The sequence below is a fragment of the Cyphomyrmex costatus genome, unplaced genomic scaffold (genome assembly GCF_001594065.2).
Source record: "Cyphomyrmex costatus isolate MS0001 unplaced genomic scaffold, Ccosl1.0 scaffold6, whole genome shotgun sequence".
Classification (NCBI taxonomy): domain Eukaryota; kingdom Metazoa; phylum Arthropoda; class Insecta; order Hymenoptera; family Formicidae; genus Cyphomyrmex; species Cyphomyrmex costatus.
In genome coordinates, this window is record NW_017280155.1 from 322,408 (window position 1) to 394,496 (window position 72,089).

The 72,089-nt window shown below is 39.3% G+C and overlaps 5 non-coding genes across 5 annotated transcripts; 3 read left to right on the top strand and 2 right to left on the bottom strand.

Moving 5' to 3' along the window:
• The first annotated feature begins 26,384 nt into the window (after positions 1–26,384).
• TRNAA-UGC (transfer RNA alanine (anticodon UGC)) lies at positions 26,385–26,456 on the top strand. The gene has a single exon. It is a non-coding gene; the product is annotated as a tRNA-Ala (tRNA).
• A 9,484-nt stretch (positions 26,457–35,940) lies between these two features.
• Positions 35,941–36,021, top strand: TRNAL-UAG (transfer RNA leucine (anticodon UAG)). Its single transcript has one exon. It is a non-coding gene; the product is annotated as a tRNA-Leu (tRNA).
• A 506-nt stretch (positions 36,022–36,527) lies between these two features.
• On the bottom strand, positions 36,528–36,599 carry TRNAQ-CUG (transfer RNA glutamine (anticodon CUG)). The gene has a single exon. It is a non-coding gene; the product is annotated as a tRNA-Gln (tRNA).
• A 311-nt stretch (positions 36,600–36,910) lies between these two features.
• Positions 36,911–36,982, top strand: TRNAA-UGC (transfer RNA alanine (anticodon UGC)). The gene has a single exon. It is a non-coding gene; the product is annotated as a tRNA-Ala (tRNA).
• Positions 36,983–44,661: 7,679 nt separating this feature from the next.
• Positions 44,662–44,745, bottom strand: TRNAL-UAA (transfer RNA leucine (anticodon UAA)). The gene has a single exon. It is a non-coding gene; the product is annotated as a tRNA-Leu (tRNA).
• Between the last annotated feature and the right edge of the window lie 27,344 nt (positions 44,746–72,089).

Consider the following 72,089-nt stretch of genomic DNA (forward strand, 5'->3'; position numbering starts at 1 on the left):
GTTTTGATTATTTATGGAATACAATTAAAAAATCGCTATTACAATCGAATTGTCAGAAAACCTCGGTTGTTGACAACGACGAAAGGCTTTCGACGCGCCTATAATATCCGTGTACACGAAAACCTCGGTGCGCGGGGAGGAATTCTTTCGTAACGCTTCTCCAACCCCTTGACATTTTCTCGCGGTGGCTGGCATGGCGGTTGGACGAGCATTCGAGGGGTCGCTCCGGCATCTATCTGTCATTACGGGAGATTTGTGCTCGTCCGAACTGAAGCTCGACCTTCTGGGCTGCGTTACGGTTATAGAGCACACACACATAACGCACTCTCTTTCTTTCTACACGACTCTACCCTTCGTTTTTCGAATCCGAGCCGAGACGAGGGTGGCGTAATCGTTGGCGGGCGTATATAACAATCTCGAAGGCATAACTCGGTAGGTACGCGAGGCATAAACGCTGCGAGGCGAGGCCCGGAAATGGTGAAAGTAAAGTAGAGACGATATCGAGGAAACTAGGAAGAAGCGCGATTGTGGTGGTCGTAAGTGCCGCTCGGCGAACGCTCAAGACCATATGGAATTGTTTATGAACCATGCAACTTTTATTTTCCTCCTGCTCGATGCTTTCTGGACGTTTCGTCTCCGTTCCTTTTCCGGGATTCCGTTGATGCGTGACGAACGGCTTGACTGGGTGGGAAATGAATTATATTAAATAATAAATATTCATAAAGTTTTTTATATTTTAATACTTATTTTAATTTTGATTCTATTGAAAATGACTAATTATATAATATATTTTATTGTTTAACGAAAATTCTTTTTGACTCTTTAATCGCCCTTGACATCATTTTGTTTATTTAAATAATTTATTTTCAACAAAGAAAAGTATCATATATATGGTTACTTGTATGAAAAGTGAAGCAATAATATTGCGCATGGAAATTTGAAGTTAATCGTGAGTACATATTTCACAAAAAAATCGAGGCACGTGAATTATACTTAATTTTATTAAAGCCTTAGATTGATTAATTATTAATCGTAAGAAATTAAATCATGGAGTCGGTATTAAAACTTAATTTAATAGAATTAAATTGTTAACTTGGAGTATGCTTTAGCAAAAGTTTATCATGGAATATCATATTCAACCTTCCTGAAAACTGAATCGCACAACGCGTAATTCGTTAGCTCGATAAACATTTCACATTTTGGTGCAAGAAACGCGACGTCGGATCTCGTTATCATAATTTCGAATAAGAAATTGCCAACCGCAGCGATTGGAAAACGTACGATGGTAGCACGATCTGACAGAGATCTCCGACGGGCGTGGAACTTAGTTATAATTTATGAGGGTTTATAACGACTTTGAAGGATGGGAGGCGGTACGGTAACGAGGTCACTCGACATAATTATATTTGGTAGGGATTTCCCTCCTCGGGTGGAACGGGATGCCCGAAGACGAGGAAAAGTGGGTAACTCACTTTTCTCGTCGGGGCAAAGTGAGTTCGAGAGGGAGTAATATTGATGGACAGTGACTCTGCTGTTATCGGTCCGACCGGGTAGTTTATCATCCGAGGAGAACGAGCGCATTACGCTTCGATTAATCTTCGATATTTATATTAGGTCTTCATTAAATAAAATATTCTATCAACGAAAAGAGGGATCGTATGTATATGAGAGTGCCACTCGATGTCGCTCTTTTTCCGATCGACTTTGTAAGAGTCGAGGAAGGTGCAGGGAAAACTTTCCATTATCGAAGCTACCTCTAAACTTGGATTCTATGTGGCGTCTCTCTTTCCACGCGTGATACACTTTTGCTTTGATAAAAGCGGTTCGGAAGCAGAAGGGATCGGCAGCATTCGACATTTGTATCTAATAAGTTAATCTCGTAACCCGTTATATTTCTCGTCCTGCGCGCGATGCCTTTTCCCGACGGAAATTTCGAGTATGCCGGAGATAAAATCTGCCGGAACGAAGAAAACGGCAGCTACCTTCTCGGAGAGCATACCATCGAGGGATGGAACGCGATAAGCGTTATCAATAAGGTATACCCATACACGAAAGTCGCGGACTTTTCGCAAGCGCGTCCCAATTTCCCGGTCGTCGCGCTGCGCTTTTTCGAAAAATGCTTCCGAGGATTCTGGAAGGCGAATACATATCCTATTGATATGCAAACTAAGTTCTGGATCGTAAAGTTGGCGCAATATCGCGGGGTCTTTGCGATCCCCGCCTCCTTGTCTTCCAGTCGTCCCCTCTTACTCTTCGGAAACCCACCCGTTCCTCGTTTCCCGTTCAACGTGTCTACGTGGCTACCGAGTGATCGTTCTGCGCGATTTTATCCCGCATTATCCTGAACGATACGCCAGTTTAAACTTTAACTCGGCCATAATCACGGCGTAAAGGCGAAATACAAATGCGCTCCTCGGGGCAATTGCTCGCCGTGTCGGAAAACCGATATGCTGCTTTCAGGGGTTGAGAGAAAAGTAAGGAAAAATAGGGAGTATGTTTTATACGGCGTGCTTCTCGGGAATCGTTAACGAGGAGGATACTCGAAGACAATCTCGTGCACGCTAAATAGAGCCTTAAGCCTTGTCGCTTATTTTGGAAAAATATACGATGCGGCGTCCGATTTTCATTTCGCCATTAAACTATCAGAAATTTTATTCAAATAATATCCACAATTAGATATTCCCTAAATTCTTTGGAATAAAATCTCACTGCGAGGCGACAGAATTTTCAGTCTTCAAAAATGAGATTTCATTCTTTAGCAAATGAGATTCCATTGTGAAAAATAATTTAAAAATAGCAGCAATAAATAAATACTACGATAATTGATCTTTAACTTTCTGCCATAAATATACCATCACTGCGAAAATTTAAGTTATACGTTGCATGACGATGAACGAAATTGTTTTGAAAATTTTATATCATTTCCGTACGTGAATTTCTCTAATTATTACATGTTTTTTTGCAATAACTTCCCACCTGTCTCGAAAGATTTTTCACATTTAATCGAGTAATGCACGCTAATACGAAGATCATCGTATCTCTTAAAACCGGCCTTGCCAGGAAATTCCTGTCGCTCGTGATTTCCGCGGCTGAATAACTAAGTAACAACGGTCGCCTCGACTGTGACGTGGAGATAATGTTAACGACGATCGTAATAAGGCGGTTTTATTGTCCAGCGACGCGATGAAACCGAGCTGGTCTTTTTTTTCCCCCTTTTTTTGAAACAGACAGGACTATGCGCGCGCGAACGTTCCTATTCGCTTCCGCGTTATTTATTTATCCATTCGAGTTAATGTACGCGCGATCTCGCGTTACGCTGTTACAACAATATTGAAGTGCATGATAAATACGGGCGTTGTAAACTGCGCGATAAAATGGACGGTCTCACCGCGGGGTTTATGCGCTACGTGTTTCAGAATCTCTTTAGGTAGTCGAGTTTATTTAAGGATACACTATCCTATCTCTCTACACCATTAGCTTATACCTTGTTATCGATGCAGCATGTACCTTACTGATGACAGTGCTGCAGCGAATAAAACGCATAATTTTACGCTTCTACAGTACCGTGTTACATATATTATGTGCAACATATATTTTGTGTCAGTGTTTGAAAAACAAAAAAATGCTTTCGGGGTTTCGCGCGCTCTAAATAACCTACAAGTTTAGAATTTTTTTTATTTTAAATATATTTTTACATTTTTTTATATTTTTATATTTTAATACTTATTTTTATTTTAATTTTATTATTATATAGTTAAATGTTTGTAGGCGATTTATTAAGTAATGTTTCAATTTTTTATTGAAAATGACTAATTATATATTTTATTGTTTAACGAAAATTTCTCGACTCTTTAATCGCCCTCGACATCATTTTGTTTATTTAGAATTTAATAAACAATTCTACACTCTGAGAGAAAAATGCCTGTTTGGATTAATTGGAATTAAAAACGGACGCGTCAGATTTTTCTGGTCCGTTCATCTTCAACCAGACGCATTTTTCTCGGGGTGCGACCGTTCTTTGTAAGATGTCAAAAGAAGTAGTCATATATTTTCTCGACATACAGACGCAAACGTGAAAAATGATTTAGCATAGACGAAAATGAGTTTCTCAACAGCTTTCGACTCTGCAAAAGAGGAACATTAGCGAAAAAATAGATATAATTATACCTAAATCATAGTATGAAAAGAGTCGATGCCATCGGTAGCGAATTGAGGAGACGTAACGCCGTGTCCAACAAAAGACTGAAAGAGCATATCTGTCGGACGAGAGTTCCTTCTACAGCAGTTACCTTTGTATGCCATTCTCACCATTCCCATGCAAATGAACGTTCGTGCGGCGGCGCGATATCTCGGTGTTTCCTACCTGCGAGGTGAACGTTGGCGAGAAACATTGTCGGAGAGACGATCCACGACCGCAATCGCGTGGCCCCTGACCCGGAGAAAGGAGAGTCACAGAACCCAAGATCGTTGGCTCCCGAAAATTGGGGTAGCCGCCCAAGTTCGTCTGCGAATTTATTCGCCATCGAACGCAGCGAGCCTCAAAGGGCGGAAAGAGAAGAAAAAAGAAAGAAGGCGAGCAGCCCGGCTGCAGCAAGCAACCTCGAGAATGAGACGGGGAAGAGGAAGCGATGGAAGCGCAGAGGAGCTGTTTTGCATATCGACGAATTTACGAGCCGGTCGAACCCGTCGTCGTGTCACTGTCGCCTGGAGGGAAGTTCCAACCCCCGAACGGTGCTTTATGATATCGACGAAAAGTCGCAGTTCTCTGTTTCCCTCTCCCTCTCTCACTTTCGACGTGCAACGTGGCCAATCAGCGTTGCAGTTTCCTCTCTCTCTCTCTCGTCCCTTCCTGGTCTCATATCGACGAATTTATCGCCGGCACCGCTCGGTCCATTGTAACGAAGATTGTTTACGATATTGACTCTTCCTTTTATGTTAATCTTGTGTCCGAATGGTTCTCTGGTCGACGTGTCGCGGGCGCGCATTTTGCATTCGGACGCGCACACGCCGGGAGCGGTACAACAATGTGCCGTGCGTGTCGAGTTTCTAGGGGGAGGGGGGAGGAGAGACGCCGAGTGCTATCGACGAATTTACGAGGAAACGGACGGAGCCCCGAAACTCACGGTGCGCTTCGTAGCGTTATGTCATCGCTATGCTAATTGGGCGCAATTAGCATAGGAAGTATCGGTAAACTAGCGCGACGCCACCGTGGCGCGCGGCGACGAGCAGGGGCGAGAGAGAAGCGATATTTGTCGTGACATCGACCACAATTAGGTTCTGTGCGGCGAAAAGGACCCTTTCACCTCTTTCTGCCATTATTTACCGCCTCTTTCTCTTCGTCGCTTCGTGAATAATAATAGGAGTATACCGATACGTTGTAAAGAGGAAGGAAAAAAAAAAAACAAAGATAACGCGAGACCGTGTTGGCCACATGTCTTTTGCGAGAAACGTTGAGTACCGGTAATGTACGAGCCGCAAAAAAATCCGACACCTGGTACAACTATTTAAAAAGCTCTTTCGATCAACGCGTCACCACTGCGTCAAATTATCATTTTGTCTGAGAACACGGTTGCGCGCGTATTGACGACGGAAAAGGTTTGGCGGTTGAAGAGCCAAGCTAAAAAATAGCTCCCTCTTTATACGACAGTCATTTTAAGAGAGAACACTAATAACAAATCACTTCGTTCTAGTCAAATATTTTTAATAATTGATAACAATAAAAGGGCGAAGTAAGAGTCAAATTAAGAGTCAAATTAATGCTTATTAATAAATATTTATTAAAATGTATTAAAACTGTTATTTTTTAATAAATATTGATTTTACAGTAAATACGATGAAAAAGCGATAAATTATATTAATGATTTTTATATTTAATTGGGACTATTTGAACAAATGGTGGTTTATTAAAATTTGGCACATTCTTTTTGTAGTACTATTATCGTTTTCTTATTTCTGCCGTGTATCGTTTTACACCTCGTTTGTCAACGTCACGAGCCGATTGACGTCAGTTCGCTGGCAATATTGTGCCTATCTTCGGGGCAAAATGTCCTTTGCGGTGCCGCAATCAGAAACAAGATCCACGCTTCAAGAGGATTTGGAGTCGGCGCCATTAGACGGCTCCACCCTCGGCCCCTCTCCCGTTATTCGCGTAATTGGCAGGGATAATTAGCATGGCAAGTAGTGCGATAGCACGTCACATTCAGTCGTGCGTACTGCATTCGGCGTCCTCCGTCTCTTCTCTGCGGTACGCACGGAAATCAGGCATTCGTATGTAAACTTTCCCCTCGAGCTCCTTCTATCCCGTCGATGATTCCGCGCGCGCATGCAGGATTCAGGGGCAGTGTTGACCAACTCGCGGATCGCACACACTGAACACGCTGAATTCGTAATAGTGATTAGCTAATGGAGCCAGCGTGCACGTTTCAAAGAACTTTCCGCTCCCTCCTGTTTAACAATGAGCTAAAAAGTTTATAGTACTGCTGGCTCGATAGAGAAATAATCAATTCTATATACGCTTGCCGTGTAGAATCTGATAAAATTGGAAGATTTTTGGCGAGATAAAAATTCTACAACAATGAATTTCTTCTAAAATTTTAATAATCAAGTTCAAACTTTAAGCGAGACTGTAAAGATTCTAATCTGAAAAAAATACATGAAGCGATTACATCAATTGTAACTTGCAAAACTTGTAAAACTTGTAAAACAGTTTCTGGACTTGATTCTTCAGCAATCGCATTAATTTCTCTCATCTCCTCGCGAAGAAGTTGTACACCACTGGCGCGGTAGATCGCGGCGTCCCCGACGGCGGTCGTTGAGGGACGTTTCGAGTGGTTTATGGTGTATATAGAGATGCGCGGACCGCACGACGACGGGGCCAACATAGATTGCACCGCGGAATATAGATGGGAGAATAACTCCTCGCCCCGGGAAAAGCGACGGCGAGCGAGAGAGAGAGAGAGAGAGAGAGAGAGAGGGGGGGGACCGTGCGATTCGACACGGCCCATTCCTGGTCTGCGGGTGCGTTTAGTTAAGTCATTCGCGGGGATTATGAATCCGCCACGGGTCGTGATCCCGACGTTCGTCGTCGTTTTGCCGATGTAACGACAACGGCGTCTTCTCTCGCCGTGACAAAAACAAAGGGCGTCGACGCATCCCGAGTGTCGTTACCGAAGACGCACCGACATGGAAGATAATCGCCAGTATTAACGAGTGACGGCATTTCATTACGAGCCCTCTCTTTCTCGTGCCTAGTTTAGTTCCGCGAATAATTAAAAGGCTCGAAGCAATCTCGTGTCGGAAATCTCCGGAGCGTCGACTTAATGCATTGGAAACTCATTCGGCGCAATTGAGTGTGAGGCGATCGACTACGCCTTCTTCCTCAATTCTCAGTCACGGTCTTGGTTTCAATGTAGTGAATAAAGATATTTGCATACTCTAGTTCGCCATCTTCGTTCCGGGGACGCGATTGTATTTTTCTTTATAAGGGTACAAATAAAATACAAAAGATACAAAATAAAAAAAATTAAGGTTATTGCGAGTACAAATGGATATTTAAATATTTGAGAATACAATCGACGAGAAATACGTGTGTATATAAAAATGATGATATGACAGGTAAAATGCCTTATACGATAATTATTCCACGCAGGCGGCGTCACATAATTTACGTGCTTTATCACCACGTGTGTAGAAGTGCGGCAATTAACGTCGCGCTTGCACGCTACAGACAATAAACTTCGCCCTCGCGATATTTGCTTTTATGACTGCGTATTATTTTCGCGAATATGTGTTTCCGACACTTTTCTTTTTTTTTTTTTTTCACGCAGCGATGCCGCGCGCTCGTCACGTAATTTAACCCGCGCGCTCTGACACCCTTGCAAAATTAAAAATTAAAATTTCATCGTTTACAAGAGCTGCTGCAAGTACTCTCGCTGCTTTTTGCAACGCGGAACCGCGGCGGTGTCGGTTACACGTCACGAGGAATTAAGGGGAAGCGGAAATATTACACGAAAAGTGTTGCCCAAGAATATTACGGCGGGAATTACATCGCGAAAGTATACGCTAAATAAACATGCGATTCTCGATTTCTCGGTTTTAAAAATGCTTTTTAACGTTACGTACCTACGTGCGTACGATGTAGACGTAAAAATTTAACGCATCGTATAAAATGCGCCATGTCGAAAACGTAAACTTTGATAATATCAGAGAAAGATGATATTTTAATGCACGTGTCGTTATCTTACATACTTCCTTATATTGTGATTTTTTTACGCAAAATGGAATCTCTTGTTTTACTCAGTCAGGAACAATTCAGGATAAAGTCGAGAAGTTTTGTAAAATTTTTGTATCACGTCTACGCGGTTTTAGAATATTATACCAACTTGACGATGAAAAATGCAAGCAGTGTCAGTAACAGTATAATAATAATTCAAGTTGCTACGTTTAATTGATCGAAACACACAAACTGTTAAAATATCTCTCTCTCTCTCTACATTAAATTTCATAATTTTCACAGAAGCAAATTTCAAGCAGGTACATTAAAATCGTTCAATGTTGTCACAATGAGCATAAAGTTACAAATAACTTAGACTTAGATTTAACGATTTCAATGTACCTGCTTGAAATTTGCTTCCGTTACATTTACATGAAATTTCAAAATATTATCGAAAATCAGGGAAAAATTATGCACCGAAAAAATTGTATCTATTCTTGAAAGTTGTACTTAATATTTCCTCTTAATGATTAAATGATTTATTTCCAATGATTTTCTTTTTATTATATTTCCTCTTTTAATGTTCATTGTAAAAATAAACCATTTTACCATTATTTGTCCCCCTTAAAACTATGCCATCTGAAACATTTTTCTTTAAAATGTTCAGGAGATATTTGAGGTTATCGTTTAAAATGGGACACCCTGTATTCTCATTTTAAGAATATACTAATTTTTAGATGATTATCCTCTTAAATTAAAAGGATCATCTCAGCGTTTAGAGGAAAACATACTATACGTAAGTGGGATATTCTTAAGTTAAGAATACAATTTTTTCGGTGTGGAATTTTAGGGTATAAGAAACGTGTGACAATTCCTGTCAGATTTAGAGAGCGCAGTTGCTATTCGGAGCATTCGTAATTAAAAAAAAAGAATTGAAAAATCACACCCGATGAAACCATCTCCGCGCGCTCGCGAGCGCGCGGAGATCAATGGGTTGTAGGCGCGACGTTTGTGCGTTGACAATCGCGCCGGACAACGGTTTTCTAAACGAGATCGGCGGCGCCGCGCGGCGGGAACTGCGTCCATGAATGCGCGCGACAAAGTGTAACTGAAAAATGAAATCTGTGTATAAAAGCGGCTCACCGACGCGCCTATATTCGCGCGCGCGTGCCCTGATGGACGCTCCGGTTACACGCGGGACACTTAACGCGCGGAAAGCGCCCGCCGCGCCGCCGGCCGGGAACGAACGGCGCGGGGCGTTTCACCGCGGCGAAACGCACCGGTATGCGGCAGCATGCGCGTTACATTGACTGATTGAGTGGCATTGAATTGAATCGAGGGTGGGACGCGCGGGGTGGGTTGAGGCTGCCAAATGCCTGCCGGTTGCAGTATTGCATCGTGCTGCGCGCGACCGAATCGCGCGCGTCACTCACTCTCTCTATGGCGCGCACCTCGCGCGCGTCCCTCTTCCTTTTTTGACGCGCGTGTGCGAACCCGGTGAGGGGACCCCGAACGCAATTACACCTGAGTAATAGCGCGTACGTGCGCGAGGGAGAGATGCGGTGGGGGGGCAGGACAGCGTGCGAGGAGAGCTCGCGGTTACAGCGGCCGGCCGGCCGCCGCTCCCGATTCCTGCAGCGTAACTCGCGTTATGTAGGGCCGCACTTTAACACGCCGGATTTACACGCGTTGCGCGATGCCCGGGGTGGGTTGTAAAAATGTTACGAGGGATATTAAACGCGCGAAATTACTTTAGGTTTCTCGTTCGTCGCGCAGAAAATGCGATTGAAACGTTTCCGCTTCCTTTTCCCGACGAAAAAGTACGACTTTTCCTTGCCGCTGTTCGTTAGGGATTCAGATTGTAAGTAACAAATATCGGAGATATGTAATTACAGACTTGCAGTTTTTAAGTGAAGAATAAAGGGTATTAACTGATCGGTTATGATATTCGTTAGGTTATAAAAGAACAAGATTGTGCAAATTTAAATATAATATTAAATATGCGTCCAATTTTAATAAAATTATGTATAAAGGACTCTTGTTAATAAATAAATTAAAAAATGAATAAAGGGCACAAGAGTCAAAAATTTAAACTAATCTTATATGTCAATTTAAAAGAAAATTTTCATATAAGATTAGTTTTAATTTTTGCCTCTTATGCCCTTTATTCATTTTTAAATTTATCTAAATTTTAATGATAAATTCAATTTCACGCAATATAATGCAGTATTAATTTGTTACACACCATTGCAACTTACAGTGCGTCTTTAAAGGTGCACATCGCTCGGCGTTATGCATCCGCGTGTCAATGGCGACGAGTTAAAGAGAGACAGAGAGAAAGAGAAGAGTGTGCGTCCCTGTGCATACCGTTCGCGTTCACGAGTATAACGCGAGGGCGAGTTTCCAGCGGGGACCTTCCAATTCATCTGTAAACTGTCCACTTTGATGGCACGACAATCACACCCCGTTGTAACGAAGCATCGCGCGGCTGGCATTGTCTCGTTTGCGAGGAAATTGTAGTACCTGACCGGTCGAATTTATCCCGATCGGCCGGTATACTCGGCTTTCGCCGAGCGATTCCGAAAATAAAGATCACTCGGCGCTGATTGCACCATCGCGAAGTAATCGTCGCACCCGAGAGACGCGCGCGCGGCGAGAGATCCCCCTTCCATATTTTTTTCCCCCAGTTTTCCATTTACTTCGCCGTCTGTGCGTATATAGGAACGGGGTCTGGTTTCGACCGATCGACCACGATAAGCCGCGAAAATAAAATAACGTACGTCTACCACTCGATCCACGCGAATAACGCTTCGGCGCACGATTCGCGAATATAAATCCCGATGCATTGTTATCGATACTTCCGGCAATTAGGACGATTTGAAAACACAATCGAAACGCGCGTTCGTGGCCAGGCGGGCCAATAGGAGAATCGGTCGCGTTATTTCGTTGCGCGCGGGTCGCCGTACTCATGGCGGGACTCATTTAATTAAGAGGGAGGGAGAGAGAGAATTAATGCGAGTACGCTTTCAGATGAAAAGCGGAAATAAACGATATCGTCGTTAATTGTGCGAGTACCGTCAGGCCGATAATCGCGTCGAATTCCTAACGAACGGAAAAACAGCATTTATCGACCGTCCCCGCGGCTCTCTCTCTCTCTCTATTTTAATGAAGTCCAGAATATAACTATAATTTCGGCCCCGGCTATCAATCCCGTCTCGGGACACAAAGAGACGTGTAGGCGCGCAGGTGTGTCGCCATAATGTGACGGACAGCGGCGGAAACGCGGCGAGATCGGTAAATCAGAATGATCGATATACGAGCGATCAGACGCGGATAGGATTACCGGGGGGATGCGATTTGTTCGGCAAATTATACCGGCAATCACCGACTGTCTCGCTTAATCGAGTCGTTATGCCTTCCTATATAACGCTGAAAGCCAATAAAATCGCGGCCATTCGTCCCGGGTTATATGCATGTACTCTATATCGGGAAATTTTTGGGAGAGGAAAAACGCGATAGAATCACAACCAGACATGCCAGCGAATAAAAATATTTTTTTAATTGTTATGCTCTATGGGACTGTAGGAGAGGTTAAATGGAGCCCGAGTAGTCGGTGATGACGCAGCGACGAAAAGAAGAATAATTCAACGAAAGAGTTTTTTAACTAAAACGTACGCTACACGAAAACAATAACACACTACGTTATGACATGCCCAATTCGATCGCTTACAGCTTTCATAAAAATGAATATAGTTGTTTCGATTCTTTATTCACATTAATAAACATTATGGTACCAAGCATACAAAAATATTTTGTTATACAATAAAAAAGGGTATGGAAGAAATAATTGGAAAAGGCGTTTAATAGTTGGGAGTGTCAGGCATAAATACTGTGATTATTTAGAATTTTTTAAATAAATTTCGTTGTACCAAGAATTCTCTTAATAAAATGGAATTAATTTTTTTTCTAGCAAAACTGTCTTAATATAGTTAATCTCGGAACGTGTCGAATGCATGTATGTGTTTGCGCAAAAAATTTTAATCAAGAACATTCGGAAGCTCGAACTCTCACGAGTTATTAATTTTCTCTCGAGTCGCGCAATGTGCTAAGAGTCCGAAGAGCGATGAACCATCTGCAGCGGTACAAGTTTTTCCTTCACAAGGACGCGTGAGAGTGAATTAATACATTAGGGTGAGCGATGGCGCCGGGTCGCGATGATGAGAGAGAAGGAAAGCTTTTTTGTAACCGGAGCAACAAGTGTCGTATTCCTCTTATTTTTGCGTCGAGCATAAGAATGCGCGGACTGTGTACCCCGCCTCGCTATAGGATATACTGGAGGCTAGTTGAAATTTAGTGGGCAGTAAAACTTTCGGCGTATATCTCGCAAAGTGGCGGCATCCATCTTGGAAATGGCCCGTACGGCACTCCGTCGTGGCGGGGAAATGCAAATTGTCGAATATTTATATGAGACGATCCATGGGAATGATTTGCATGGCGGCATTGAGCCCCTTATAGTCACCGACATATCCTCCCCTACTTCTTTTCCACTCTCGAACGGGAAGTGAAACTCGAATCAATCAGATCGGGTGTATCCTTTTGCCATATTCTCCGCGCGCTCTCGTATCGCTCGAGAATTTTGCGGAATGTACCGTTATCGATATCATTTGAATGGAGTCTCGAAAACGTCTGTATTTCTATATAAAGTTACGTTATTCCACACGGAAATCAATTTATTAAACCTTAATACATTTTTTTTTAATAGGACTAAGTAAATATTTACACTTACACTAAACAAATATTTTTCCAAGGATGTGAAACTTGAACCTCACTTAAGTTCGCCGAGCCGAGAAACAGAAGTCCGAGTTTTAATTGTTTGATAGATTAACGGCACTGCACTGCTCCGAAAAATCAAGGTTTATATGATACTGATTCCCTTCGACGTGTCGGGCGCTGCAATCAGCTCCACCAATGTGGAGTGACTTTGTTTATTAGCGGAAGGGCTATATTCTTGCCCTGGCATTGGTTAAGATTCGGCATGGGGGAGGAAAGGTGGTTGCTTTTGTCGCGAGGCCGACGCGTGTCACTTTTTTAATTATGACTGCGGACTCGTGAGAATCGTCCGCGATTTGACCGTTAGAAAACCGTCTTGGCGCCGGTCTCGTGCTTTCCAATGACATATTTATTGCTTTTCGGCCGTAACATTTAAGGAGATGATCTTTGGTATCTCAATGAAACTTGAAAACATTCAAATGTAAAATTGTTTTTTGCAATGACTATTGGCATGATCTAACAATGAATTTTCAACAGATGTAACACTAAATAGTTTTCAATCCAAGAGCAATAATTTCATGGTAGAATCAATAGATAGCATTTATTAGTTTAGCAGAAACGCCGCTATCTCATATTAGGCGCCTATCTCATAGGGGGCTTTCCTCTAATAATATGTTTGGATAATTGAATGAAATGATTAATTAACTTTTCGTAAAGTCACACACGCATCGTACAAATTAATCATTCTTGATTTATATACGTATTCTCTTATCTAAAGATTTTTATAAACGTCTTGCTATCGCTTATTTATATAATAATTGACTCAATCGCGCACGATGTATCTCGTAACATTTCGTAAACAACGTAGATACGGGTGAATCCAAAGGAACGTAAAGAGCATCGTAACGATACCGTCCGGATTTATTCCCACGAGTTCTTGACGCCTCCGACGCCGCCGCGCCGTCTTATCGAGCAATTCGCCACGGTAGACAGTCTGGCGCGTCGATTTCGCAGCGTCGTCGGCCGACGACGTCGCCTCGCGCGCTGGTTGCACTTTTGCACACAACCGAGCGGCGTTCTTCTCGTAATATAATAAAGCAAACTGGCGCGCCAGCAGACGGACGAGAGATAGCAACAGTTGCGGGTATACCCCACAGGCTCCTGGCGTCGTCGCCTCTCGCCCGCTTCTGCCCCCCGCGCGACTTTTCCGCACGTGGCATCGGACGGGGTAACGACGCAACATCGGCACGGCGTGAACGTTACGAAACGCACGTCGCGGCTTTTCCATTTTCCGCGGCGCCTATTTCTACCGCAATATCGCTCTCGCACACGCGCCTCTCATGCATTATGCGCGCACAACAGATGTAACAGTCACGATATCGCGCATTATGCGTGCGACAGATGTAACGGTCTGTCGTTCGCGCTCGCAGGTCGGGACGTATATTTTTAGCGCAATCACTAGTATCTTTTCTTTGCGTAGCTCAATCTCAATCTGATCTAAAATCTATGTAGTAGTTTAAGATAAGATGAATAAGTTAAGGAAACATTATCCCATCAAAAGTGAACTAATTTCAAAAAAATCGTACGTCACAAAAAGAATTGTGAAAAATGATAATTGTCATGGCAAGAAAATGTTTCTCACCGATTATTTATTTATAATTAAACATTTTTTGCTAAATTATAAAATATTATTGTTCCTGAGAGACTTGATTTTTTGTGGTATTTTTTAAGAAAACGATATAATGTTAATGTTATTAAGTGTTTTGATTCAATTAATATATATATTGATATAAGAAATGGATAATCGAAGGATTTTCTTATCTTCGTAAAACTTAATTAAATCTCTATAGTCGATAAAATCGCAGGATGCGACGCAGATAGTTGCATTCTAATGCCCGGTGTTATTAGATCGGAACAAAGTGAGTCGCAGGTTAGGGAAGCCCGAGAAATCGATAGACCGCACTATACTCCCGAGATATAGAGTCCGTTTCAAAGCTTAAAGTGAGTTCCACGGGCATTCGCCCTGAGATGACATCGTGCATCGGCTGGCGCAAACATGTTTGCATTTGCAATCGCGTACCGTATGTCGCGCTATGCACCTAGATGTATACACGCGCACGGCTACGCATGCATACGTAACGTACATGCACGCACATACGCGACATATAGTATTCCGGGCATTATAGAGATGGCACACAATGCATGTACACACGCAATATATAGTTATACATATATATATATATATATAGAGTACGTACAATTGTAGATACATATGTAACGTGTGTACACACACACGTGTATGTACGCATGTACGTGTAAATGTACGCGTGATATATTTACGTATGTAGGAGTGCATTGTATATGTAGAGCGACGGAACCGCGCCGTATGTGTCCGTCACTGTATATGCATAACGATTATATGCCTATTAGAGGAGTACAGGGGCGTATACATATACAGGCATATAGGAGGAAGGAAGAGGGGCAAGATCGTGGGGGAGGGGGACGGTACCATTACTGGTATTGATGAGCAACCGGCCAGAGGAATTGGTTCAGCGCGTGTGATCGATCTGGCTAATCTCCCTTTGCGGACAGCCAGATGCTAATCTTCGATCGATATCAGAGATAGGGATGCGAAATTGCGTTAGCCGCCGCCGCAAAAGCTTGCGACTGTGAGAAACTATTACCGCCGAAATGCATCCGGCGACAGGCGATTGAGCCCTGGATTCATAGTTGATGAGGTATCGATCTACGTAAGGCTGCGGCGCTTGCCGCATCGCGAGATTCGACGTCGCTTTGGGAATCGCGCGCGCTCCGTGTACTATTAGGGAAGCAATTCAAGTTCCTAGGAAATGAATCCCAGCATTGCTGAAGGCTCCTGTTACATGCCGATTGTTACGTTACTCTGATATTCGAGTCATTGTCGAAAATGCCAGAACAAAAGACGGATCTCTCGAAATCCGCCATGCAGAATTTACAAGTTCGAGATAGATGAATTTGTGAAAATTATTTCATTATATTTACTCAAATGTAATAATTACTTTTATATTGGTACGTGTCGAAACACATGTCTGTCCGCACAAATGTAAATTAACTTTAATCTCAATTCAACTTGTCCTTCGTTTTCTTTAGTACTGATTAGGAACAGGTGAAGAGTAAGTTAAACTGAAATTAAATCAAATTGATAGAAACGTGCATTAGACGCATGTAAGATAATAAGCATGCTCGATATAATTTACAAAGATTTTTTATCGTGTTCATATTGCGCGTACCAGATGACGAACTTAAAATGGATCTAATGACACATCTGGCGCATGTAAAAAAAAGTCATGCGATTACTTTAACAAAGTGTATATATTCCCGGTGACCGTAGCTATCGTTACGAATTATCTAACGCGATTGCAATGTGCGGTGCGCAATTCCCAAGTTCAACTCCGCCGTGTGACACATAAGACGCTCCGGTGACTGCAGAATGGAGGTCACGAATGCGTGAAATGCACAATTATCGTTGCCGCGGTAATGTACCTCATAAGGCCGGGACCTCCTTAGTATTCTCCCTATATCCGCTCGTCACTTCCGTCGGAATCATCGCGTACTGTCGCTCATTAGTCCTACGATCGTCTCCACGTGTCAATCCTTGAACTCCCACCTGCGGTTGCAACGTGCCTCTATGGAGATTATCCCACACTAAGATATAGGAATATAATTAATTTTCCTGACAAAGGTTCTATTAATTAATCACATACTTGGAGATTAACGGTAAATAAGTGAAAAATACGTTTGTTAAGCTGATTTTCAGTTTCAACCTATTATTAAATTGATCAACAAAAATTCATCTGAAAGAATTAATATTTGAGAGAAAAATTATTTAGATTCTATTATAAACAAGTTTGATTAACATCGCCAGTTTTTTCCCGTCATAATTTGTTTTTTTTATCTCGCAAATTTTATTATTTTTATGCCACACGGAGCTGATTCGATTGATACACAAATCAGGTATCGGTTTTCTTGTTACCGGTTTTCCCTCGAGAAATAACGGTCCGCTTCTGATCATGTCTCTTCGGCTTCTTCGCGCGCCGGAACGAAACGAGGTACTTTGCTGAATTAAAGCGCGAACAGCACGCAACTCGCGACCTCGCGCGAACGCATACACGCGCGTGTGTAGGCGGGTATAAGAGGATATATAAAAGTGCATGCACGGCGAGAGATTTGCCGCGGTTATCTACCCCGCTCGTCACGCCGAATTAACACCGACATTCTTTATCTCGTAATCGGAGGTCGTACGATCCGTTTACTAACGCAAATAAATACAGTCATTCGATGCATCACAAAAATAATTCACCAAAGTAACGGTGAATATTTCTATATTGAAAATATGTTGATGCACAAAATCAGTTGTTTTTTAAATAATTTGCAAATAAAGCTTAGATCAATTTTCTCTCCGTTTTATATGTATATTATTTAACTAGGTCACTGTTTATTTAAATAATTCACGCGAATTGCGGTGGAAATTTAAATACGATGATATTGAATGATTATGCAAAACAAGTTTGCTTAATGACACATTTCGCGTCAGCTTGTGTTAACAGAAACTCATATTTTATCGAGCTCTCGATAGGTATAAAAATACGTAGCCGTACTATTTGACTCTTCAACGATCGATTTATGTAAATCTCGTCGCGAGGGTCAACATTATTGCGCAACAAAACATTGCTCGACGCGTGAATATATTCGTTTATATTTGTGTATGTTGCACAAGATATAGGTAACTATAGGAAAGAGCAATTTGCCGATAACAAAGCGCGTTTCGCTCATTAGAAATTCATATATACGGAGCCGTATCTTTACCGTATCATCGATCGTCGCTTTTATTGTCGGTTAATGCGACGTGTAATTGAGAAGCCCCGCGCGCATAAGCGAGGGCCACGCGGGACAAAGCCATGAAACGCGAGATTTACTTTATTGCGCGCAGGTGACGTAATTCACGAGGGCTACTGTTGCGAATTAATGCCGATCGCGTCCGCGCGCGGGTCGCGCCGATAAAAATAAATAATCGCCCGTACTTATTTACGTACTAAACGCGCATCGGGCATTATCATAATTTTCTATTCAAATATACTTGTCGGATGTGTACATGTGGTCTCTTTTCCCTCGAATAATATTTCCTTCGATCTAATCGCCGTTTACTTCCTCAGAAAATATGCGGAAGCGCGAATCTTTTATGCCTCTCGATTTATATAGTTGATATTTTAATTATTAGAGAGTTAGAAACGATCCCTGGAGGTCATTGAAATCGACGACACATCCTTCGTTAAACTTTCAAGAGTCCCCAGATTCTATTTAACGGCGAGGAATCACGAAGAGCCGAATTAGATTGCGCCGGCCGATCGCGGCTCGTTTTAGTGACATTTCTGGCGAGCTTCGCTAATCCCATCGCGCGCGTCGATTAAAATATTTTCGTTAAAGCGCACAGTTGGTCGGCGCGTACAACGAGTGATTCGTATTAGGGCTGATTGTAAATTGAGCGCGAAACTGTCGTTGATTGGTTTAAAATCAGATCATCGCGCGACTCTCTGTTGGTCGGTTGCATCTATCGTCCGTGCGGTGCATCGTCGAGGAGAACGGCGAGGGGGGGGGGGGGGGGGGCGGGGGAGTGGATCAGTTGCCAGGCAACGTCTCTCTCTCTCTCTCTCTCTCGCCGCCGCTGTAACCTGTAATGCACTCGCTGCTGCAGGCCACGGTTTTTGTTTGTATTAGGAAATCACCCTGTCAAGCGCGCGTCCGAGGGACACGTGCGATTGGAGCAACTCGCGAATTTCGGGATGCGCAGCGCCGATGCGTAAATTTTGGGACGCGGCGGCCGGGAAACTGGCATGATCGATATGCGGATCGGGCGATCGTTTGTATATCTACGGGGGAGCGTATAGAGTCCCCTTGAGAGTTTCAAGTAATTAACGGAGTTTAGCAGTCAATTCGAATTCAACGTAGATCTGGTTAAATTTCGGAAAATCGGTGCGTTGATAATATCTCTCCTCTATATTTATGAAATGCTCGGATGACATGAGTGACAATAAAAGTTGTATATTCTATTTCTTACATTGATCTCTATGTGAGCTGTTAAACTGATTTTTAGAATCTACGAATGAAAAATGAGTATACTTTTCCATTTTCGAATACGTTCCCACAAAATGTGCATCCCCGCCAACCAGTTTCACGGTTGTGACTATGATTTGCTTGGCGCGCCTTCTCTCGCTCGCTCTTTCGCGCGAGAAGCGGCCTTTAAAGTTTCAACCCTAAAAGTGTTTTACGCTTGGCGTCACCCATTGATCGAATTTAAAACTGATGCGTGCTCGGGCACCCGTTCGAATGACATCGCTTTGACACCCGGATGTACTGATTTTACAAGCAGGCACGCGGCGGAAACGGATTCTGGGAATGAAATTTAGGGTTGAAAAAAGGACAGACTGGCAGGAGAGAAGGGTGAGTGACGGGAGAGGGAGGGAGGGAGAGAGAGAGAGCGAATGCGAGAGTAAAAGCCACACGAAGGGGTGAAGGGAGTGTGCTGCTCTTCGTGTACATTCAAACGTAGTTATACGCCCACGTGACATCGCTACTGACAAGCATAGCGAATTATCTACTTTCGTGCGATAACTCTGTACGTTGATTCTAGAATTCTCTCTAATGCAGGAAGCTTGTTCTCTTATAGATTCGATATAACAGCATATGTTCTCGTACTAGTATTCCGCGATCGACAAGCTCGATGTTTTATAGCAGTATATTCTAGAGATAAACTAAAATAAAAAAAAAGATATCGGGGCTAAAAACAACTTTTTACAGTTCAGTTGATTGTATTATTTATTTTATATTATATATGTTATATAATCAATTGATTTTGACAAATTTATTGCCAATAACAGAGTAATAATTTAAATAATTGATTGCTTTAATTAAAAATAATTAAATTTGATGTAAAATTTACATTTAAAAAATAAAGATTACTTTTGTTTCATGTGTGATAAGAGAATGTGAAAATTAATTTCTTCATAAATGTCTCTCTTCTAGAATAAAACTTCTGCTTTCAGAAAGCTTTCTGGCTTTTTAAAGATTAATGGCACGTATTTTACGGGATTTAAACGTTTGAAATATATATATATATATGTGTGTGTGTGTGTCTACACAGATACACGCACACAGTAATGAATTCCGATCGTATATTTTCGGACGGTCCATCGCATCTTAATTAGCCATTAATTCGATTTTATTAATCGTATAGTACGGTATCAGAATGAAGTACTGCGCGATTTTCGAATTCCCTGTGTTGTTTGAGGTTCGTTCGTTGCACCAATTTGCACGTGGATATTCCCAAATGTTGAGCAGAATACTTTCCTCGCGTCGTAATGTAATGAAGAGCGCATCGCGTGCGATTAACGGCGTGAATACGCAGAAATGCCCTGCAATTATCGTATTTCAGTAATTAGTACCCGTGTAATCGTAATTAACCGTATTTTCGCGAACGGCTGCGAATGCTTGCTATAATCCTCACTATAATTAAATCTTTATTTTTACGAACAAAGTTGAATGCGATTACGCAGGATTGAATTTATTTAACCAGATGTAATATGAATATAGTTTGTGTGATGTAATATGAATATATTATATAAGCTCGTTATCATAATATAATTATAAAATAAACATACAAGATTAGGCTAGCAGCAATCCGTTTTTATTTCTATCAATTTGCAAATCAAAGATCGAAACATCATTGAATCTAGTGAATCAATCGAGGTCTATTATAATACTAGAATCGCGGATCGATGCGTTTTCATTTAGTTTGGTATAATTTTATTTGATGACAAATAATTTTCCTCACTATATATGCGGTGATTTGGTAAAACAAACGATTTTATCTAATATTACGCAATTATTTCTTGTACCTGCGTATGTAATTTTAATTATCGGATTGCAGGGCTGGGTAAGTATTTAAAATACTTTTATTTGAAAACGATAATTGTAAGATAATTATATCGTTTATTTCAACGGCGTACATGAAAATATTTTACATTTTATATTTCAGTATTAATAATGAAAGATTGAAAGTATTTTGTATTTTAAATACTAAGATTGACAATTATTATTTAAATTACAAAGTACATAAAGCTTTCAATCTTTCAATTTTAAGTACGAGATACGTACTACTTTCATCGCTGAAATATAAAATCTACTTTTATCGCGAAAACTGTGTTTGAAATAAAAGTATTTTAATTATTATACTTACCCAGCCCTGTCGGATTGTATATCGGAATTTTATAAATTATATAATGATTTCTCAGGGACTCCCCGTTCCACGATTACGTTAAATGATTACAACGGACTTCGGCATGCTGTCGATTGTCAGCGAATGATTATTCACGGCCAAGCCGTTTGGCGTCGCTAGATTACTCGGGCGGCGTATTGACAAACGGATTAACGTCAAGTTGACTTAGCGTCGCCGATAAGGAACCGATAACCGATACGATAATTGCGACGAAACGGTCGGTGAGAGAGTCGCGGCCCACGCCGGGCGGTCTTTATCTTCGGCCGTGCGCGACTTCTCGCGGTTTGCGAATATATCGACTCTCCTCGCCGTCAAATCGTAAAATGTGAGAACGGCCCTTTTGCATACGGCGCGACGAATCGCGAGATTGGATGTGTCACGATTTTATGTGTGTCCAGACGACGGATCCTTATCCCCTCGGAGTTCGCACTCTCACTCGATCGTTACTGAATTTCCACGCTGCTTTTGCCCCACGTACGCTTCACGAGGAATCTCACTCTGGCATTTTCGTGACGATCAGCGATCAGGTCGTGTCCCCCGACAGCCGTGACGATCGAACGCGAGATACGTGCCACTTTGAATATTGCAGGAGAGAAAACGAAGGAGATGTATCTATAAACTAAGAATATATTCAACTTGCACGGTATAAAATTTTAAATATGTATATAAAAATAGACAAAGTTCTTAAAAAAATTTTCTGACACTTTTAATTAGTTTATATATTAATATACAGAAACGTGGTTTAAACCTTAGAAATGATACATAAAATTTAAATCTGTTACATTCTAATTTGTTTGTGTTGCTTTCATGCTTCTCTATTTAATTTATGTTCTTTCTCTCTTTTAATTGTAAATGTTTATTGTTATTATTTTTGACATATATTGTGCATAAGTTTCTATTATATTGCTCTTGTTCCGATCACTACATATTTTATTCTTGAACGATTAACATCCGACATATAATTTATACATTTTTTATGTGAGTATTAATTTGATTTCCGATTTTCATAATATTCAATAAAATAATTTTTAATTTTTGATATAATTGTTCGTTATAGTTTACTAAGCAGTTTAATGAAGCTTTACAATAATTATATACAATCAATTCTTGACAATCATGTGAGTTGTTTAATTTTACTAAATTGTTTGACTATTATAAACAATTTGCATATATCGTTTTTAAAAATTTTTCAGTTGAATTTGCATTTAGATGAACAAGAATTGATATTTTGAAACAACATCTTCATGTAATGCGATCTGTATTTTAACATTTTTATCTATATTGATAAGAATATAGGGTTTATATTGAACTTTATTAAATTAAATTGCATTTTACACACTTCTAACTTGTGACAGCTCTTAATGGCGATTACTTTTTCCTATATTGATTTTTAATTAGGATACAAAAAAACAAGATCAACAGGCAGAAACTAAGATACTTCTAATTAATACAATCAAAAAGGCTTAGGTTATGCATATATTGAAATCGTCATTGCAAAGATTGTTTACTGCAAGCGGAACCGCAACGGACCGCAGTAAACCATCTCTCGTAGAAACACGCCCGTATTTGCTATCCTAACAAAAATCGCTCTCGCTTTGATCAAGTGTATTACGAGAAACCTATAAAATTCGAGGAAACTACTCCCGGGGCTGCGCGTTATATATCCGAAAAGCCTATACGGACCGCGTTTTATCTCCCGAATGTAAAGAAGCGCTCCGGCTGATACGGTTGGAAACTTGCTGCGCCGGACCGTATTTACCGAGAACTTTTCCTGAAGAATCGCACACAAAGGGCCTTTCCCGGTGGGCCACCGCGGGTTACTTTCGTGTAAACAGCAATCTCTTCTCCACGACGACGGTGCGGTGCGGGCGGGGACGGGCGAAACGTTATCGCGGGATTATTTCTTTCATTCATCTCGGGCGACTTAAGGATTCTAAGAATAAAATATGCAGGCCGCCGTCTTTAGAAGAGAGGAGGCGCGCACGTCGCTCTTCGGGGCCGTTTTCTGGTAATTACGTCGGTTAATTGCAGAGGACGGCCTCGCTCACGCCACTTGTTATATTCGCCGGATATCTCGGTGCCGCCTGGAAGGTATATATAGCGAAAGAATGTTTACGGGTTATTCTCTCCGAGAGAACTGTTAAAGTATAGGAGGACGTATGGCCTGTAGGCACCTCTTTCAGGCTTCGAGGATTAACATCGCTAATTGTTAGTCTCAAAGGATGCGAAAGAGCTAGCCGGTAAGCCGTTCCACGGGGGCAGTGTCCCGGAAAATTAAGGATTAGTACAGTCAGTCCTGGAGAGAGAAAGAGTGGTATTTGGGGGATATTACTTCATGCCTGGGCGTAATACGCTGCAATAAAATATGCCTTCTTAGAACTCCCGTGCACAAAGGTTTAGCCTTTAAGAGGCGCGCGGTGAAATATTGGCGGCGTAAGACGCTTGGAAGTGATCCAGCGTGTTTGAAAATTTTAAGGAAGAATATCTTCGCGTAACGCCCGCTTTGGAATCTCCTCGACACGTTACGTAAAAGCTCCGCTAATAATAGCGTCACTTATTTATGTAGTTTTGTCTTAGACGATAAAAGCCCGTTATTCATTTTCTAAGATACACGTTTTGGAGATCTGATTTTATCTCGTGTCGTGTTATTATTTTCGTAGAACAATCGATATCGATGAGAGAATTGAAGTTTGAATTTACTGTGCTTTTAAGATACGTCTGGAACATTGTTTTAAAACACTGCGCTATCATTCTCATGTTACTCTCTGTTTGCCTTTGGATTTACAGAGAGGGAGATTCTCGGATTTATATATACGATAAGAATACTCGTTCTTATTCATCTGCTTCCAAAATATCACGTTACGCCCAGTGTCGAGTTACGTTTATCAAGTTTTCAAACGCACGAAAAATATTTAAAAGCTTGTATCAAATTGCAAGTTACTAAGTTATCGTGAAATATTGACTTGCGCGCTCTAAATAGGGAAAGAAAGTTAAATCTTGACGTACAGGATCATAACATATTTAACAAGATATACGTGTAACGCGATATTTGCGAAAACAGCACTGATCTACCATATCTATAAAAATCTCTAGATCAAAACGTTATATAGTTATTTAAATATTTAATTGTAATAACTACAATACAACCATTTATTCAATATACTTTTATATCATATAGGGATGGAAAAATTTAGTATTATTTTTTCATTGCTCGCAAAGAACATTTGTAGAGGTGAGAAAAATACTATACACGCTGTTTTCGTATACATAGATTAATGATACACGATCGTTTCAGCACGTAATGGCACGTAATATGCATAATGTAAAAGTTACGACATGTAAAAGCTTGCTCGGAGCGCAGTCTCGGTTTATACCGAGGCTGCTTTCACAACATATAGCCACCAAGTAATTAAGAATATATCAGCACGTTTATGAATCGTAGCACGCCGCATGAATGGCCGATAGCTGACAAGCGATAGAATCATTTCGTCGCCCTTACTCTGTTAAGCATATCCGCACCTTTCATATATCAAACCGACATGTCACGCGTTGCAATTACACGAACAATAGCGCTTTCAAGACACGCGTTTCTCCGTCAGTTAGAAAACCGTTGAAACTGCAATGAAATGTTTGCGACTCGATTTGCGACGTCGGAATTTTATTTATTTTCGTATGCGTTTTATTATTTACGAGCGATGTTTCGCGAGCGAATGCGCGAACTTGCAGAACATTTCGATGCTTCTCTTCCATAGAATTCGAATGATAAAATAATCCCTCATTATCTTTTAACGATAGCAAAACACAGAAAACTACTTTAATACGCGACCGCTCACGCCAACTAGTAATTCTCTCGTAATTGACATCAGACAGGTATAATGAAATTAAACGAATTAAAAGTAAAACGACAATAACGTTACACCGCGGGTAAAATATTAATTACTGCTTTTTATTCGTGCATCTTGTCACTTTGAATTATTTATATTGTCGTAGTTTATCTTAAAATTATTTATTCCTGAAATAGCATTCTTTAAATTAACTTATTCTCATTTTCGCTTATCAAATTATGTTTTGGCATTTCCCGAAAAATATTTTATCGTCAAACATGACAAGTGTAACAAATATAATAAATTGTAGAGTATTTTGGTTCGATCTTGTATTTATTCCAATCTTATATTTAATTTAGGATCGTCTCTCTCTCTCTCTATTAAAATCTGAAATCCATTCAAGTCTAATTTTGACGTTCCATCTAGAATCTACAATGAAATAGCCATCGCGTTTAAATATAACATTGGACTGTACTCTTAATGTGATATTAATGACTCTCATTGCATAAAATGATACTACATTACAATTATACAATCGCATATGAAACGTATGCGCGCGATCGAAGATTACTTTCTCTCGAGTTATTCCCCTTCGCTCCATTTATCGGCGCGTCTATCACGTCATCATTGAATTCGCGCCGAGAGCTGATTCGCGAGTGGTTTAGAAATGCAAATTAAACGGGACAAGGGAAACACGGCGGAGCATTATCGCGCGCGTCCGAAGCCGCTGAACGGAACGGAAGAGACGCGACGCGCGCGTCGAGGATAAAAGTGCGACGGACGATAGATCTTCATTAGACTGCGACGGTGCATAAGTCACGCGACGGGGGGCACGACTTTTAGCCACCCTTGTAATTCTCCAGCACGTATATAAGCACGCCTACCGCACGGATACACGATGACCGCATGATCGGCACAAATAACTTCTTCGCCCATCAAACTGTTTCATCGATCATCGTGTACTGCAAAATATTTCTCATTTATTGTCATTTCATTATAATATTTATAATATTTATCGTAAATGTATTCGATTAAACCTGCGATAGTAAAATCGAAATATAATAGATACAAAAGCGTTTGTATACATAAGTATATAATATTTCAGAAATGAAATTTAATTTATTAGACAAATACTTTAGACAAATACTTAATTATTTAATCAAATAATTAAGTAAGATATGTCTCTTTATCAAATTTATATTTATATAAAATTACATCTAATTCATCGAATCCTTATCTCTATCTTATAATACGGGACCAGTAAATCGGGGATGTAGCTCAGTGGTAGAGCGTTCGCTTTGCATGTGAAAGGTCCCGGGTTCGATCCCCGGCATCTCCAATCTTTTGCTTTTTCATTTTTTGTTTTTACACACAATATAAATGATAGCATTACATTTTTGATTTAATGCATACCATACACCATCTTCGTTATTTAGTACTTTAATAATTTAAAATTAAGTTATAAATGAATATATATATAAATGACACACCTTACTTCTCTTCTTTTTTCTTTATCTTTCTATCGACTTTTACTTTAATTATAAAAGTTATTCAATCGAGTTTCGAACACGTGTGGACGCGGACAATATCATTGTATCACGAATATAACTGTGCAGACTAGAAGACGGAATAATTCTCTCCAGAATTCTCGTAGCCTGTGGTCAATCAAATCTTTTTTTTTTTTTTTTAAGAAACCGTATAACCGAGGTCCGTTATATCTATCTACCGACCGCGGCTGTTTTACGTTTCGCGAAGCCTGAAAATCGCCAAGTTCACGGAGAGTTTGTTAAGGTTTCGGCGTTTAATTTCCCCACAATGCCAGTCCGTCCACAACTGAGGCTTTCCGTTTCTTTTTTTTTTTGTACGTAGCGGAGCGCAAGAACGCGCGCCTTGAGTAAATTGGCATGCGCGTTTCTACGTTTTCCACGTTAAAAAAAAGAGCACACGTGCGGCGTCGCGCAAATACAGGAAACGCTAAAAGTATCGGGTGATTTATTACAGAGCGAGTACCGTACCGTAAGACAAACGCAAATGAGTAACGAGCGGGAGACTTCGAGCGGCAGTGGACGGCGTTTATTTTCTCGAATGCTTACACGTGAAAAGAGCTAAATGCCGCGAGCGGCGGATTTAATAACTCGAGAGCGGTTCGGTGTACCACACGATGAAAAGCCTTTTGTCTCGTGCATTCGAAAACGAGGCGAACGAGCAAGAGTAGAAGGAAGGAGAGAGGAGGAAGAAAAATAGCCGGAATATCGAGGCCGTGACAGAGAGTAAAAAAAGGGTAACTAGAATAAAAGAGGAGAGAGAGAGAGAGAGAGGGGGGGGGGGGGGGGGGGGGAGTTTGGTCTCCGATTGAGCGTGCGTAACTCGCCTCGATGGGCTTGCAGCAGGCTGTTCGCCTTCCCGACCGCGTTCGAGCCGGTGGACGGCGAGGGAGATGCATTACGAGTAGCGAGAGACAGAGAGAGAGAGGAAAAAAAAGGAAGAGATGCATATGACTGCGGGATTGCATTGACTGCAGCGGAATAACGCGGTTTCGAAATCGCGTTCGCGTTCATAATCTACTCACGCGGGGACTCTGCATATCCGGGCGACGCGACGCCCCACCCCACTTACGCTCTCGTTGCAAGCGCAAGCTATGCACTTCTAGGACCCGCTGATGCATTTATTGCTGATGCACCAGGAGAGGAGATTGAAGTCGGCGCGGCGTTCATTGTCGCCGTACGACGACGTAGCGAAGTCAAGGGGTTGACCGATTGAGAGGTAAAGGGAGGAGAGACCGTACCATTCCTGCTGCATTACGTCATACATCGATTCTCCCGGGGATTCCCACGGCGTCAACTCGCCACTGGGAACTCGTTGCATCACCGCCACTGCAAGTAACTACGCCGTGCAATTGTGATGTTCGATGCGTAGTTGCTGCGTACTCCGTGTGTGTAATGTACGTGTAATGGAAGATGTATCTCTAGAAACACATTGTTCTTCGATCAATTATATTATTTATTTAATATATGTAGAAGGGCTACGAGTCAGATATCCCCAGTAATAAAATATTTAATAATTTTGAAAACATTTTACATGAAACAAGAAGTTGAAAGTTGAAGTTAGAATTAAAAAATTGTAAACAATAATTATAATAACATAAACGCAAACAAAAGTTAGACAAAGAACTAAAATGTAAGCCATAAAATATGACAATTATAAACAGACGTTTCGACCTCGCTTAGGTCATCTTCAATGTTTAAACGTATAAATATTTAAAATTATGCAATGCATATAAAATTTTTTCTCAAAAAACTAAAACACGAGATGGTTGTATTTCGCCGCAAAGAAGTATCAATATTATTTATTTATTCCACTATTAAAATTGACATTTATGGAAGCAATAAAAATATAATATATGTATAATTTAAAATGAAAAAAATATGATACAGTAGATTGCCGACGATGTTTCACATTTTCTAGCCTTCTTTTGAATCGAATTTATTACTTTATAATATTACTGTGAGTTACTTTACGATCTTTTATTTGTTATTGAATTAAAAAATTGTAAATGCCGAACTCTTCGCAAAAAATAATTGAAAACTAACAATGTTCGTCCTAATTTGCAGTGTGTTAAAAACTCGCACGCGTTTGATTTAACGCAGTCGTTTTACATCATATCGCGCACTCCATAATATCAATACGGTGGAAAAGTACCGTAACTGAGAATGATTTGATTGAATTTAACTTCCGGAGCGGACAATTAAAAAAGCAATTTCAACGCGCGTCATTGCCGGGTCGAAATTCGTCGGCGAACGAATTAAAAAAAAGAAGGAAGCAATCGGGAACGCGTCTCGCTTTGGGGGATAATTGCCGTCGCGTGCCTAAAAATGAGACTGCCACGACTGATTAATCATCGGCAATCTCGCGCGCGAGAGCAAGGACGCCGCCATTAGAAGCGCAAATGACGGAAACTCCGTCACCGGGGTGTATCCATACCCTCTATGTGCTCGGGAAACGCGTTATTTTTTTCCTCCCTCTCTCTCTCCACCGTTCATTTCTCCGCTTCTCTCGCCATTCGTACACACAGCCGTACGCGATGCGGAGCTGGCGGGATGAGTAATTTAATTGAAATTCCCCTCTGTGAAATTGTGGAAAAATCGAGTCATGCGATCGCCAGGGCCTGCGCGAAAATGAAATTACAGGAGGAAACGAGGTTTGTTCGATGATGCAGGTGAACGCTGCTTTCAGGGGGGAGATGGTCGGAGATTAGGGAAGGGGGGGAGGGAGGGGAGAGAGATGAAAACAGAGCAAGTACATGGGGGGTGGGCCTAGCTGGCCGGAGCCGACGGCTTTGCGTGGACCAATTTTTCGGTTTTGAATTTCTGCGCGCAAATTGGCCTTGCGCAAATTACCCTTGATTACCGCGTGTCGCGAGGGCTACCTCGATATATAGAGATATAGAGCCCCTCTATATACGGCCCCGAGCTCGCGCGACTCTACTGGAAAATATCCTATTTCGCGCGCGGGACGCTCGTGGATTTTCGGCCGTGCAGGAACGAGGGTTGCGCGGCGTATATACGCACAAATTGCAAAAATCGATCGATAATCCAACCCGGTATAATCGAGTAGTTTTCCGGACGCGCCGCCGTCTCGAAACGCCGAAATATCGCGCGTACGCGGTTGCGGCGGACGAGCCGCGAAATATGAGAGTCTGGGATTCCGCGGATAGCTCCGCACTCGTAATGAAATTGTTTTTAATTAAGCCTCTGGCGGCTCATAAACGGAGGACCCGCAGGATAATTTGACGCACGACGAGCGCTGAAAAATCTCCCATTAACATTTTCATATATCTTGGAATCGTTCGTTGCTCGTTCAACTGAAAAAATTGAATGCATTAAATCTGAACACATGTTTTCCGCGCGCGCGCGCAGAGAACCCATTTGAAACGTCCACCCCCTCGAGAATAATTTTCGATAATTTATACCCTTTAGACGATTTATCGAACATTTCCATTAATCTTTCATGACGGGCCGCAGTAGTTTATTATCATACGTCTGTGTACTGCGCTCGCGGTGATAGCACGCGGTGCAAATATTTCTTGGCAAATGAAACCCGTTGCCGCGTGTATACGAAAAGCTTTCGCGGGCTCGAACGTAGTCATAGCCGTTTTTAATTAAACTTCCGTCCGCGATGAAACGCCGCGCCGCTGCGACTATACGTGCAACGCGCGTTCGTTAACCGCGCGTAAACTTCGGCGGAGGTGTGGGAGGCATACCGAAAACTTGGTATTTCCGCGCGGCGCACGAGAGAGAGAGAGAGAGAGAGAGAGAGAGGAATTATTCATCGCGATATTTCGCGCGAGAGATCCCCCCCCATTAAAAATGAATCCCTTGAGCGAGCGAGGAAGCGACCTATCGTCGCGCATATTTTAGTATGCGCACTTTAATTACCGAGAGCCGGTTCGCCAAAAGCGACGAACGTAAACAGAGAGGCCATGTAATTCGATTCGCCTGGCACAAATATTTGCGGCTGTGTAACGCGCCGTAACGCGCCGCGCCGCGCCGCGCCGCGCCGCGCCGTTAACGCGACCCGAGTCAGCGGCTTACGTTACCGGAACTGCATAGCCCCTATATATGCGTGCGTGTGTGCGTGCGGGGGGTTAACTCAGCCGCAGCTGGCCGCAGCGCATCCGGAACCGCTGCGGGTCGGTTACGTGAAAATGGCTCCGCGCGGCTGTACATCGTATTTCGGCAGATAGTCCCGCCCGCGCGCCGTATAAGTACGGCATTGTGCGGTTACGCAAGGAGGATTATGCCGAGCAGGGACGGATTAATCCATCACTCTTGGGCGAAACAATGGCGCCGATTGTCGATTATTTTCTCCATTGTGCAAGTATAATCCCACGTGGAAAAATAATAAAGTTGCAAAATCGGCGGGTGCAACACATTTCCGAAATGAAACGCCTCTCCGTAAACGTGTAATCCCCTGGTAAATGCTGTAATTATTCGTAATCTTTATGTAAGCAGGTGGTCACTGCGTCCCACGCGTTGTTTTCTTTGAAAAATCTTATTCTGGGAAAGAAGAATAAAAGGCATTGTCCATTATTTTATATTCCTCTATCTCCTCCATAAAGAATGTAAATTTAATTCTATATGCACTATTAAAAAATGCAACTATAAAAATTAATTTTTTTGTTATACGATTTTAGAATAAATAGGTATACATGACATATCGTAATAAAATTAGTGGTAAAATATTAAAATATTTTCACAACGTTATAAATATTGTTCCCAATTAAAAAGAAAATAAGAATAAATTATGAAACGACAGTTGCACATAAATAAATATTTACTTAAAAAAAAAAAAAAAATAAAAAGAAATGATGGTTAAATTAAACTGATAGTTTTACACAAAATTAATACTCGTACATTTATACACACATTTAGTATTTAAATGTTTAATTGACAATATATTTAAATAAACGTTTCGTTAATTCGCGTTAATATGCAGGGTCGTATCGGGGCTATTTCGATCCGAATACGATTGCAAAACGTATCAGCTACGTAGCCTCGTTTGTAATGGGCCTGCTGCTTTCCATGCGTGCCGGATCGGATGCGTGCAATTGCGGCGCGCAACTGCTTGCTACGGCGGAGAGTCTGTATATGCACTCGAGCGTACACCCCGAATCGTAGGTCAGTTACGAGAAAATATTGACTGATCGCGCGTAATGGCGCATCTGATATTAACAATAGTACCCTTCCCTTGGATCTATCCGCTATCTCTTGCGTGAAGTGCCGTGCACGCGCGACTATAACGAGGTAAACATAGGCGCGCGGATATTAAAGCGAGCGCGCGCATTTCCTGGCCTCGCATCAATTGTCATTAAACGACATGATTATTGCACATGTTGACGATTATTGCTGCGATAGACCATTACTGGAATATCCGCGCGGCCCTCATAATGATCGATAGCCGATATATATTCATCGGGCATTTCGTTAATGGCACATTGTATCAGCCGGCGCGGGTGCACGGCCTCGCGAAAATTGCGACGTTCCGTTAACGAGGCGTTTCGAGAATCGCTGTTAACCCGAAGTGTCGTTGTCTCTCCGGTTTGCGCGGAACACATTGGCCGTCATAGATACGGCAGACAAATGGAAATGTACGACGAACGAAAGTAATGGAGATTTTAATGCGATAATTTATATCCCGCGTTTCTAAATTCACAGCTAAATGGAAGCTTAACGGCTTTGGAAAATTTACAGAAAGTTATCGTACTTGCTAACGAACAACACGTATCGTATACATAATCACATATGAATTATTTAAATAAGTTTCTTGTTTAATTTTTTACCTCTCTCTCTCTCTCTCTCTCTGCCATGATGAAAGTTTATTCATGATGTTTAATTTTTAAATGTTACATTACGCGAATATATAATACTATTCAATTGCTTATAACTTTCATGAAAATTAATGAAGTATATTATAAAAATAATTTTATTTCAATCTCAACAATACTAAGCAAATGTATGTATCTTTATTAATAAAAAGTTACAAACATTGGAAAAAAGCATCGGGAAAGGTCAGGTATGTCATGACGAAAAAGCTTAAAATGTAGGAGCTAAATCGTTCTCTTTTTAAAAAATTTGTAACTTTTAAGAAATTTTGAAAACGCGACGTTCAATATTTATGTACGATACTCTTTGAAAGAGCGTTTAGTTCGGATCTCGCATTTTTACACAGAGCGCGTTGGCACGGCTTTCACGCCTGGCCCTTTCACAGAAAAGGGAAAGGAAAATCGAAACAGCTACCTGTTGATCGTGTAATTGTAGCCATTTAACCAATTAACGGCAGATATCGGCGATGCATTGTGCGCGTTTCACAAAAGACTTTCGCGTCGAGCGATAAAAAGTCATCGTCTCTTCAGCGAGTCGCTTATAATATCGTTGGCGTATTACGGTACACGTTACGATACGTCTCGACAGCTTGATGGCGAAGAAGAGTACCTGTTTAGCATCGCGTTTAGCAGAATCACGCCGCCACTTTGGTCCGCGATACTCGTGGCTGTCGTCGCGAATGATCGATCGTATATCGTTCCGTTGTAGTTGAAATGAGGATGATCTCGATGACTCGCACCCTCTGAATTACGTCTCGCATGTTGCATATCATACAGAGAAAATCCCTCGTGAGCATATATCGTTGTATAGTGAGAGGAGGGGAGGCGCCGTCGATTCTTACGAATAAACTGCTGGACGAGCCAATTGAGGATGATAAATCTATTTTATTTTCGGCGAATCATGCGACTTGTGGGGAGAGTAATGGAGATTATTAGGAAATGCAGGTGCCGCTTACGGATATTATGAGCTCTATTGAATGGCTTCCATAAAACAATAATGGGATCGGTCGGCTGATGTGAAGAGAAAATGGAAATGATGCGAAGGGAAAACGCGTTTACCTCATTTTATCACGAGATACGCGCGTAAATCTATAGGTACAGTTTTTCATTATCGGCGAGAGTGGCGGTGAAAGTAATTGATTTGAGAAAATTAGACGCACCTCTTCATTATGTGCGTAGAGAATTCTTCCGAAACGTTCCCATGTACGGATATAGCGGATTCTATTTCGGTGATTTTTAAATCAATTCAATATATTTTCAATATTTGTCTGGGAATAGAGTTACCTGAGAGGTACTTTTACATCCCAGCGAAAAAAGTGTGAATTGTTGTAAAATATTGTTTTGTATGGAGATATTGTTATATATATATATATATTTTTTTATAATTATTTTTTATCTTTAAAATTCCACTAAAACCTCGCAACAAAAAACTGTTATATTAATTATTAATTAAAATTTTTATTTTTTAGAAATCGTGTCTTATTGGACTATTTCTAAAAAATAAAGTTTCTAATTAATATAACAATTTTTATTTATGTGTTCATTCTGTTTAATATTTAGTTTCTTTATTTACTTTTTTCAGAAAAGTACGATTAAATCCATATTCATATAATGTTTTCAAATATTAATAAACCGGAAAATAATTAATAATTTAAAATTTTAATGTATAAGAAAAGAATGTTTACTAGTGTTAGGTTGGAGATATAGATGAGTCTATGTCAAGTATTTACTGGATTAAATCTAGTAAAACACTAACGTTTATATAAGAATATTATCGTATTGGAATTAAAATAATTTTCTTCATTAAGTTGATGAAAGGCGTCATTGAAGAAGAAACAATATTAATACGAGTATATTGAGTTTTGAACAAGTATTACTCTATTCTTTAATCGAAGTAAAATTTATTTTCAACTAAGAAAATATCTTTCACTTTGTTTTAAGAATAATTTATTCTGAATTGGAGATTGTTTATTCTTGGCGCTATTTTAAGCATAAAATATTCTTGAATTGAAGCATATGCATTACTTTAAGAATTCTTTTTTCGCGTGATGGCATTTTGCGCTGTATAATTAATAACTTTGTGTCACAATAGAAAAGAAGGAGATTTCACGTGTCGGTGGTTATAAAATATAGTCGGTGCATCAACGGGAGACGAATTTATCTTCCTCCATTTTCCGGCGTCGTATCTCGCGGCAACGGTAACGAGACGGGGAGAGGGACTCGGGACTTTCAAGACCCGATTTCAGTTTATCACACCGGCTTATCTACGTTATACGAGTATTCACGCAAATTTATCGATCTGTCTACAGCCGTTTCGACATAACCGAAGCGCTTCGTTTTGGCTCTCTCGAGCGTCAGCTTTATGCCGCGGTCCCCCGGGAATGCGATAAGGAAAGGAAAGAAAAAAAAAGAAGAAGTCAGCGGAGAGTCACGTTATGAGCATGAATTTTTATATTGAGATCTTATCGCCTGGGGTACCCGGCGCTACCGGGAAGGGAAAATAAAAGAGGAGATTTGCGGCGCTATAATGACGTTCACTACTGCAACGCGCGCGAGATGGCCAATTCATTCGTCCATTTTGACTCCTCCGGAATCAAGTTTCCTTTTAAAGCGCTTTCGGCACTTTCTAATATCTCCTCCTCCTCTAATTGCATTTAATTCAATTTGAAAGTAATTTGATCTTAGAATTCACCATTCAGATTACAAAATCTGTGTTTATCTCTATTTTGACAAAGGTTTCCCACCATATCGTATTATAAAACTTAAAATGTTTTATTCAACAAAGCGTTCACTGGTAATAATTACAAAGACAATTGATTAGTTGCTACTTAATTCAACGCTGGCACGCGAGAAGGCACGTAACGGAATGATATCTTAGTTACTTTTGATTACACATACAGTGCCGACTACGAGAACAAGCTACCAGGCAACGCGACGTGAGATACGCTTGTAACGCGTGACGTAATCAAGGCCAATACGACAGCACGTGCTGGGAGAATGCGAAACAATGTTAGAGATACATGACTCTTACATCTACGAGATGTTTATATTAAATGCATTATTTCTTTTACTATTGTTATACAGGGCGTTCAGTATATCGAAGTGTACGATATAAAAAGTATCCGATATAAAGCGAGTAAAAATATGTAAAAAATATATTCCTTTACTAGATGTATTTTATTAAAAATAATAATTGTTTAACAACACACGGCACAAATAAAAAATATTTTTAATAAAAAGTAGCGTTTACCTATAAATTAATGTCTGGATATATTTAATGATAGGACATATTTGACAATTCATTATGCACAGTTAAATAAACGCACGCGGTTTTTATATCGATTTTGAATTTTGCAATCGTACTTTGACCAGTTTTCGATCAATACAATCTATCGTGAAGAAAGGCTTAATTTATATGTAGTTATGGAGAGCTTCTGTCGAAGGCAGCGTGGCCGAGCGGTCTAAGGCGCTGGTTTTAGGCACCAGTCCGTAAAGGGCGTGGGTTCGAATCCCACCGCTGTCAAATCTTTTTTTTTTTTACTTTATTGTCTTTTGATGATTTTTAGTAGAAAAGATTTAAAATTATATGGATCATAAATACAGTATGCACGAATTAATTTAATTATTCTAGCTATGCTGTATTTATATTGACGTTTATTTAACAAAGTTAACAATTGCGATATAGAGACAATATGTTTAAACAATTATCTTTCAACATTGTAAATTTCTCTCCAATACCTTACGTATATTAATGTTATCGATTTTTTTTGATATGACTTTATTACATACTTATCGAGAGGGAATTTCAAGGACAGTATTGCAATAATTTATGTAGGCAACTTTACAGTAATGTGATCGTTATCTATGCAGTAACCACAAGCCTGTGTATACATAGCCGAGTAATACATAAGTACGTAGTACGAAATTAATATAATTTTGTTCTGCGATGGTAAAATTAATATTTGAAAGCAGCATTAATTGATTTGGGGTAATGAACACGCGAAATAAAGAGCGGAAAATCAAAAGTTAAGGTCCCACCGAGATTTGAACTCGGATCGCTGGATTCAGAGTCCAGAGTGCTAACCATTACACCATGGGACCTTCAAAAATCTTTTATGATAAGAGAGTTAAAATAGCACTTTGCCCCGATGAAATATTTTGCAATATAATCGCATTTAGCTCAATATCTCGTAAGATATAATGATGACATTCGATCTTTGGTGTGTTTGAGTTTGTATCTTTTATCGTCACTCGGAACACGGCGATATTCGTATAGTATAGACGTTCGTATTGAACGTATTTAACCATCTAATTTATTAGCGAGTAAGTTTTTCTTACGTTAATTGAAATCATCGACGACGCTGTATAAAGCAGACTGCTACTCTTGTGTTACTCGGAGATCATTGAAAACGGGGGATGTAGCTCAGTGGTAGAGCGTTCGCTTTGCATGTGAAAGGCCCCGGGTTCGATCCCCGGCATCTCCAGTTTTTTTGCCGCAGTTTATACGTGACAATTTATTTTGTCTTCCGTCGAAAATAATTCATTGTCGTATATTATTGATTAATAATTGATATTTTCTTCCAACTTTTATATGAATTTCTAGATGAAAAATATATTCATTTTTTAAATGAACGTTAAATTTCTCTTACGTGTATAATAATATTACATCCCCGTTTATATCACGACTTCTATCACATTTAACTTATCAGTGCATTTTACGCACAATACGCATAATGCATCGCTTATTCTTGTTTAACATTTGGTGAACGGCAAGAAGAAATAATGCATCATACTATTTATATAACATAATATTGAAATTGAATAATTATTTTTGTCGAAATTGTTACGCAACGTTAAAAAAAGAATCGATTCAGTGCGTCTCTCGTTTACAGTCTTTATTGAAAGGCACACAATCGGCGCGAGCCTGTCAACATCGGAATCGATCGTCGCGCGGTGAAAAAATGGCGCGTATTTAGAACGTCAACCGACGGCCGTGGCCGTATGTAAAGCGTGACAAGGGAGACGATGGCATGCAAATGAAACTGCGCAAAGAGATTGAATGGTAATAGTCTTCGATTCGTCATATGCAAAAGTTCCGCGTTGGTATCCGCGAGCACGGAGCTATCAGCCCCTCTCTCCTGTCGACGCGAAAGAAAGATGCTATCATTTGAATTGCCGTCGTCATCATACGGGTAGAGATACGTTATGCCTATCTCCATCGAACATACCCGGGAATAATCGTGCGAAATATACTGCGACATAAGGCTTTCCTTTTTTCCCTTTCTTTCCCTCTCTCTCTCTCTCTCTCTCTCTCTCTCTCTCTCTCCCCGTGGGGTGAATGCAAGCGCTGTGCACGTGGGAATTAATCATTGTTGGAAAAAAAAGAAAACGACGCAATAAGGCAGAACGTATAGCGCGAATCGCTGGTTCTCTAACGTAATCGCACGTCGATGAGTCGTACGAGAGGCAAGAAATGCTGGTGGATAATGGCCTTGATTGATCGTAAGCGTACTTAGTAGTCCGTGCTCTATCGATGCTACGATATACATGTAGCTTTGTTACTTGCGATATATTTTTCTTCGCTCTCTTGCTCCATTTGAAATATATATTCACATACTTATAATAAAGAATGGATCGTATAATATAACTTTTTATTTATTTTGAACTTGAAATATATAAGATACATGTATATTATTAAACAATGTATATTTTATCTATGTGTATAAAATATGCATTTTTAATAAATTACATATAAGTTTAAAATAGATAAAAAATATTGTAAGTAACATCATAAATATTATTTAATAGATTTCGCTCGTTTTTTGCAATGCAAAAGAAGTGACGGTCTGAATCGAGCGGTAATAAAGTTCTTTTTCATAAAATAATTTAATAATATATAATATTAGTATGACAAAAATGGTAGAGAATATAAAAAAACATAATATATTAAAAAATCGAAAGTTTCGGAACTCACAGGTCCTTTTTCAGCGATTGTTGATTTCTTTATGAAATTTAGGTAATCTGTAAATTATTTATTAAACTAAAACTCGTGTGTATTCGTTTAGCATAAAATATTTGGAAGATATCTTTAAAGATACTTGATAACAAATTTCATTATAGCTTCATGTTATGATAAAGCATAATAAGATATAATTATATGAAAATTTGTTATTAATTAAAAAATACTTGTTATCAAGTATGACTTAAGCAACTAATTAATTGTTTTTCTAATTATTATGAATACTTTGTTGAATAGAACATTTTAAACGATATCAATTCTTATTGAACGTAAAACCAAAACAAGGAGCGTACAGTGCTAGTTTAGATGTTAATAGCATTTGGAAATTCTGTGCAAACAAAGGAAATAGAACATTTACAGTACATAAGAAGAAATTGACAATTGTCAATTTAATTAGAAGCACTTGACGTTAAAAAATGATTTTAAACAATATAAAAAAATACACAAGGATTGCCAATTTCGATCTATTAATTGTAATAATTTTAATAATTTTTTACTGACGATGGTCTAAAATAGACCGAAACGTCTAGACAAATTTGACGTATAATTTGAATAAAGGCTCATCGTAACTAGCGCTGTGGCTGCGTATGCTCCTTGTTTTGGTTTTATTTTATATTATAAGATTATAAGTCACATAACACACATATTGTTTTGTTATTGAACATCTTAAGTTTCATACAAAAAACCTGACAGGATAATTTTTTCTCATATAATAGATACTAAAATAAATCTATATATAACAACGACAAAAAGAATGTACTAGTCTGCGAGAATTAAATTCGAACGCGTCGTATTACCGCTAAATTGCGGAATTCTTATAGAAAGCCACTTCACACGGAAACGTGTATATAAATCGGATATGTATGTCGCGACATCGGAGATTCGACGAGATCTAATAGAGTCGCCTTAAACCTGCGGTATTCGAAGTATTTCTTTCGAAGGGGAAAATAAGAGAGAGAGAGAGAGCTCTCTCGCCAGGATCCCCCTGTCACTGAACCGTTATAATATCCTGTCCGGCAATCCCGGGTATCTATTTTGTCCCCCGAGGAAGAACGTAACTATGTGAAAACAACATAAAAAAAAAATCCTCGCCGCGCATAGATATCGAGTTTTGACCCCCCCCCCCCCCCACCTACGGGCTGGGGTCAGCACTGGAGCGTATGACCATTTTGTCACACCCTCTCGCCCGAAAATTTTATTTACGAATATCCTTTCGCGTCGAGAGTGCTCTCGCGCTGTCCGAATTCGTGACGCGACATAAAAGTGCCCCGGCACCCCCGCCGCGCGTATAGTCGCGGATTCTTTCCGTGTTACAAGCGGCGTAACTTCCGGCTGAATTTAAATGTCCAATTGTCAGCGCGGCGCCGAGCCCTTCGACGGAACGTTTTACGGGCAATCGACGACGAAGGGATAACTTGTTCCGCAACTTTTTCCCGTCCAGCTATAGAACGTCCGTTATGACGTCATGGATGAATTTTGATTCCGCGCGAGAGCTATCTTCGAGTGTTATTGCGATCGGTCGAGCGATACGTACTTTTGCGGAATTATTTCACGAACGTTTCGCATTTAGGGCAGTGTTGAATTAACCTGGTTCTCGAGAAACTTTTTCAGGGACGTGATTCACGTTGCAAAATATAAATTTATGTTGTTTACTGTCTATGCGTTGTAACTGTATATATGTATATGTCGAGAAAAAGATACCTGTAACATGGATTAATTATCGATAGAAACTTGTATAAAATAGTTTGATTTGTACACAGAAAGTATATATAAAAAATGCTGTACTTTAATATAGACAGGGTTGGGTAAGTTAATGTTTTTTTTTAACTGAATAAAGTTAAAGTTAATGACTTTACAAAATTTTAACTGAATAAAGTTAAGTTAAAAGTTGCAGGAATAAAAAATTAACTTAACGTAAGTTAAGTCAATATTGAATTAACTCAAGTTGAAGAAAAAGTTAATTTCGAAAAAAATTATTTTTTAGATCAAAATGTCCTAATTTTTCTTAAAATGAGATTAAATAACTACAATATAGATTATTAGGTTTACTTTTTAATAAGTCCTAAGCCATAAAAAAATGTTTTAACTTAAAAAAAGTTATAAAGTTAACGTTTAAAAGTAACTTTGTCAAGTTAAAATTTAATGCATTTAAAATTAACTAAGTTAAGTTAAAAGTTATTAACTTTCTAATTTTTTTTTAACTTTTAACGTTTCAACTAGTTACTACCCAACCCTGAACATAAATAATGAGGAGCTTTAATGTTAAACAACCTTATTAATTGTCACTCTAGGCTATTAAAATTTTAATAACGAAAACTATACTAAATTCAAAGTGCACGGATGCAAACTCATTCCTAATAACATTCCACGGTCAAAGAGCTCGCGCTCTTTGAAAACAATCTCTCATTTTCGAGAGTAATCTTAGACTTGGACGAAAAATCGTAGCAACTTTAATTTATACCGAAATAATTTCACGACTCTCTCTCAAGCCTACCGACGAGGAATAGGAATTACGTGAGGGTGAACTCATTGAGAGAATATTTAGAACAATAAGTCGCGGCGGGTGTTCGATGACACGAAGTGTGCAGCGGGAAGTGACGGGGCGCGATGAATGAAGATATATCCGTAGAGCGAAAATCCGTCAAATAAAGATCACGCCCGCCTTCCATGCCGAGAGATAATAATGCTGCTGGCACAGACGGTTTTTGTATCCTCTCGGCTTTCTTCATTCTTCCTTCGTCGGCCGCGCTTCCTAGAGACGACAGTGGGGTGCTTTAAATATTTAGCCGGCTAATTTTCGCCGAGGATTTTTAAGTCGACGGAGAAAAGTGAGAATTGAAAAGAAACCTCGACGGCGCGACGAGAGATCGGAGAGGAGAGGCGACCGAGCGAAATGTCCTCTAGACTGAAATAATAATGAGAGGCGCCAGCGCCTTTAATCACGATATTAAACATTTACGATCGCCACGGCGCGGCGCGGCGCGGCGGTGTCCTGCTACGCTAAGATTACTGCGCTCCTTTCCTCGCACGGCCTCGATCCGATCTTCCCCCTGCCTGCTACAAAGCGACTTTCGCTGTAACCCTCCTACGTCCCTTGTTTACGTCTAGTCGCTGATAACCGTACACGATGATCTACCTTGCCTCAGGATATTTTCAACGAGAGCCTTATAGTCTGGAATGCGCTTTAACTCGTCTCGAACGTAAATGTAAACACGCGAAATGTTAATCAAGTGTTTATTAGGCGAGTATATTTATATCTTATCATGTGATAAACGCAAAGTATTATCGCGCCTTAATTAGTGGGGTGTATCTTCTTTTGCAGTACACGCTAATATATATACTTGGGTGTATTCAGGTACACTTTGAGACAAGTTTTTACTTGAAATAGAAACGATACGGTTAAACATGTCGAAATAAACCCCGCGGGAAGACAAATCTACTGCGATATACCGACAGATAGATCTGGGCTTGAGATTGTTGCAACGGACGAGTCTCGGGGTGGAATATAATTTGCAGTAGAATGGGCAATTCGGGCGAAAGGATCGTGGACACTGGGCGAAAAAGTCCATTTTTCTTGGCCGACGTAGCTATCGCCAGATTATGTCCCGCGCAGCTATATTGATGACAATGGCAAAGCCACCGAACCGACTAGCCGGCTCAATCTAGTCCACCGTTTGTTTTGCTTTCACACAATTTGTCATCCATTGTCTGAGCGCACGCCGACCGCCTCCAATCGTTATTTATGATTTCGAGAAGACGCTTGATTAATTTTTGTCTCGTCCTCTTAATGTCTGAAAATCGTTGGCTCGGTTTCAAAGCTCCGCGAAAAGGTCTCTTCTCTAATTCCTCGTAATTAACACCAAATAATTTTCCACTGGTATTCGGTGGAATCGTCTAAACACTCAGCTTACGACGAAAACTGTTTGCATTCTTAAGCTGCGATTTAGGGTGACACTAATGCGGAGTGATGGTCCGACTCTGAACGGAAAATAATTTAATATTCTTTATTCCACTAACGCGATTTTACGGAACAACGGATACGCGACGCCCGAGCATTAGAAATACGATTTTCCTTTAGCAATCGCGAGGGATGGCTGGAGCTGTCGTGAAGCATTTTCCTCGAACCTATCTCTCGGACTTTTTTTTTGCATGCTTTGTTCTCCTTCGAATTAAATCATGATAAGAACTTGGAGTCACGTATAACGGTGCAAGATGAAAAATGAAGAGAAAAATATAAGAACATTTGAATTCACAGGCACGTTTATGTAGATTTACGTAACACATTTTTTCAAAGCTGTGATATAAAATATTCTTTAACAATATTAATTGAATGAAATATTTATCAATATTTGTTAAGTTTAATATCGTTTTCAGAAATCACATACATTGCACGGCCACAAATTGTATACTTTTATTTAATTAAAATCGTGAAATATATTGAAAAAAAAAATTACTTTAGTATTTATATTTTTTTATATTTATACATATTTTATGTTTTATAATTTTATAATATCTTCGTTAAGAATTCTTGCGACCTTTATAACATTGATAATGACCTAACAAAGGTCGAAACGTATGTTTTCATTAACTTTATATTTTTATTAAACTTTATATTTTTAACGTAATGACATAATTGATTTACCAACAATTTTATAATTTAACGAATTTTTAGGCTTGTGTAGCTCTGTTTCTTTTTATTATTTTTTAAATTCATTGAGCCTTATTATAATTGTATATTACTTTAGTAAAATTACTTAGTGAAAATGCGAAAAAGACAGGAAGACGATATTTTTATAATATAGGTACGCGTTTCGCTTTTTCCTTTAGTTTTTACTTTTTCTTTCATATTACCTACCTGGATCTCGAAATCCGACCGCGGTATATTAGCAACGAGTACTAAACTGCAGGGGATATCTCGCAGGGTCCATTGTGCACTCCGCGTGCAAGGGTTGCCTGAAATGTACGTTCATCTTTTTTCTTTTCTCTTTTCCCCCCCAGTCTTTCTTTCACATTACGAGACGCTTCTCGTATCGCGCTCTCGAACGAAGTCGAGAAGTTCGCGGGGGTAACGTGAGAATGACAACAGATGCGGCGGAATGAAATTACAACAAGGTGCCTCGACATCATGTCAGCGTGTTGTGCTTTTTCAGCGAAATTGTTGTGACAGGCATCTCAATGTGCAATTGTCGCTCCTTCTCCTTCTTTCCGCCATTCAGCCCCCTCTTTTCCTCTCTCTCTCTCTCTCTCTCTCTCTCTTGTTCTTTCGAAGATTCCCCTTTGCCATAGGGTGGACACTTTTACGGTGTCAAATCCTAGTCTTTTGGGAAAAGGGTCTGCCGTTCGGCTAATCCTATTTAATCGGCCGCTTTTCCTTTTCGATATACCGATCAGCGTTAAAATAGCGCTTGAAAGTGATCGATAGAAACGCCGGATTTTATGGGATTTTAAAGTGAGACGTTCTTATATGCATGTAAAATTTTATTCAACTTTATACATACATTCAAATTTATTTCTCTTCAGAAGATTTTTATTTGAAAAAATTTATTTTACACAGCTTTATTGCTTTAATAAAAAAAGCGCTTTATTTTATATTACACTGATATAATATTCATGTTATGTAACATTCATCGATAATTTTTGCGCTTTCAGCGTCTTTACTGTCTGCGAAATTGCTGTTTGCTTTATCAATCACTTGGAATTGGTACTGCACAACATTATGTCGGTTTATCTCGTGTTCTCTAATTGTCTATGATCATTCATTGAGTCATTTATACTCGGCACAATTATCACCGCCATCAGTCTTTACCCTGAAGTCATTTTGAATTCGACTACGTCGGAAGCCCCCGTCGTTTATCTTCTCGCGGAAATCGCGTCATTCTTGCTCCGAGGTATCATTAATAATAAATTATAAATCTAAACGTAACAAATATATTACAGTTCAAATATATTTAAAAAAAAAAATAAGAATAATTTATTTTTACACTGTGTGTTTATTTGTGTATTTCAAACTTAATCATGTGTATGGATAATTCTGGAGATAAAAGATATGTTGTTAAAAAATTGACAAGCATATTGTTAAACAAATTTAAATCATAAGCACGTCTCTTTGATTCTTTTATAAATAATTTTTTGAAAAAAAAAATTTGCTAAGTGTGGGGTTCGAACCCACGCTCCCAGATGGGAACCAGATCTTAAGTCTGGCGCCTTAGACCGCTCGGCCAACCTAGCTTCGCTGAATATCATGCACAAATGTCATTAGATAACCTATTTATACATTTGCATTATACAATAACTACGTCTTTCCCTTAAAATTTCATAAAACAATGTTTTATACGATCGTTCACATTATTTTATTTAAGTTTAGCATCTGAAAATAGCCTTATTTTTTCTTTTCGTTGTAATTAGGATGTCACGTGATTACGATATCACGTGGTGTGGCAGTAAATTTTAGAGATATAACAATAAATGCAAACATAAATTAGCGATATTTTAGAATAATAATATTCTATACATTTTTAACACTCTGTTATTTTTAGTAGAATCAAAGAGGCTATTTAATTTTATATCATTACTATTATTTTCTATTATTAGAGTTTTTTAGTTATATATAAGCAATTATAAAGATCCAAGCTAGACTGTTATAGGCTTCGTATTCCTATTAGTTGCGTTCTTATATTAACGGTCTTTAAGTGTTGAATATTACTTATCATTTTTTGCTTCGCCCGATTACCTTTTGCAAATTGTGCCTAATGTCTCGGCAAGTTCGACGGAATGGGAAACAGTGCGCGGCATATATGAATTCACCGTACGAGCACACGCGAGCACACCGGTAATTTGCCCGTGACCGCTAATGCGCCGCGCTCTGTCTTTGTACTTCTGCAAAAAATCACGGAAGTTGCGAGGCACGACGCGCTATTTGAATAATATCGTCATTATTCACTGCGCTTGTTCCACTGTGTGATGAGTCGAGGGGGGGGGGGGGGGGGGGACGATCGTAATCGACTAATCCGCAACAGTCAGACGACCTTTCTCTTGTCGAAGTGGCATCGTTCATTTGTATTTCTCTGATCGATCAATGTTAGAAAATAATAGAAAACATTATAATATCCACAAAAGTAAGAAATAAAAGGTAAAAATCTGGTCGATTTCTCATGTATGAGTGTTCACGACTCGTACGAGAGGAATATAGCTCACTTCGTGAACGATCATATTTGCGTGTCATCGTATAGTAGGTATACCCGTCGCCTTCTGAAACGCTTCTCTCCTCGCCCTTTTGCATACACGAGAGTCCAATGACCCGTTTCCATGTCGGTTTAACACTTAACACCGTGCACCACGGATTTGCACGCGTATCAACCACGCTCTTCATCGTTTCTCGCCGATGCATATATGGGGATCTCCCTCCTCGGCTCGCGCGGCGCACCTGTGCGGGCGTGGCGGGGACGATAAGTCAGCGCGGGACGAGCACGGGACGTCCAGGGAGGTATATATAAGGCATGTATACGCAATAAAAGCGAAATCGTACGTCCGGGACGAGATGTTCCGTGGCGACGTAATAAAAAAGGTAGACCTCGATAAAAGTAGCCGGGGCATATCTCGCGGAGCCCCGGCCGGAGCGGCCTCGCAGTTGTTGATGTCGGGATCGCGTGCCGTGCGGAATGTCGTACCAGTCTGCACCTATCCCGTTGTTAAGGCGTCCCTTCTGCCAACCTCGCTCTCGCCGACCACCCCGTAGCAGTGTCATTAGCGTAATCATTCTCCGTCACTTGGACGATTCGTCGAGAGCGTCGCCACTTGATATTTAAATCGCTTCCGACGCGCGCTGTTTGGGGGCTTCCTCATTGTGCACCGCGGGAAATCGTAATGATCGCCGATAACGACTCGTCTCGCGAGCTCCGGCTTCGGAAGGAATAAAAACACTTCTCCGTTGTCTTGTTCGATTTTACATAACCCGGTATATACGCCGCACCTATCGAAAACTTAATTTATCAATTATTATTTACTATGTTTAAAGCAAATTAATTAAACGAATAAAAACTTTGTATCATCTACTACTGTAAAAAAAATATTAGAAATCCAAAATAATTTATTTTCCATATTAAAAAGTAACTTTTTCAAACCCCTGCATTTTTGCCATTTATCCCATAGGGGGGGGAAAATATGGCCACTCGTATATAATTCACAAGAAAATCACAAATAATCTATAAATAAGATGTAAAATGACGACGTAACTTGCATTTGTTTATTAATATATGACAATTTTTATTGTTCAGAAGGAAAATTGGAATACAAATAGGACTCGATAAAATTTTTTTAAATAGCTTCAAATCTTTGAAAATAATCTTTAAACGTTTAAGATTTATCAACATTTATGCATTAATGCAAAATATAATTGTTAGAATTAACAAAAACTTCTTAAATAGAGCATCTGTACTGCGGCACAACATCCCGCTCGCTAAAAATGCCGTATATCCCAATAGTGGTTATTATTGCAAAATAACCACTAAGTCTTTTACACGCTCTACAATAATCATTTTATGTAGATTATAAATTATGATGGCACTACTTATTACAGTAAAAAATCGATTTAACTCGCAATAATTTCATTAATATTAACAGTAAAAAAACTGAAATCATAACATAATACTAATATACCATAAAGGCATGTAACAAAGTAATTGACGGAAAATTATCCCCACTCGTTCTATTTTTTCTGACTTCTGCGGCGTATATCGGGTTCACCCTAATAGAAGATGTAAAATTAACGAACGCAATTAGAAAGTTACGTTATACGTGTTCCGTTTGTTTATTTTCACGGCGATTTATCTCGCGTGAAATAGCCGTTGCGATATCCTCGATACATACATTTGTCATGGTAAGGGTTTACTTGTCAAAAGCACGTCCGCGTCGTCGTTCGAGCCGTAGCAGAAAAATAATTAGACGAAACAGACATTTCTCGAGCGAGCACGTGTGTCTCAGAATGCAGGCTCCAGCTGTTAACTGCGCTTCGATTTTCTCTATTTAGGCGCGCGCTGCCATATGCCAAACTTTATCTTTCTTTTAGAGACTTAGAACCCAGAGTGACGAGAGCAATTTATCTCGAAATTACTTAGCTATAAATAACGATTGTAGGTATTTTCGCTATTTTTAGCCATCTATATAACGTATTACTTTACGTTACTTGTAATAAAAGAGATAAAATCTACTAAACGATCTATAATTTGCATCAAATTTCAGAATAGTATTCTATTTATAACTTTATGTGTATTTTAATATTTCAATATTTTATACATATATTCAATATATGACATATAAATGATAAATGAAAAATAAAATATGTGTTTAACTGTTTGACATTAGTTACGTCGAAATAGAGAACACGTACAATAAACTAGTTCAGGCTTCATAGATATGAATATTATTTATTCGGCTACAAATATACAGTGTAATTGATAGATAATACTGACGGGAAATAACGCAAGAAAGCGCGAATGCGCGCTTAGACAGTGAACGAAGGGCTTTGTACAGGCGTGATTGGTCATGCAATTTGTTTGTAAATGCTGATTGTGTCTGTCGATGAGTGTGATTTGTGTAATCGTCTTTGACCCGGGTTATCGCACTTACGGAACAGGCTCTCGGTTGTGTGATTTTTATTTACTCGGAGTTTTCACCTTATCACTATACATAAACATTATGTGACCACATGCTTTATGAACGCGACGCTATTATGCAATCCCTCTTGACACGCTTTAGATTATTCCTCAAGTATTCGAGATAGAGCGGCCAAAATTAAATCACAGTTTTTCGTCATCGCATTTGTGTAACATAATTACCATTTGAATTTGAGCGATCGAGGGAAAATGGATTCAATTCTAAATAAAACAATTAATATATTAGTTTATAATTTTAAAAGATTTTAACGATTTCATTGGCTCATTGCTCTGTTTCTCTATATTAGTTGTTTAAAACGATAAAATTATCTGTTTACATAAAAATAGAATATTTCTTCCTCTATATTTCAGTTTTTGTATAATATTTTTTTTTTCAATATATTGCATTCTTTTATTTACATATACATATGAATGTGTGTTGGAAATGCAATATACAGTTGGAAAGGACATTTTTGCTTGTTAAAAGTTGAATGTGATATCGCTGAACCGGAAAGGTAGTCTAACAACGTCCTTTGACTTTGAGTATACACAGCAAAAATTAGCTTTTGAAAATAATTCACGTGTGTTATCGGCTACTAAGGGTCGTTTCATGCCGTGGCTTGTCTTTTACGTCGTGTTGCATAGGAGTGCTTTTATGTCAATGCTTCAAAGTGGCATATGAGTACCTACGTAAAGGTATCGTACGCTACAAAAGTTGAATGTACGTTTCCGACCTAATATTGTTATCATATTTTCCGTCACTGAAATTAATCAACGTAATCAGACGATATCTGTATAGTCGCTGGTTTATCCATACTTTATTTTAATTTCATTCTGTCATTGTACGAATAGAAATTGATATTTAATTTATACAATATATTTTATAGTCACACATGAGTAATTCTGAACTATATTATTTGCTATGATAGCTAAGTATGGAAAAGTTAAAAAAAAATATTGATATTTATGTGATTTTTTTTTTTCATACACATATAATTACTTCTTGATTAAATGAAAAGATTCAGCATAATAAGATTGTATCATAAATTTTTTTAATTGAAAAGTAACACGAGAGTATCATTGAAAGATGGATATATTTCGACATCGCGAAGCTCAGTGAGTTTCTTACGATAATGTACCACGAAAGATCATAAAACGATAATTTCGAACAGCATCGCGTCGCGATGATATGTATGTACACGACGAAGAGAAGCATTGTCGATTGCATTCGTGTGGGCTAAAGTACTAATCAGAAGCTGCTGTCTTTTAAGATTATTAAAATCGTCAAAGCAACAGACTCCTCAAAGGGTTAATTATCCTACCGACTGTTTATGGCTGAGCACTGCGCTTTCCTCGCTCGCCAGCAAGCGAATAAAGAACGAACACAGCCGGGGATGAGGTAGGCTGTCGAGATACTCCTTCAAAAAGAGGCTTTTGCTGTTTGCGAAGCATTGTGAGAATTAAGTTTCGCTCGCTTGATCGGCAAATGACGCATCCAAGCTGATGAATAGTCAGCGTTTTTTTTCAACGTTATCTTGCCATATGTAATCGTTATCTTCTAATTATTTTTTAACATTTTCAAAAATTTATTGTAAGTTGTTGTAAGTGTATTTTTTGCGTTGACTTAAAATCTATTCGTCAAATTTATCAGGAGAACAGGATTTTTAATAACACGGGTTTAAAAATGCATCTATTTATCTCTTTTGCTTAGATATAAGTTAATGATTATTCATTAGAAATAAGTATTTACCTCACATGATTTTCTATTAATTATATAAAAGACTTCACACAAAAATAAATCGTTTTTATTAAAAAAAATTCTATACAGAGCTGTTATTAGCGAAATGTGTATGTTTCTAAAAAGAGATACGTTAAAATTAAGGATAGACATACATAAAAATCAGCCAAAATGGCAAAATCATTTAGCAAAATCATTATGGTGTATCGAGATATATAGGCTTTTTATATCTTTTAAACAATTTTGCATTCTAATTATTTTCCAAGAATATTACAGAATATTAAGCGACGCGGCAGCGTCGCGACGCCAAGTGCATAAAGATTATAATCGTTTGATTGAATCGCTTGACACGTGAACGTTATTGCGTATATATTCATATCGCTGCCAGCGACGCTACTACTATCTGGAGTTTTGACGTCTACAAACTTTAGATTAAAATTACTTAGAAATTAAAAGCCCAATCAAAAGTCTAAAAATACTTTTATTGTACAATAAATGTCATCGGTATCTTTCGATTGCGACCAGACTGAATAACATTGATAAATTAAATTAAATTAAAAATTAAATTAATAAAATAAATTAAAATTAAAAATATAAATTAATTAAATAAATTAAATAAACTAATAAAATTAATTTTAAATTAAAAAATAAATGAATGAAATAAATAAATATAATTAATTAATAAAATTAATTAAATAAATTAAATTGAGAGAGAGAGAGAGACGACATTATAAATAACAAATTTATAAGTTTAGTAAGCAATTATTAACATCTCTTCTTTGTTGAAATATTATTTTCATATCTGTAGAATATTGTGAGATAGAATCATGATTCTAGAATATTATGTTTTAATGTGACCTGGGCACGCCAAGTTTCTTCTTCACCATAATCCAGTTGACAATCGGAGCCATTTTCGGTCTACTTTATGTGTCTTGCGTAAAGAAATGCTTAGTTAATTATATTTATTTCATATCCGTTTTTAATTAAGAAGTTCAGTATCTTTAAAATTATGTATAAAGGACTCTTGTTAATAAATAAATTAAAAAATGAATAAAGGGCATAAGAGTCAAAAATTAAAACTAATCTTAAATGTCAAATTTTAAAGATATATTACGAAGATAAAATAGAAGATTGATGTTCTTAACAATGTGCTTTTATAATATGATATTGACATTAAAATTACATGTTTCGGCTTTTATATTGAGCCATCTTCATATTTTCAACATCAAAAATATAAGAAAAATAGATTCGCAGTGGATGTTCCAGTTAATATCTTTTTCCAGTCAGTGTCTTTTCCATGCACTTGGCGTATATATATTTCTTTTTTTAAAAAGATTCTTTTATACATGGGATAATGATCGTTACGCTGGAAATTTAGCTACACGAAAGTCGCGAAAATTCTCTCGGAGACCACCCGCGACAGTGTCGGGTCTCCGGGAAATCCGTCTTTCCTCGCTCCAGAACGCCTCCAAAAAGAAACTAGGTAGAGTATGGGACATGTGTATATACACTCGTACAAAACTGGTAAATGGACTGTCCCTCGTCGTCGCGAAAGGGTCAACGACGAGCGAGCGGGGGAAGGAGGGAGGCCGAAGTGAGCGTAACGATATCTCTCGCACTTATACCCGTCTTATGCGAGTGTACTTGGACAAAGTACCTGCTCGCAATCGCTTTAAGAGCGAGCCAACTATGAAAGGCGTTAAGAGATGCTGCGCGCAGCGCTCTAGCTGCGATAAAGTGCACGTGTAAAACCATCGTCGTCGCGCGTATGCGGCCACGGGGATTAACAGAGCCGAGGCAGATGATAGGAGGAAGAAAAAGAGGAGGAGAAAAAAAAGAGAAGAGGGCTCGTGCAGCCGACATCGTTCCTCGCGTACGGTCGCGCTTTTAAAAGAACCGCGAGTATACCGTGGTCATTATGGACACGAGATATGATCCGTGGGTGACGCATTAATGCGTTTACACGTAAACGTGAAAAATCGCGGATGTTAAATGCACGCGATTTATGCTACTAGCGAATGGTTTTAACCGATTGCGCGTCTCGTCTGATCTGCTCCTTCCTCCGGCCGCGTGCAGCTTCCGAGAACTCGCCGTTCCTTCATCGACGCTCTTGACGGGGGGGCGCTCCGCGTCGTTTCGTCTCGGGATTACTCCGGTAGAATGACCCGGGTGAACGTAGCCGATAAGATTGATCGGCGAGAAAAAGCGCCCCGGGATATTTTCATAAGTACTTCAATGTAGGACGCACTTCGCGCGCGTTGCTTTTAATGACGGAGCTCCGCGACATTTTTCTTTTTTTTTTTCTTTTTTTTTTGTGATCTGCTAGGATGGACCCCGCGGTCCGCTGCGCGTATCTCCATATCTCTCGGTTCTTCTGTCATTCGCTGTCTTGGTAAGTGAAGAATTGCGACGCGGCGTGTACGAGGACTCGATTATCACTGGTGTGAACAACCTGTAGTTTATTTCGAGCGGGGGCTTCGTGTCGCTGCGTGTACGGCTGTATCGCGCCTGCAATTGGCGATGCGCTAATTGGATCTCCACGCTGGCGCTGTCAAATAGGGAATAATCGAATTAATTGCGAAATATCTGAAATCTTCATTTGTTGTTTGACGAGTATAATAATTACGGGAGGAATGACGAGTCGAGTGGAAATTGGCGAGTGATAGAAATTATATAGAGAGCGAAGTGAATTAAATTAGAAAGATTTAATTGCCATATGGGATAATAATTGAGTTCTAAATGTGTATTTATTAATTACAGGTAGACGGCGCGCCATTCTTGTTGTCAACGCGGAATATCGAGGTGCTTCATCACCATAGTGCGTATTTCTTCTTTATTTTTATAAATAAACGGAGCAGCTAGCTCTTCGGATCGATTTTCTGCTTACTGTTCTGATAGAAATGGACACGTTATACGAGCATTACGAGCGCGATGAACGACATTAACGAGTCGTTGAATCGCCGTCTGCCCTCGAGATGTATTTTAGTGCGATACTAATAGCCAAGGGAAATAATACGAATTTATATAGCATTAATGTCTTCCCGTATACAGCTTTGTTTAATAATGTTACATTCCATACTAAACTTCCTCAGTTCTTTCACAAGAGAATTAGTTTGCCAAAATAAACAAACCAACTGCCAATATGAGCCAACACTAATTCTCAGGGTGTACTTTTTATAGAATTTATTTGAAACGTAAACGACCTACGGTTTAAAATCCTCCTCAATGCAATATAAAAGTAATAATTAAAATTAAGATACATCCATGATGGTAGCGCATAAAAACTATAAATACTATGGTGGTAATGTCCGAATTAAATCAAATCTTGTTTATTCAAACGATTTTTGTATAGTTGTTGTACAGGTTCCTGCTCGGTTTAATGAAATTTAAATAAAAGTTATTAGACACGACATAACTGTTTGGCAGACCGATGTAAAATAAACCGAATAAATTGTATAAAAAGTCCACACTGAGCAGTTGGTTTGTTTCTTTTGATTTACTCAAATGAGTCTATTTTATTTTTTATTATGAATTAATTTACGTTTACATTTAGCTGAAGTCTTTACAAGTATAAAACAAATTAATTAAAAATAAGAGAAAAGAGCCAAATAGTTTTTGAGCCAAAAGACTATTTGGCTCTTTTCTCTTATTTTTAATTAATTTGTTTTATGCTTGTTGAGCTTTCTATTAATTTATTTTCTTTACAAGTAAATCTGCACATCATTTTGGATCTTAATTATATTTTTCATGAATAACATGTTGTTCTCTATTTTTTCTTAGTTGTTCCATTTATTTAAAAAGCAGCAAGATTCTTTAATATAATTAGTTCTCAGCCATATACCTAGTTTCTCTCATTGGAACTAAATGTAATCCAATCATATTAAAGAATTTTATTATAATTGCAAAGCTGCTTTTTTCTGTTAAAAGCACTTCTTGTCTATTGGATTCATTTGAATTTGTAATAATTTGATGACTCTAACAGAGTGGAGAGCAAATTCTATACTCTTTAAACACGCCTTTTGCATTGTTTTGTAAACATCCACATGATCACGGAGAATTACCCGATTATCATAGCGCGTTAGAGAGGAGCCGTTTGAAATAGCAGCACCGTTCGCTGTACTAAACGCTCCTAAATGAATCGTTAATCGTTAACGGCGCGGCATTACGCGGCTCTTACGACGCGCTTATAAACCGGAAATTCACCGGTCGCGCCGAATGTCCGACTGTCCAAAATCGTTCAGCGGCCGATGTGGAAGTCTTCCGGGCAATAAAGTCGGACCCGCTTTACTACCGAAAGTAGACTCGTCCCGAATATAGACAGGGACCCGCTTGTTTCTAACCTGTCATTAAATGCGTGCGTTAAACGCGCATCTTTTTTCTTTTATTTCGCCCTGTAGGGCTTCCTCCTCGCTCCCTTTTCCCGTTCCTTGCACAGGAGAAACGGTCACCCATCTTCCATACCGGATACGATCGAAATAGTCCGGATTCCTGGCTTTATTAAGCCCACGGTTTACGCGAGACGTTCGAATGCCTGGAACCAGGGCGTGTGGAAACAAAGACCGATCCGACAATTCGACTTCGTTTTTGATGAGCCGCGTAAAAGAGCGATGGCCATCGGCCGCTGTAAAAAAGTGTTACGGACTGCCATTTAATCATAGCGTTTCGTTTAACGAGATACGTTACTCTCTAACTGTTTCCAATCGACTTGTCCCTTCCTCATTCCTGAGGAACGAAACACTGTTTCTTATAATGCTACAAAAAGCAAACTGATGCAACGTATAACAAATATTAATTTAAATTAAATTAAATTGAAGTAAATTGTTACTAAAATTAGTGTTTTCTAAAAAAAAACACTAAAAAAGTTATTTAAACCTTTCGAGAAAGTACAGTTTCCTCGCCTACAAATATATTTGTACTGTCAACGAAATAGAATAAATTATATTTTAATGAATTACTAACAACTTGTCTGATTTTTCATCTTTTTTATTGAAATATATTGAAGTTAACAGAGACTTTTTAATAAGTTTTTATAAACAATTCATTTAAAATTTGTGTCAAGGACTCTTATTATGAACAATAAGGGCAAAGTAAGAGTCAAAATAAATTAAATAAAACTGATAACAAATTTACTTATAAAATAAAACCAAATATATTACAATAAAAAAAAAAGGGAAGGCAATTTACAACAATTATTTGACTTAAAACTAATTAAACATTAAGTATCGTGACTAGTTCCGTTTTTATAAAATCTCTCATTAATTAGATTTCAGCTTATTTAATCATTCTACTTCTCTTAATAAGAAAAAATAGACGTTCCTATTACAGTAGATAATAAAGAAAACGCCTTTTATTCGATCTCAATATTACACGTATTTACTTTGTAACTTTGATAGTCACTCGTATACGGAATACGTTGAAGTATCAGCCGAACCACTTTTGCCAAAGAAGTTTACGAGGTTCACGAGAAACGTTTAGGCGAACGAGCAGTCACCGTCATAGCAATCGTGAGAACCCGTTACACATTTCGTCCTTCCACTTTTATGGTTTTATTGGGTCCTTAAAGCTCCGGTCCCGGCTAATTCTAATACGCTCTTTTTTTTCTTTTTTTTTTTTTCTGCGCCGCAACCCTTCGCTTCGCAAACGCACAGTGAACGCTGTATGCTCGCGCCCCGAATAATCGTAAAATTTGATAATTAAATTTAATCGTGCCCCTTTAACGGTCTCGCGCCGTTGTCCATTGTGCATTCTCCCTGATTCTACCTTTAATGGTACGATTACTCGAAGCTTTAAAACATATGCTTTATACACCTCGCCTCGGAATGATGATGCGCCATTATAATCCTGACACGTCATTAATTTCGTCAGCGCTTACGGTCGCTACCGTGTGGCGTAATCGAGGCTCCTGGATCCTCTAAATCGAAACGGGTAGAATCCGCTCGCGATAAAATGTTCCCCGACTGTAGTAATACTTGCTGCTGTCGAGTCCCTTTCTTCGGTGACAATTCGTTGCGACGGTTAAACTTGATTTTCGAGTGCTCGTACTCGATCGTCGTGTCGTATCCATTTCGAAGAGTTTAATACAAGCGGGAATCAAGTCCACAAGTTGTAATAGTTTTCTGTTTTACATATGGAAATAAATTTAAATCGTGTGAAAATACAGTCTTTTCGCATGGAACCATCCAATCTTTTTCTATAATTTTTATTACTTTTCTAAGTATACAAAAATTATTAAGTGATTCTTACGTACACTTCTCAATATTTTAACATCTTCAATTAAAATAAAAGAAAAATCTGCCTATTTATTTCTAGATGTCTAGTATTTCAAAGGAAAGAAATGCATATAAGACATGAGTGACTCAATTGTATGTAGATACTTAAAGGGTAAAGAAAAACGCTTAGTTCTGCGCGAATATGTTTCAACTATTACACTGTAAAGAAAAGTGCGTAAAATTACATAAACAATATGTGTAACAATTACACAATTTATAGTGGAAATTTGTAAAATTGTGTGATTTTACGAAAATTAGTTCATTTTATCTCTGATAATGTAAATTTATCTTTACATTGGATGGAAAATTACAATTACAAATTAAGAAATTAATTTTATTTCAATATAGAAAATTTACAAACGCGTGGAAGTTTACAACTATTATAGTGGGTCCCAAAATTACCCACTATGACTGTTGTAATTTACATGAAATTTCTTTTACAGTGTAGAGAGAGAGAGAAAAGGAATGAATAATATTTTAATGAACTACTTTAAACGCGGTACGGCAATACTGACTGTATGTAACATTATAACATATATGTAGTTTTAGTCTTTATCTATGCATTTGGCGCTAATAGCGAGTTGCCAGATAGTATAAATAAATGACTTTGCATTTCGCTAGAGAAGAAGTGCGGCGATGACACTTCCTGTCGCGATACGGCGGAATCGTCAGGACTTTTTCCTTTCTTCGTCATCCACGGTTGTTATCGCTCCTGCACGGTAAAATGTACATCTCGTGCTTTTGCTCGCGCAAAACGCGCGCTCGCATATTGCGCGCTATCGCGCGTCGCGCAGGACGGTCATTAATTGATTCGAGAATTGGACTCAGAAACGTACGGCGTCTTAATTTCGCATAATTAGTCGCGTCCATCTGATAGCTTTCGTTCGAATCTGCAAAGAAGCGCCGGTATCTGTGCGATGCTATTTTAATAACAACCATCTCCCAAGCTGTACGTCATGCATATCCCACTTTTCCACACGGAGGCCCAAAGTGCTACCAATACTTTGTCAAACGTCGTTACGCTCTTATCGTAGCTTAAAAGCACTGTCCGACCTTAACCGGTGGTCTTATAGGGTCCACCTCGATTACACCGTTTCTCGGCAATCATCTCGCTGAATGCGCGCGAGTGGCGAGTGTAATTTCGCGGAAAAAGATATTCGAGTGCATCGGCACGCCAGAACGCGCTGGGAATATGTATATACGTATCGCGAGGTGATATTCGGCCTCCTTCCTTTTTTTTACAGCTGCGTGTAAAAGAGCGCTGCGTCGCGTCGGCGGGTCGCCAATTAAAACGCCGTATACCCTCGACGAGCAAGTCGCGCATAGAACGGGTGCGCCCGCGATTCCGCGCTTCATCGACACTGCGAGTTTTTGATACCGGCTATGCACACAAGAATCACGTATCTACAGGGTGTTGAAAAAAGAAAACATTCTGTAATCTAAGAATACGTTATTTGTAAATAATTACTCAAGGAGATCTTCATTAATTAGATGAGATAAATATATCGAATTTTGCATCGATTAATTAAAATTCTCTCTTTCAGTTTCTATTATTGACAAAGTACAATTACGTTTGAAGATTCTAGAATTGGAATTGTAAGAGCAATCCATTGGTCATTCGTTTTAGAAAACGGATAATAAGAAATGAAATTATTTAGATCACTATATCGCAATAAGAAATAAAATTTAACAAAAAAGTTCCGCGTACATATACTGTAAAAAATAAAATGTTAATTTTAACTCAAAGACGTTGAGTGGATTTTCTGGAGACATGCAAAAATGTTCAAATTAACATTTTTGTGTAAATGTTAAATTAACATTATTAGAAGGGTTCCGTAATCCTGCAACTATTGTTATACGCTCTTTTAAATTTTTCGACTCTTTTCCTTAACACCCTATATAGACATGGCGGACGATTGTAAGAGCGAGTACAATGGGGTAGGAAACAAGAGCCGGCGTGTACATCAAAGTCTCGGAAGTTATGGAGTGGGACTGCCGGTGCATCCGGCGTAGACTGATAATCATCTGTACGAAATACTTTGTAATCGTTAATTACGGCGCAGCCACGAGCTTTCGAGGACGGGATCAGGCGCCATTGGGGGGAGACAGGAAAGCCGGGGAGCGCTTTTGCGTTCGGCTCTGCCACACAAAGTAGAGTACAAATACGAGCACTTTGGATCACGGCGGAATCCTCCGCTCGTTCCGGCCCATTACAATCGGCCAAGCTCTTATCCACCACTTTAGTTTTTCATACCGACGGTTATCGCGGAATATTTCTCATAAACCGAATACACTCTGTATACAATATATATATATACTCGCTAGCCTAGAGAACGTGCTTGAAATTTTTTTATTTGAAAAAAATTTTGGTCCAATGAATGATCGTTAATCAATGTTCGACTTGATAATGTTATTTACATTAATTAATGTCCAATTTATTCATTGATACGATACTTGAATTCATTTATATAATTATATATTCATTCTTGCAATAAATTCTAGTATCTAATAGTTTTATAACCTAAGAGTTCATTGGACCAATTTTCAGTAATTAAAGGAATATTTTATTGTATTTACGTTATACAGTTTTGGTTCAGTGTGCTTCAATTAAATATCTCTGACCGTAACAATCTCGATGCTTATAATTGCGATTCTAAAATTTGATTTAACGTGTAACATTTATTTTTTTTTATATTTGTTTCTATGATTTATCATCTCCATCATTCTTCCGTCACTTCTTTTCTTTTTTATATTATTTTATTTAAAAAATTGGTATCACCTTTCTGTCATTCTTGAGGATATTTAATATACGAAGGAACGAAACGTGACTAAAAATATTCGAGAAGAACTTGGCACGAAAAGAATCGCGCGTATAACGGCTCGATAATCTCTAACAATTGAGCGGAAGCAATGATCTCTCAGATGGGATGATTCTGCAGGCAACGACCGAGTTCCTCGGTAATATTCAAATCGTCGGATCTGTCAGGCCCTGACAGACTTTTCGGGTAGGTCGTATAGGCAGCCTCAAATGAGGCGGCGAAAGATTTCGCGAGAATTTCTCCCGAGCCCTCGTCGCGCGCTGTGAAAAGTTCTTTCTTCCTTCCTTTCGAGGAGGGCGGGAACGTTTCGGTAAATGAAGCGCGCTGGAAACGAATCGTCCGACCGAGGAAGAGAAGCTCCGCTGCTAAACATTGCGAATGCTCGAACAAATCCGCAAGTCCTCAATCCCGCTGCGTGAGATAGTTTCCGTTTTATTACGCAGCTTCTCGGGTAATGCGATCCCGATGAAAGCTTTTTCCTCGAGGAGAGGACACGTTCAATTGCGTGCGACAACGATGTGCGCCGCGCGATTTTCCAAAAATACACCCCACGTCCGATCGCTCGTCTTTCCTCGCGCGAGGAGGAAAGAATCGAACGGGGAAAAATCTCTAATCGCTCGCTCGCGTATATATATATATATAACGTTGCGCTCGATATTTTCTTGCTTGAGTTCCCTCCCCGGTTATTACTCCCTGCCGTTGATATAATTATTGCGAACTGGTCTCTCTCTCTCTCTCTCTCGCGCGCGTCAAGCTGGCGTATTATGAAAACGGTGCTCTGGAGAGCGGCTTCCGAGTTTCGCGCGCGGTAATCACGATCGCTTCTCAGAAGATTTTGCCCGATGGCCAGGGCGTGTCGGCCGCTGTCTTCTCGTCTTTCTTCGTCTCTTTGTTCCACGTCGTCCATTAACCGCGCGCGGAGAGCAGATCGGGGCTCGTGCCGTGCGAGCCGCACCAGGAAATCGTGGAGCGCGGAGTTATCATTACCATCTCTCGGCCGAGAGAGAGAGAGAGAGAGAGAGAGAGTGCGTACACAATCTCGGTGTTAATAAGAACCCTGGAAAGAACTGTAAAAGAGACGGTGCGGCCGGTGGGGAAGGACTCCCCGGAGGAGGCGATCGGAAGAAACGTTATAAAATCTATACGCGACCGCAAAAACCGCAGGGTACGTTGCGGCGCTCCTAGGTTCAAGTAACAAGTTCAGTGGCCTTGATAGACGCGCGCACGACGGCGGTTCCAAATCCCCATTCGAATTGTTTCCTGAAACGGCCGCGTGTATCGTATATTTCATGAATTACTTGGAGCATCTTCCTCTAAAAAGCGAACGAGCTATATCGATCACGCGGCAATTTGCGACTATCCTTCTTCATTCACCGCGGACATCGTACGACTTCTATTACGTTGTATTAAGAAAACCCGAGGAGCATTATTAGCTTCTCTTATTGGGAGATACATTACGCGGTTTAAATGCTGTAAAACGCGCGGCGAGGGAATATAACTGTAAACAACGCCAGCAAGGCGAATGAACGGTGTCAGCGCGCGCGCGCAGGTGTGCCTATACCAAAGTCTATTTGTTAAGAAAATGGAAAGTGGGTATATACGCGAACTGTTAAATGACAATATTGATTGTCCGCGTATAAGGGTTTTTGCGCGCTCCCGCGTCGATACGATCGGCCGGGAGATCGATAGATTTGATCGTGATTGCGCTCGGCACAGTCGCGCACGAGTGCCGCTGATTGCGTTTTAAAGCGTGTATCTAATGCGAGAAAAACGATCCGATGCACTATGATTGCTGGCTCCCTCTCTCTCTCTCTCTCTCTTTCCTTCTCGCTCCTAACGGAGAGTACCCCCTGCGGCTGTAGGTCGTCGAGAGATTTATTACTGCGTATATATCTACGAATTTCGCTCCGAACGTTGGATTTTCGATATTTTTTCGGGCACGTTGGGCTACGATAGTTTTTTTCACAAATATTTCCTGCAGAAATTCAACAATTTCAATGATTAAGGAACTGTATTTATTATTTTGCAATATTAACAAGAATATAAAGGTTAATGAGAGCAATTCGCTGTTATTGGTGCGATCATATAAGATATGTTAAGGTAAATGTACCACTTCGTGGACATGACCCACGTGTTGGACAAATTGTGACAATTTTAAATATTAAGCTTTTGATGATATGTGTTACTCTAAATAAATGTTTAAGCAATTTTTCATATTATTTAGAAATTCAGTATTATATAATTTATTCATATTAAAAATGATACTTTTGTAAAAAAAATTTCGTTTATGGACAATCGTCCATTTATTAGGACATTCACGTGTATCAATTATTGGATTTGTATATATTACATAGGTATACAACTTTATATAAAACTTCACTAATTTCAATTTCGATAAACTTTTTAAAATGCGATTCTCTTCTATAATAAAAAAAATTGCTTATTATTTGTCCAATAATTGGGTCATACTTTTGTGGACACAGAGACACGTCACATTTTTTGTCCAATAATTAGGACATTTGAATCATGTTATATTTATGACTAAATACAATTTGTAATAAACGCAAATAACATATTTGATAATGGATTTAGTTTCTGAAAACATCCATTCTTACTAAGCATGTGTAATAAACTAAAATTTTTATGTTTCTAAAGTTTAAATAAATAATTTCGTCGTGCAATTCCTTAACTGTCCAATAACTTTTACCTTATAGTATGAATTTTATGTACCACGTATGTAGTTACCTCAAACGCGTACCGAAAATCCTTCAGACTTACAACGCAACTCTAATTAACTACCGAAGTAATATCACAATTTTTGATGCTTATAGCATCTTATTGGATCTTAATAATATGTTGAAAGGCATATTAAAATTTTAAAGATATGTAATGTTAAATTAATGATAAAATTTAAAAATGAATAAAGGGCATAAGAGTCAACAATTAAAACTAATCTTATATGTCAATTTAAAAAAAAAAAAAGTTTATTACGAAGATAAAATCAATCTTCTATTTTATCTTCGTAATAAAAATTTCTTTTTTTAAATTGACATATAAGATTAGTTTAAATTTTTGACTCTTATGCCCTTTATTCATTTTTAAATTTATTTATTAACAAGAGTCCTTTATACATAATTTTATTAATGATAAAATCTGTGAACAATAAGATTGCGAACAATATCACAAGTTTTCGTCCCGGCTTCTCACTACTAGACTCGTCAGTATAATGTTGCTTTAATTGATTTGATTATTAAATTAATGCGTAAATAACAGATGGAATTAACTTTAATCAGACAGTTCAGTTTTCACTTAATTTGCATTAGTCTTTTAATAGAATATAAAGTAAGCATTTTTATCTCTCTGTCGCTGCGACTAACTGCGAATTTCACCTTTGCGGCTAACGGCTTTCGTTACTTCCTCCGAATCGAGAGACGGCACGACGTACCTTCCGAGGCAGGGAATCGGGCAGGATCGAATATCTAGACGCGTCTAGTGACGTTAACGAGCGTCAGGTGGATGTCGAGATGGACCATCCTCCGGGCTACGACCGATATGCACGTCGCGTGATGCCATATCGACCTGCACGCCACGTCGAGACCCCTAATACCGTCGGTCACGATATATCGGGCTGTTCGCCTGTGAATTAGCGTTAGCTCTCGCATTGGGGTTATTATGTCATAACAGCACGGCCCACCTGGAGGCAATCGCCCGGCGGTAGTGTCGACGCGAACGACGCGGCCTGCCCGTCCTATTTATTGCCCGCCGTCTGCGATCGTGCACCAATCCTATAGTCCAGCCAGACGGAATTAGACCGGATATCCGCGCGCAATCCAGCGATCGCTCGCGTCCGCCCCGGCCGTATCTCGGACGGTATAACCGCGCGTGTTTCGGACGTTTCATATAGCCACGCCGGAATACTGAACAACGTCGCGTCTCGCGTCGCGTCCTATTTGATTCCCCCGGCTTCTATTTGACCGCCGACGGGCGCTATCAGAACCATCGGCCCTGCAGCTTCGATATTGCCTGGCGCGTTACGTAACACCGAAGGATTGCAATCACGCGATATCGTTTTCTCTTTGTGGTTGTTTGCGCAAGTAACTAGCTTATTGACATAAATACGAACAGCCTGGAAATTGACGGAGAGACAAATCGAAAATTTATTAGTGAGTTCTCTCTGTTGAATTATCTCTTTGAAAATTATTTGGAATATCGTTCTTGCAGGCAGGATTTCGCGCGCGAGAACTCGAACAAGTACAATTGCATTCTATGTCGCCATGTGCAGTATATCTTCTATCGCGTTATCGAAGCTTTTAGTGAGTTGACAGAGTAATAAGCATTTAAAAGGGTTATTCGGTTTCGCGCGGCGTACCGAAAAATACGAAAAAGATACGAAATCGAAACGTACTTCACGTATTGCGAGTGCACTCGAGTTGCATTTGCGAATGTAAGATAACGGGTATCTCTTTAAGTGTATCAATTAGTAATGACGATTTTCACTCGTGCATTGTAAATTGCAGCGCGCGTATTCAGAAAAATTGTGCTGTGTGTGGAAAGCGAACAGATAATTGGTCGCAAAAATGTCTTTATATTTCTATACGTTATTACGGCTCAGTTTTTCATTTTCCGATTGTACAGTTTAAATTTAACTTCATTTAATTTGACGATAATGTAAACATTGTGTTTTTCCAACTTTTAATTAACTATGATTAATTAGGACGCAATGAGAAAGGAATAAGGAAAAGGAACAGAGAATAATAGACGACAGATTTCAACAATAGCAGCATCTTTCGCAGGATGTATAATACATGGAATCTCGCCTTGAGACACGGGAGGGTCGGCGAGCGTTCGCGTGATTACGCGCGTTAATCTCGAAAGCCGCGGCGGTAGATTTTCGTTCGCTCGAAATCGAGCGGGACTTCGTTTCACGAACGTCACAAAGTGTTGCTTATCGCTTACGGGTCGGAGTACGTCGACCTGTCGGGCGGGACGAATATCCCCGAGACTCTCTCGGATGATTCATCCGCTCCTGTGTCAAAAGGCATCCAATTTGCCTCCCGTCGCCTCCTCGGCGTCCCCTCCTCTCCCCTCCGTAAGATTAATGCAAGACACAAGGTGGAGTGGAACGCGCGTCCGTAAAGACGGCGCGCTTTCTCTCTCTCTCTCTCTCTCTCTCTCTCCTCTGATGGAACCATAAAATATGAAATGTATTAGGTTGATAAGGTCGAGAGAGAAAGAGCGTCGAGAGCATCCTGGAAAAGTCGGAGAAAGTGAATTCAGGGGGCACGAAACAGTGGCGGATTTAGCGAATATGGAATCCCAAGCAACAATCAATAAAGATAAAAAGGTAGAAATATATAGCTGATTTTTTTTATTAAATAAAGAATTTATTTAACAATCTCACGTTTAATAATTTCACACACACGGAAGTAGAACGATATTTGTGATGTAATTATTACGATGAAAAACAAATGTATTACCACTGCGGGGTCATAGAAAATAATGCAAAAACGATATTTACATAAAAATAACGTTCCGTGGAATTTTTTTATGAATAAATACTCCTTATAGGGGGAACCTGTTCATTTTACGTATCGAGTATAAAGGCGTGCGTTTTTGCGCCTATTGAAAAATCCGTTACTGGGGAGGGAGACGGAGAGAGGCATAAACGTATTTACTCGGGCTCAGCATAATATCGCGAGCTTTTATAACCAATAAAAGTTACAGCTGACACTTCTCTTCTCTCTGCGGCGACTGCGATATGCCGAATGCGCGGACACGCTTCTTCTTTCTCAGCCTCTCGTCCTCGTCGTCGTCGTCGTCGTCGTCGTCGTGTGCGTTCCGAGGGCTTGGCGGAACGAGGCGATTTATGAGTGACGAGCGACATGGTAACGAGTCTCGCGCGCGCGATCCGAACAATCGTTCGCTTTGTGCCCGGGGAGCTCTTTGTGCGCGCCTTCCGCACACGCTGTACCGAGCGATCCTCCTCGGCGCTGCACCTCTACCCGTGGTCGTAATTTAATTAAGTCGGTAGCAGTGCGTTCTCGACAAAACATTTTACGTGCACTTGGCGTCGCGCGATGTATATGTGCTCGACGACTTTTTTTTTTTTTTTTTTAACAGACGTAGTTTCGAGGAACGACTGTTCGATATGACTTGTATTTTTTCATGCACGAGTTTCAAAAGAACTAGATATCGAAAACTAAATTAAACAAGTATAAATGGCTGTAGTTACATTGTTACGTGTCGTTAGATACTGACACTTTTAAAACGAAATTGTCAGGTAATTTCTATGACTTTTATTGAATGATGGAAATTGTGTTTTTGTCTACTAACAGAGACATTTTTTCAAATTTCAAAATCTGGTTAACACCTTCACTCCACCAAGTGTTGGCTTTACCTCTGTTGGTGAAGAATGTTACTGCGTTTCAACATCACCATCTCTAAGATTATTTTATATTGTCGCTGATGATGGTCCAGATTAAAGGACCGAAACGTTCGACTCGGAATATTTGAATCTAAATGTAAGATTTTTTGTATTTTCCACGCTCCGTTAACAGCGTATGACTCTGTATAGCCATTTATACTTGTTTAATTTTGATGTTTTTTTCAAACTGTAAAGTCTTTAATTCAATTTAAATTTACTTCATTTTATTTATTTATATTGAAAACTATTTGGAAAATTTATTTTTAATATTGTTCATTTTCCATAACAAGATACAACTACAAAAATTATCATTTTTCAGTTGCTTACGAAAAGAAGTGAAAATATAAAGAATGAAACAACAAATTACGATATTAAATTAACGGTATAAAACAAGCCGAAATAAAGTTGACAATATTTATTAAATTCTATACATTAAAAATTAAAATTGAAATTAAAAATGATACGTTTTTCGTGACAACTGTCTTTAAGTACAGATCATTTTTTAATTTACAATGTTCGTCCGAAAGAAGAAAGTTTCACAGTATCTGACCTACCAATCATGATACGGACGATTTTCTCGTTTCAACTGTTGAGAGACAATATCCATGAGTTTACTTTCGACCATGGCTTTCTGTATTATTATTGTAATTAATTTGTTAATGTTCATGTAATTATTTATGATTGAAAAGGACTTCCTATAAGTTTCATTTTTAATTTTAATTTTACTTTTAATGTATAGAATTTAATAAATATTGTCAACCGTTAATATAATATCGTAATTTGTTGTTTTAAAACATAACGAACGTTTAACCTAATTGTTATATGTATTTATAAAGAGTAAAGAAAGTACATACTCTGTAATTAATTATTGCATGAAAATTGCATTTTAAAATTATTTTTAATGATTCGGAAGTTTGTGTCAACTCGTTGTTTTGGCAAATGAGTGATACGTTTAACGTATTTAGAAATCTTTCAAATATCTGATTTCCCATATTACACAATTTTCTTCCGATCGGTAGACTATCGGAGTGCAGACAAGCTAATAATATAGAGAAGATTCATATAATCTCAGCGCACGCACGCAGTACGTGCACATTTCGTCAGGTAATCACTTTGCAAAATGGCATTTACCACTTACCGCTCGCGTCACGCACCGTGTTAAACGCATCGCACTTCATTATACACCCGGCTTCCTCTCGCCGCGTATAATAAACCCTTCGAGGATTAATAAAGGCGCGAGGTGCGATAAGGCACACGCGCGAAGCCAGACTCGCGTCCGCAATTAACGATATATTCTCGTCTCTCACGGAAAGAAGACAAAAATGCAGCGCGAACGATCCTCTCTTCGTAGACACGCATATGAGTTTTTCTCCCCCGTGAAAGAAACATGAAATTCAGTGCGTTACGACCACGTGAGTGATCTACTGCCATTGGCAGTTGAACTCTAAATACCAGAGCAATAAAGATTTTATGAAAGAAGCTGGCCGCACAGGAGGGTGTTCTGGCAATTAGAAATATTCCGTTGCGAGGACAGTTAATATCTTTATTCGACCTGACTGGGAAGAAATTTTATCGACACGGACGGAAGGAGATACGTATCGATAGACGAGGGAAGACAGGCCGAATTGGGCGGTCGATGTATATATAGTCGCGAAACTATCTCGGAAATGCGAGCCACGCCGCCTCGTTAAAATTACGATCTTATCTCGGAAGGAGGAAAAGGAAGCTCCGCGGCGCTCACAATGTGTGTCGAAATGCGACCTCGAGCTGGAGAGCGAGGAGACTCTCGAGGGGAATCGCCACGGAAACTGCGCCACGAAAATGCAGTTTCGGATGCTCCCGCGGGGGCCGCAGTTCGCTCCGCCGCCGACCGTCTCTCAGTCGGGTTTCCCGCGCTTTTACGATAGTTTTACTGCGCGCGGAATTAATCAAACGGAATAAAATAACGAGAACGACTCGCGTAGCCGGAGCTCGCGAATGGGATTTATCGTCGCGCGAAGTACCTTCTGTTTACAATTACGCCGACGCGGGCTTTATTGCTAATAGCGACGCGAAATGGCCAGCGTCCGCTGGCTCGTCGTCGATTGTCCGCTCGGCAACGCTCTTCCGCCGCGGCGCGGTAAGGTGGGCTATCGAAGACGAGCTCGTCGCTTTATCACTGGTGATTATCGCCGAGTTTGGCATTAATTGCTTCCGCTATTTCCCCCCCCCCCCATCCCCCTGTGTCGCGATTGCTTAAAGTATATCGCTATTTTACGAGTGGAAATAACGTATTCGTATTTTGGAGATTCAATTTATTTATACTAATGCGCTCGTATAGACACGATTGTGTAATACTTAAAAAAAACTAGATATTTCCCTGCATCCCGAGATATATGCAGAAGCTCTTCAACGAGACTTGACGACGCACACACGGTCATGTCCCCGACATTAATTGCTTCCACTATTTCCCTCTGCGTCGCAATTTTACGAGGGAAAATAGTGTATTTTTTTTTTTAAATTTAATTTATTTAATAATATACTGAAAAAAAGTCTACTAACGTTGAGTGAGTTAATACCAATTAAGTATTCGGTCGATATGAACAAAAATAATTTTATTCTCTTAAATATTATCCAATAAATAATCAACCGTTCGGTATAATACTTCTTAAATATTTAGGAAAATAAAATCATTTTGGATTGTTAAATATTTTATTGACATTATTTCATTCAACATTTCATACAGCTATTACCAGACTGTTTTTTTTTTTAATGTACACATGTATAAAAAACTACATATTTCTCTGTATCCCGAGATACTGCAGAAGATCTTCGACGAGAGTCGACGACACGTACGGTCAATATCTCCGGCCGACTCTGTCGCGTTTTATTGGCGCTCGTTCGAGGTATACGTAATAATTCATGCGGGTGTCTTGCGTAAAGATGGCAGCGATATGGGTAATAAAATGCGCGGTGGGCAAGAAATGTGATTTTATGATAAATATTAATGTTGCGGTGACGACAGCTCGCCGTGGTCCACGCTGCGGCGACGGCGACGGCGAGATTGGAAACGATGTTAAACGATTGAGGATCACGTCGATGTTACTTTCATTGTCCATGATTAATGGTAAAACGTTTCAGCCGGTTTTTGCGTGCGACCGCAGAGAAAGCCCTGAGCATGACTTAGGTACATCTGCGGTGTGCGCTATTGGACAGTCGCGGTGTGGTGTCGCGAGTCGTGTTGTAGGAAGCGCAGAGGTCGATTTACAGTTACGGAGACGCCGATACAAGACGATACAATAAGGAAACAGGAAGGTACTAACGAGGCGGAACGTTTCACTTATATCGGTAGCGCAGTTAGAATCTGTACGAAATGCATTACGATGGAAATAATAGTAAAAAAAAAAAATGCGTTTCTCGCGAAACGTCAATTTAATTTAAACTTTAATTAGAATTTCGTTATGAGCGTTTAATTTTTGCATTACGTTTTTAAAGAGGCAGATATTAATGAGGCTAAAAGCCTCTGTGTGAATTACTATTTGACCGTAATGCGAGCCAGCGCTCATTATTTATTTACTGTACGCTGAAGTACCATTTTCGTTTGGAAGTAATTAAACTGTGAAATGGTTCTGGCGCGGAGCAAAGTTAGGAGAAGGTAACGATAGGAAGCACCCTGTTGAAGGGTTGATAAAGGCCGCGGCGCTAGAGAGAGTTAACGGAAAACGCTTTATATATCCTATACCCTCGAGAGAATATATCCGAAGAAGATAGCGCTTGATATACGATCGCGCAGCCGTATAAATTAACTCTTGGTGACGTTTAGATTAATTGTTCCGCGTGCGCGTCGCCTGGGGTATGCTTTTTAGGGTAAGAAATCGCAATCATTATTCCAACTGATCCCCCGTGTCTGGCCTTGTGGCTATATATTTTGAGTACAACTTTCACGAAACATATGTGAATATATAACGGTATTCGATCGAGGTAAATAACATATTAATAAATAGCTTTTGTAAACAAATTCGGATAGTTATATAAAATAAAAGGAAATGATAAATGTAGGGTAAAAAAATTTTATCGAGTCCTATTTGTATTCCAATTTTCATTCTGAACAATAAAAATTGTCATATATTAATAAACAAATGCAAGTTACGTCGTCATTTTACATCTTATTTATAGATTATTTGTGATTTTCTTATGAATAATTATATATGAGTGGCTATATTCCCCCCCCCCCCCCCCCTTATGAGATAAATGGCAAAAATGCAGGGGTTTGAAAAAATTATTTTTTAATATGAAAAATAAATTATTTTGGATTTCTAATATTTTTTTTTACAGTAGTAGATGATACAAAGTTTTTATTTGTATAATAAATTTGCTTTAAACATAGTAAATAATAATTGATAAATTAAGTTTTTGATAGGTGCGGCGTATATACCGGGTTTACCGTATATAAAGTATAATAAAAAATGAAATGTGAATGTGTTTATTAGAAATGAATTAATATTCAAGCTGTTTATTTTATGAAAAAATGAAATTTCTGAATTCGACTTGATTATTTGAGAGAATGTCTTTTGCGCTTTACGTTCCTGACGTGCTCAAGTACGATTTCATAATATTTGGCCACAGGCTGATATCAGGGATCTTCGATTTGATTGCAGTTGCCGCAGGAGCAAGATCCCCGCAGGCGCTACGGGTACGCACAATGTATACGGGGTGGTCATTAGGACAAAACGTTTCCTTTGATCCCGTCACGATCCCGCAAGAACATCCTCAAAACGATGTGTCCAAGGATCCCGTCGATCCTGCACGGACGCTCGTTCTCGCTCTTTACGACTCCTCGCTCTTTTTCTCTATCGTTATTGATATTCGACGGACTTAGGCACGAATAGGGCTGTGGTAAGTCGCCCGCATTGTATCAACAACCCTCGAGAGAAAATCACAAGCTGCGAATTATGATAGGGGCCTCAAAGCATCTCTCCCGGTATTGTCATTAGTGGCGCACCGAAAGTGCGACGAATATCTCATTGTTAAATGAACGTCGTCTTCGAACTTTCGCTACATTTCAGTTCAACCTGAAACGGTAAGGATGGGTTTGCTGAAGTATTTGAAAAATTAGCAAAATAATCATGTAGGAATCTCAAATATGATGATACAGTCAAAAAGTTTTAGCGACCTGCTTGCGCGTCCTATATAATTATTTTGATGGTTCGATAAAATTATTTTTTATTTCATATATTGGACTCGCGCGAGTACAAACTTTTTTAAGCACTTACTTGTAAGATATAGTAATCAAAAGCAAGATATTTATTTGTTATTCAATATATTTATCTATATAAATATCGCATAAACTCTGCAATTACAGATCTAAGTATTTTGGAAAAAATGTACCGAGAAACAGATACAGGCAAATACTTATATGTACAGATACTTTCATTTTTAACATACAATTTTAGAATAAATTTTATTTTCACGATAAAATGAAGTTTTTAACGTTATTTTGATATCAAAATGACAGCTCTGTACGATTTAATTTAATAAATTGATTAAAAAATATCGCTAACTCCAAATTGATCTAAATATGATTATCTCAAAATGTAATACAAACTTGTGACAAATATTAAGTTATCTCGGTGCAGGAAAGTATCATCCAAAATTAAAATGTACCTAAATATAGATACCGGTACACAAGAAATGGTACCTATAGGTATACAAGTACAGGTATCAGGAAAAAATATCCGGATACAGTTCCGCTGTAAATTTGTACCTAGTTAGAGTACCTAGGTACTTGTACCTTTATAAATACCGCACAACACTGATCGTCACGCAAACGATGCCAATTACACGTCGAGGCAACCGTCGTAATTACTTTTCGGTCCATTTAAAGTTAACGGGAACCCCTCCGTTGGATTGCCGCTGCAAAATTTTCATCCCCGTCGCGACGTATTTTCTTTTTTTTTTTTTTCCGCAACGGACGCCGCCGTCGCCGCCAACCAACCGATGGCGAGGAACAGCAATTTCCTGAGGAATATCCGGATTTACGGGACTCCTCGAGGATATCGAACAAATTTAGCGCGAAACACGTAACGAACGAGTTCCGTGGCACGAAAACAGGGACGAGGGAAGGAAAGTACTGTACGTATATATATGGTAGTAGAAAACTTTAACTACCTCACAGCTCATAACCCCGTTATGACCCGCGACATGTATATACATATCTTCTGCACTCTCTCTTTTTCTCCCTACCTCATCACTTATTATTTTCTTGTTAGAATCGAGGCAAATATCGTCTAGACATTACCCTGAGAAAAAAAATCTAACATAAATGTTAAGTTAGCACCCCAACTATAGTACTCAGGAGTTCTGATTAGAGTTCCCACTTCCTTTTGACGAGATATAGTTATTGTTATAGTTAATAACAACAGTTCCGCTGAATAAACATTTTTTTTACATTTTTTAAAAATAGGGTACTAACTTTTTATCGAATTTCGAGGTGGAATAGTTCTGAGTGGCTTAATAGCTTCAATTTGCGATTGCCTAGAGTTCCTGATATGTAAGAAAAATTTTCGAATATTAAAAAAAAAATCAAAAATTTTTAGCTCTGATGATAATTTCTGCTTCTTTTTGACGATACGAAGAGTTCTCTATGATTTTTAATGACATATGCGCTTAATAATCATTTTTTAATAATTTTTT